The 72,089-nt window shown below is 29.8% G+C and overlaps 8 protein-coding genes across 14 annotated transcripts in view; 4 read left to right on the top strand and 4 right to left on the bottom strand.

Annotated features, from left to right (window-relative positions):
• Positions 1-808, top strand: part of LOC108339610 (ATP-dependent Clp protease proteolytic subunit 6, chloroplastic) — a 3,306-nt gene extending 2,498 nt beyond the window's left edge. The window contains exons 8-9 of one of the 2 annotated variants that reach the window (XM_052878285.1): positions 116-208; positions 587-808. In XM_052878285.1, the coding sequence (XP_052734245.1) occupies positions 116-208; positions 587-634 (141 nt within the window). In that variant the 3' untranslated portion in view covers positions 635-808. The remainder of the gene's footprint in view (positions 1-115; positions 209-586) is intronic. The other variant, XM_017576768.2, reaches the window with a different exon arrangement.
• A 2,397-nt stretch (positions 809-3,205) lies between these two features.
• LOC108340195 (polygalacturonase non-catalytic subunit AroGP2) lies at positions 3,206-6,031 on the top strand. The gene is made up of 2 exons (XM_052877826.1): positions 3,206-3,293; positions 4,223-6,031. The coding sequence occupies exons 1-2, from the start codon at positions 3,219-3,221 to the stop codon at positions 5,807-5,809; spliced, it is 1,662 nt and encodes a 553-aa protein (XP_052733786.1). The 5' UTR covers positions 3,206-3,218; the 3' UTR covers positions 5,810-6,031.
• Positions 6,032-14,637: 8,606 nt separating this feature from the next.
• LOC108339831 (polyol transporter 5) lies at positions 14,638-16,928 on the bottom strand. Its single transcript, XM_017577048.2, has 3 exons — positions 16,584-16,928; positions 15,990-16,336; positions 14,638-15,897 (listed from the first exon to the last, which is right to left on the bottom strand). The coding sequence occupies exons 1-3, from the start codon at positions 16,714-16,716 to the stop codon at positions 14,812-14,814; spliced, it is 1,566 nt and encodes a 521-aa protein (XP_017432537.1). The 5' UTR covers positions 16,717-16,928; the 3' UTR covers positions 14,638-14,811.
• A 6,051-nt stretch (positions 16,929-22,979) lies between these two features.
• Positions 22,980-25,400, bottom strand: LOC108338815 (polyol transporter 5). Its single transcript, XM_017575847.2, has 3 exons — positions 25,007-25,400; positions 24,294-24,640; positions 22,980-24,211 (listed from the first exon to the last, which is right to left on the bottom strand). The coding sequence occupies exons 1-3, from the start codon at positions 25,137-25,139 to the stop codon at positions 23,123-23,125; spliced, it is 1,569 nt and encodes a 522-aa protein (XP_017431336.1). The 5' UTR covers positions 25,140-25,400; the 3' UTR covers positions 22,980-23,122.
• A 22,590-nt stretch (positions 25,401-47,990) lies between these two features.
• Positions 47,991-50,828, top strand: LOC108339803 (HVA22-like protein k). Its single transcript, XM_017577015.2, has 7 exons — positions 47,991-48,215; positions 48,326-48,423; positions 48,894-48,945; positions 49,233-49,296; positions 49,524-49,619; positions 50,175-50,247; positions 50,498-50,828. The coding sequence occupies exons 1-7, from the start codon at positions 48,151-48,153 to the stop codon at positions 50,596-50,598; spliced, it is 549 nt and encodes a 182-aa protein (XP_017432504.1). The 5' UTR covers positions 47,991-48,150; the 3' UTR covers positions 50,599-50,828.
• Positions 50,829-52,614: 1,786 nt separating this feature from the next.
• On the top strand, positions 52,615-55,255 carry LOC108340803 (arabinosyltransferase RRA3). Its single transcript, XM_017578386.2, has 2 exons — positions 52,615-53,027; positions 53,886-55,255. Exons 1-2 carry the CDS (start codon positions 52,827-52,829, stop codon positions 54,996-54,998), a joined length of 1,314 nt encoding a protein of 437 aa, XP_017433875.1. The 5' UTR covers positions 52,615-52,826; the 3' UTR covers positions 54,999-55,255.
• Positions 55,256-57,101: 1,846 nt separating this feature from the next.
• LOC108339461 (G-box-binding factor 3) lies at positions 57,102-60,970 on the bottom strand. 6 transcript variants are annotated; one of them, XM_052877462.1, is made up of 8 exons: positions 60,871-60,961; positions 60,649-60,755; positions 59,759-59,872; positions 59,543-59,597; positions 59,306-59,460; positions 58,408-58,482; positions 57,706-57,831; positions 57,102-57,392 (listed from the first exon to the last, which is right to left on the bottom strand). In XM_052877462.1, the coding sequence occupies exons 3-8, from the start codon at positions 59,795-59,797 to the stop codon at positions 57,312-57,314; spliced, it is 531 nt and encodes a 176-aa protein (XP_052733422.1). In that variant the 5' UTR covers positions 59,798-59,872; positions 60,649-60,755; positions 60,871-60,961; the 3' UTR covers positions 57,102-57,311. The 6 variants fall into 6 exon arrangements, with proteins under 6 accessions (XP_052733422.1, XP_052733423.1, XP_052733418.1 ...); XM_052877463.1 differs by having other exon boundaries at positions 59,759-59,836; XM_052877458.1 differs by having other exon boundaries at positions 60,649-60,970.
• A 5-nt stretch (positions 60,971-60,975) lies between these two features.
• On the bottom strand, positions 60,976-61,527 carry LOC128196740 (caffeoylshikimate esterase-like). The gene has a single exon (XM_052878263.1). The coding sequence runs from the start codon at positions 61,525-61,527 to the stop codon at positions 60,976-60,978; it is 552 nt and encodes a 183-aa protein (XP_052734223.1).
• Positions 61,528-72,089: the final 10,562 nt, after the last annotated feature.

Raw genomic sequence — 72,089 nt, 5'->3', positions numbered from 1 at the left:
ACATATTTTCTTCATGACGTGCCCAAGTTTCTGTGGCTTCTTTTTCCTTGTCATAGTTTTATTTTACAGTTCTTGGAATGCTATGCTCAATTCACTCATTCTATTTGGATTTCAGAAAATTGACAAGATGTATAGTGCTTTTACGGGGCAGCCATTAGAGACGGTGCAGCAGTACACAGAAAGGGACCGTTTTCTGTCTGTTTCTGAGGTAATGAGAACTGTTTTCCTTCTATAGCAGTGACATGACATAAGTTCATTGAATTGGACAAGTTCTCAGAGAAACCAAAAATTGTTGTATTGCTAATAGGAAATAAAATTTAGAGGAAAAGAAAATTAAGTAAATGTTTCAGTTAAAATTTGGATTGTCTGTTTAGTTTGTACCGCGTGATTGACTTAATTAATCTATAAAATTAATGCATCTCAAAACACCTTGGTACTTGTTATCTAAATAATTATGTTGTCTATTTTCTGAGGAGATTATTAAGGTGTTTAGTTTCAGTTAAGGCTGCAATTTTTGTTTTGATCTTTGTTTCCTCAATTTTTATATTTTACTGGATGTTTTTTGTACTACCTTTTCTCTTTGCAGGCTTTGGAGTTTGGTCTTATTGATGGTGTCCTGGAAACAGAGTATTGATCACAAATTATTTGCAGGATATACATCTTAAAGTGGTTGAAAATGTTAATTTCTGTCAAATTGATATTGTAGAATTTCATCAATTAATGATAATGTGCAAATGTTGAGAATTATATTTTTTTTCTTAGTTCCTCGTAGTTGCTATTATTGAAAATTACTTCCATGGAATGGTTTGATCTTGGTGTTTATAATTATGTAGTTCCTTTTATTCGTTACTTAATCTCATGTTTCTTTTTTCCCTTTTTGGGGTATTCAATAGAAGTATTAAAGAGCTTCTGAATCATCAAATGACTATTATATCTTTGTTAATTTCGTCATAAACATAAATAAGTTTCTTTAGATTATGTGATACCTTTCCATGTTTACTATGTCATAGGCACTTGAAAATTTACTTAACATGGATTTGTGAGCAATACACGTTAAGCTAAAACAAAAACTAATAATTAAGAGTGGTGTTTTTCTATTAATCAGTGATAGTTTAATTCATGGTTAAACATGTTTTTAGTCTTTTAAGAAAATTGATTTTTTTTTTTAAATTTTAGATTAATTTAATTCTTCATATTTAAAATAGTGTAAATTTAGTTATTTTAATTAAATTTTGTTAAATTTATTTGAAATTTTAATGTGTTAATTAATGTAAATAATTTAAATATTATTATAAAATATATTTATTAAATAAATTTAACAAAATTTAGTTAAAAAAATTAAATTTACATATTTTAAAGTTAAGACATTAAATTTAATCAAAATTTTAAAAAGATAAATTCAAATCTTTAATAAAATTAGGAGATAAAAATATATTTAATCATTTAATTTAAACAAAAACATATATAAAGTGTTAATATTTACATTGAAGATATTTAAATTTGAAAGAACTATTTCAATCTATTTATAAATAAAACCACTATTAAATAGTTATAATTTCTTTTTTCTTATAATTGAGTCTTCTTCTTTCCTCCCTTCGAAACCAAACAAAAAATATTTATTATCTCTTTTAATATGACTATTTAAAATACTATTTCATCGTTGACCATTATAATAAATACACACACTACAACAATAACTCTTCGTTTTTTTTAGTAACTCCATATCTTCCGTCTTACTCTATCTATTTCTTTATCTTTATATATAACACTTACACCAAACTTCCATTTCACGTAGATTATATATTTATATAATTTAATGTGATTTGATACTTAATTAGTATTATATATATATAATTTTAGCAATATATAGTTTTTAAAAATATATTAATATACGAATAACTTTTTCATTTTTCTATTTGACGTTTTTGATAAATTTTGGCAAAACTGTTAAAACAATAATATGTAATCACAATAATTAGAGGAATGATAAAATTATTAAAACCACAATAATTGTGGTAAACTATACAAGCTTATCACATGCAGCACAGATCCACATGTGAAGCAAACTTTCTATATTTTTTTATTTTGTTAAGTGGGCCTTATCTACTTTAATTTTTGGTGTTCAAAATGGGTATTACCTATAATTAATTGCTACATGCAAAATGTTTTGTGAGTAAAAATAATTTGTTTTATGGGTAAACTTATCTAAAAAAAAATATAAAAGTATTTCTTAGAGTTGACTAAGAGCTTTTGTCTCCAATGACGGAAGTTTCTTATTGATGAAGCGTACATCACTTTCACCGAAGATGCCTTTTAATGGAACTGTACATTTAAATGAAGATGGAAGAAGATGCCTGAAGATTCATTTTAACATGACTGTACAGTTACTGTAAATTATTTTTAAATTTTATTTTATTTTAATTATATTATAAATTTAAATATATTTAATAAAATTTATACCAACAAATTTATTAGATTAAATATTTAAAATATTTTTATTTTCATCTCTATGTATTTTTCTTTTATGATTTTCTGAAAGAGAAAAAAATAAGTTAACTATCAACTTGAATGACATACCGATAGGCTGTTTAACTTCATTGTGGTTTATACCATTAATTTTTTCATGTTATTGCTCAAAGTATTGTTTTGGCTCACTTAAATGATGAAATTTCTTAAATAATAGTATTTTAATTAAAATAATAAAATTAAAGGTTATTATTAAAAATAAATCAATTTAATTCAATTTTTATAAAATTGATTTATAAAAAAATATTAAAAAGTAAACTTTAAACTTAATAAATTTAATAAAATTAATTTGTAAAATATTATTTGCTTTCACTTATATATTATAATTTTTTTTAGTTATGAGATTAAATATTAATGATATTTCAATAAGTATCTAATATTAATATATGACGATTAAGACTAACTAGTATTGTTAAAATAAACTTCAATAATTTTTAAAAAATGAATTTAAATTTAACTTATTTTTCCAAAGCCAACTCTCAAAAATTGATTTTATACATAGGTGATATCTCCAATAATGATGTACATAATTATATTATATATATGCTCGATTTTTTGAAGCATTGGTACGGTGGAATGGTAATATTATTATTGTATAACCCACATGCAGTAATTAATGGATGAAAGGTGATGTTTAGCATCTATAAAAAGGTTGGTTAGTTCTGATATCAGTACACTCTCATCTTAGTTTCATGATATATATCAGAAACATGGCTGCTACTCATGGCTTTCACTTTCTTTCTCTTTTCCTTCTGTTGCTAATTATGGTAATTCATTTATATATATTTATTATATAAGTTTCTCCTAAGCTTTATATTTCATTATAGGAAGGAGTATACCTACTTTTCTGCACCATTTAACTGTTTATAAAATATGTTTTACATTTTTTAGTATATCTGTTTTGCACCTTTTTTCTAATATTCTGTCACTAGCTCACTCATCCATATCCATTTATTTTCTTTTAATTAGTTTTGAATTCTTGATATGTAGATAAGTCTATTGTTGGGGTCGGTTTAATATGATTTTATCAATATTGATATTATATATGCTATATCCAATTTATTTATTTCTGAATGCAATAATTGCAATTTTGTGACAATTTCTTAGAAATAGTTAGTGTGTATATTTTAAACATAATACAATTGTTTTATTAATTCATTCACTACAAGAAAATTTGTTTTACTAATTCATTCACTAAATATTTAGTATATTCTGTTTCATTCTTAAGACACAGTTAACACGACCTAATTAAACTTTTCCTTTTACTATCTTTGTTTTCGTCCCATTTATGTTTAACCTATATGATGTAAATTATATTATACATGAGAAAATGTGACCTAAATAAAATAAAAGTTTGTTTAAGTTTGACACGTTTGATTTTATATTCATATACAGATTAAGATTGAAGTGACGTGTTTATTTTTTATATTAGTTTTTCTTCTAAATTCTTATGTTACCTTAAGAAAGAAAAAATTCCTTTTAATTTTATAATGATATCAATTATTATCTATTTTTAGAATTATTTATTTATTTTAATTATACATGATAATATCGTTATATTTAGTATTTTTTTTTAATTTTTAATTACAAAATGACTTGTTAATCCATAATCTATCTATCTATCTATATATATATATATATAAATATATAAAAGTTATCTCTTATTTTATTTTCGTTGACTTGAATTTTATTGTAGAATGAACACAACATTGAAGCAAGAGATATGAAGGTAAAGCTGCAAGATGAGAAGCAGGTGGATGAAGCCAAAGCAACAGTGGTGTCTAGCAATTTACCTTACATTTTGAGTTATAGAACCAATTCAAAATCTGTTGAACCAAATTATATAGCTTCATATACAGATACCAAGCACAACCATCACCGTCAAAAACTCACTCAGCCTTACACAGCAAGTTACACTCATTCTCATGAACTCAATCACCCTTACATTACTGCCTATGGTGTCGACAAAACTCCAAAAGAGTCACATAATAGTGATGTTTCTCTATCTACAACTAGTTATGGTGACATCACTCATTCCAATGAACTCAATCTTCCCTACATTGCTACCTATGATGCCAAGAAAGCTTCAAAAGAGTCACAAAATGATGATGCCATTCTATCTTATGTGACTAAATATGGTGGAGCTGCTCCTGCACAAGAAGCCAATCGTCCTTACATTACTGCCTATAAAAAAGTTTTAAAGGAATCACCCGTTGTTGATCTTACTGTGCCTTACATTACTGGCTATAAGAAAGTTCTAAAGGAATCAACCAATGTTGATCCTACTCTGCCTTACATTACTGGCTATAAGAAAGTTCCAAAGGAATCATCCGATGTTGATCATATTGTGCCATACATTACTGGTTATAAGAAAGTTTCAAAGGAATCACCCGACGTTGATTCTATTGTGTCTTACATAACACAATATGGTGGAACCATTCATGCCAATGAAGCCAATCATCCTTACATTACTGCCTATGGTTCCAAGAAACTTCCAAAACAGTCATCCTATGATGATACCAGTAAACCTTACATAACATATGGTGGAACCGATCCCAAACCTGATCTGAAAAAGTCTTCCAGCTTGGATCATACAGAGGCTTTCAAGGCAGGATTTTTCGCTTTGAATGATCTTTATGTTGGGAATGTGATGACACTGCAATTTCCCATCGAAGAGGTTTCTCACTTTCTTCCCAGAAAGGAAGCTGATTCTATTCCTTTCTCAAGCTCACAACTTCCAAGTGTTCTTCAACTCTTCTCGATCCTAGAAGATTCTCCCGAAGCTGTTGCCATGAGAGGAACACTTGAACAATGTGAAGGAGAACCCATCACAGGAGAGACCAAGATTTGTGCCACCTCTCTAGAGTCCATGCTCGAATTCGTTAGCACCACCATTGGTTCAGAGACCAAGCACAACCTTCTGACAACTAGCCTCCCCACAATCTCCGGTGTCCCTCTACAAAAGTTCACCATTTTGGATGTATCAGAAGATATCGATGCTCCTAAATGGGTGGCTTGTCATCCCCTAACTTACCCTTATGCCATTCATTACTGTCACTTCATAGCCACAGGGAGCAAGGTGTTCAAGGTCTCATTAGGTAGTGAGAACGGAGAAAACAAAGTTGAAGCTCTCGGCATCTGTCATTTAGACACATCAGATTGGGATCCAAACCACATTTTATTTAGGCAACTTGGAATTAAAGCTGGGCAAGATCCAGTGTGCCACTTCTTCCCCGTAAAACATCTACTGTGGATTCCCCAACCTTCACAAGCCACCATGTGAAGGAACTTCGCTAGCTTCTACAATAAACGTCAATCTTAGTAGAGATGACCATGTTCCTGATGTGAAGTTTCTCCTTGTGTTTAGGTTTTTATGCCTTGTTTTATATACAATAATGTGTTAGCTAGAAAAAACCTCCTTGTTAATGTTTATGTTCCTTGAAAGAGTTGCATAACTCAAAATTCACAATCTAGCTAATGAAAATGTTGTTGTGTTCTTATTTACAATGACAAGAAGTGTAGTGAAAGCTAGGTGAATCATTATAGGGTTGGTTAGACAATAAATTGTTAATAATTTTAGGTTATATATAAACAAATGTACTAGGGTTTATTGTATTTTTTTAGTAAATTATAAAATAATTTAATAGAGTAAACGTGGTTAAGGAATTATATGTAATGAAATTTTTATTGTGTAAAGACTAAAAATAATTTTAATTTGTTGAAGAGGTAATAAAATTATTAAAACTCAGAAAAAATAACCGATGTAGGTTATATAAAGAGGTTATAATCTTTACATCTAAGCACCATTATTATATCCTATTCTTTCTTTCTGTTCCATAAAAAAAAAGTCAAAAGAACTTAAAGTGTTCTATATAAAGAAATAAATCATATACTCATATTTATTAATTGTTCTTTATTAATAGATTCATTTCCGATTTATTCTAAAAGATCTAATAATTGCTTTATTGATAGAAGGGTTTATTGCATATTATTTTTGATCTGTTTGTAATTCATAAAACAATATAAATGGGTTTGCAAATTGGAATGGGAGAGGGAGTGGTTCATATTAAAAAGAGATAAAGTATATATATATATATATATATATATATATATATATATATATATATATATATATATATATATATATATATATATATATATATATATATATATATATATATATTAATTTAAGAGATTCAAAATGCTGAATAGGAAGAAGAGGATGAATAGTATTGAAGAAACACTTTTTTATATCAGTGAATCAAGATATAAAAAACAACAAAATGAAGTTAGCGGAATGCCTGTGAAGGATAATTTGTACAAAAGAGACTGAGCAAAAAAAGAACATAAATTTCTGGACATGAACACGATGATGATTGACCTCTTAGCTAGAAAGGGGTACTGCTAGACTTTTAAATTATATGTGCACTTGGTTGAAGATAAAAGGAAATATGCTTACAATAAAATTTCCATTATAGAGGTTATTACGAAGAGTATTAGATAAATATTGTAGTCACAACTTAAATATGTAATATATGTTAGATGAAAAGTGGACAACTATTGTATGTGTCAATCCCAACATATACATACAAAAATTATATTTTATGGTATAAAATGAAATCTTACATGTAGGACTTTTTGAATTATTATTTTATGTATAGAGTTGTACTTATTTTACAACAGTTAATTATTAGACGAACTTATATGCTCCGGTTTGTGAAGAACTCCTAGTGCATATTATCTTGGTTCAAAGCATAACTGATGTCTAATATTATGTAATAAAAGTCAACCGATCCTCTGCAAAACTGCGTTTTGGCCTGACACATGATCTAGTGTTTTGGTTCTAAACAGAACCGGTGTTGAAATAGGTTTATGCCTCGGTTAATGCAGAACCGAGGCCTAAGATTCTATCAAATCCTACCTTTTTTACCTGACCTGCACTGCACCCTATTGCTTATTTCTCCTACTGCTCATTTCTCCTATTGCTCAAACCCTACTGCTCACTTCTTCACCCAGTTCCTCCCACAACTAAACCACACCACTACCAACCCCAAATCTGGTGGCGAAACTTAGAGAGGCAGACCGCGCAGTCGACGGCGGCGGAGGAAGAGCGGCGCGTGACGGAGGAGAACGTGAATAGCGGCAGTGTGTCAATGACTGAGGCAGCAACGACGGCGGTGTACGAGGAGTGGACAATCTCCGGTGAGATGCGGCGACTGGAGGAGAATATCGGCGTGGCGGAGGCGGATGCGGAGGGCGCCGCGAAGGAGGAGGAGAAGCGGCGGAGGCAGCGACGATTGAGGTGGCGGAGGAGGAAGCGAACGGCACGGGGACGGGGGCCTTGTGGCGATTTTTTTCTTGTTTCAGAGTTTGGGTTTGTGTTGTTCTTTAAATGAAGAAGGTACTTCACTAGTGGTGGGATTTTTGGGTTTGAGGAATTTGGATGATGTTGAAACGTGAAACGTGGTTTCTGTGTGCAGGTAATGCTTTTTTGAAGTTCAGGTAGAGAATAGTGGGTGACCCTTTTGGTGCTTTGTCAAATTGGGTGGATGATGATTCATCTTTTGACCCTTGTAATTGGTTTGGAGTTGAGTGCTCAGATGGGAGAATTGTGGTCTTGTACGTGCTGATTTTTTTAACCCTTTTTCTCAGGAACTGCTTATTTGTAACTAATGTTGTTTTGAATAATAGTTTCCTCTGTTTTGAAATTTGACTTGAATGATTTTGTGCTCAAGAATTTGAAGGATCTCTGCTTGCAAAACTTATCCACATAAATTCCAGAGATTCAATATGACTGGCTAAAGAAGAAGAAGAAGAAAAAATGGACCCTACTGCCTCGGTTCAGGCTCCAACCGAGACAGTAGAGAGGGACAAACGACTCTAGTTTATCAGGAACCAAGGTATAATCTTACCATTTTATGCTTCGATTCTGAACCGAGACATAAAGTCTACCACTTTTTACCTTACCTGAATATGTCTCGGTTCAGAAATCGGTGTCTATCAGCAAAAATAACCATTGTCGTTTTCCCTAACTGGTGAAAGGAATTAATGTAAAAGAATGTCAACATTTTCATTAGAATTGAATTAATATATTTATTCTACAAGGACCGAATCAAGTAGGCTAAAATAATGTTGACTTATATGATAATGAAAATAAGTTGCTTATATATTTTTGGGAAATTAGTTGTATTTATTTAATCTTAATTAATTTCGTATGATAAAAAAAATTCTAGGTTAATTGTAATTCAACTCGCTATGAAAAAATTGTCATTCATATCACACAATGACTAACTTAAAATAAGAGGTCACCAAAAATAAAATTCACTATAAGAAAATTATCAAACAACAACTAAATTTAGAAAAAAAATCATTATATTAACTAAGTTAGAAACAATTTTATAAACTAAAAAATATTAATATCTGCAATCATTTTTATTGTTAATAAAAAATTATAATTAATTAAGTATTACAATTTAATTTAGTTTTTAAAATTAGTTATCAAAATTTTAACAATTTATTAATATTGATTTTAAATTTATCTCTAATTTTAAATATGATTTTCACAATATAAAGAGAGAGAATAATAATTTTATCATTATAAAAGACATAATACATATTTATTATTTTGTTATAAGATAAAGTTATTACTATTATACATACATACATATATATATATATATATATATATATATATATATATATATATATATATATATATATATATAAACATTTTTTCTTTTGCTAGTTTTCTAACATGGTATAAAATATTAAATTATTTTTATAATTGGTATTATTTGGTGTCTCAAGTGTTTTTTTTTTTTTAAGTTTTTGAAATAAGAATTTCAAGAAAATAGTTTAAATTTTGAATAAACTTTGATAAATCTGAACGGAAGGGCATAGATTAAGAGTAAAATAGCATTTTACTTTATCTGCTACAGTAATTAATGTTTTTAATTGTATTTGAAGTTTGTAATTATAATTTAACTAGGCTGAAACAATTAAAACGACTTATAATTAATTAGTATTATAGAAATAATTAATTTAATTAATAATTTTCATCAAAAATCAAATACAATTTGTGATCTTTATTTCTTTTAGAAATCAAGTTAACTATATGTTATTATTCAAGGTTTTATTTTGTGTTACTACTAATTAGTAACTTTAACTAATTTTGTTTTGATCGTTCACTCGTTAGAATCTATTATTGTATATTTAATATATTGTTGATTTTAAAACGTAAGACTTTGTTATGATTTTGATTTTTAAGAAATTTTTTAAAACACAAAAAAAAAATATTTAAATTATTTTAGATATAGATTTCTAAATAACTTGGGACTACAAGACTATTAAACATAGTAAAAAAAACCTTATTATTATGTTATTTCTTACAGGTTATTATTGTTATATTATTGTATAGTAATTAGCTATATGAACATAATAAACTACAATTGGGACAACCAAAACAGTCTCTGTCACACTCTGCCACCCATATATAATCCAAAATGATTGTGTGATCAGTGGTTTAACGTGTGTGTATGATTGTTCATACTCAACTTTCTTTCAGTTTCTTTTTCATTTTCGGGGCAACCAACACCTACCACTATTTATGGAACACTCTTTTCTATCTTGCACGAATCAATATAATTAAACCAGTTCTTTCATGAGACATGGCCAAAAGATTTCATTTAATTGGATACGAATATATTTATATAAAAAATCAAGAAATTTTTTTATACATTATTTTTATTATTAATTCGTACATAATATATGGCCCTAGTTTAGACATTAATTCTTATTTTTGTTCCAATTTGTGACTATGAAAATGTTAAGAATCTTATTATTTATGTGGGGATGACACTATTAAGTCGATAATGTCATTTAACAACTTTCTGGAGATGGTGTGGTCTAGGGCAATTATATTTGCAATGTCATGTGGAGTATATTTGCTTCAACAATTATAGATTCATTATTCCTCTATAATTCATGTAGGGAGATTCAATATAAACACATATATATATTTCTATAATAATAACATATTCTCCGTTTTGAGCCAAATCTTCACGGATTTGTTTTTGGTACCATTTCAAAAGACCTCTTAATAATAAAAATATGTTATATATATATAAACTCATGTTCATCTCTTATTTTATTCCATTTGAAACTTTATTTGTTTCCAACATTTCAATCTGTCTGAAAGCCAAAAATTGCATCAATATTATTTTAACTTAAAGTGAATATATGATTACTGCATGAGCATTAATTGCAGAAAGCAAGTTACATTGTGACAGGTAGTTAGGGTCTGATGGAGATTACAGTGAGAGTCCAATTGATGCATTATGAGGGTGCAATAAGTGTAGGTAGAAAAAGTGGTCCATTTATACCCATGCCCCAGACAATAATGCAGCATCTGCAGGCAACCATATGCGGAGCATAATAAGTTTTCAACCTTTGTCTTTTTTAGGTATTTTCATGCCTTTCACATTCATATTCATGACCTATACTACAAAACCCTTTTATTTTTTAAATTTATGTTTAGAAATTTGGATTTACGAAGAACTGAAAATTAAATAATTTTCTTTTTGAAACTTTTTTATGACTTTTTTTATTTTCGTTGAGTTTATTTAATGTGATTAAATAATATTTTTTTAACTTGATTATTGATATTTTTTTAATAGTTTTTAAATTGTTTAACAATATGATCATATATAAGTTTGTATTTTTTTTTAAAGAAATAATTATTTTTAATTTTTTCTTAATTTAAAAAAATTGTCAATATATCAAATTAATATTGTGTCACATGATAGTATGACAAAAAATTTAATACCCCACATTAAAGTTTGTTTATATGTATATTTCTAGGTCATTACGTTGAACTTGTTATTGAGTATACGATGCATATGTTGATATGGCAGTAGAGTTGCTCATAAGCTTTCAGCATCGGAGTCCTGAATCGGTTCTGAATAATATTGATTCATGATGAAACCAAGAGGGGTGAAATCGTGTTCACTTTGTTTTCTTATAGCTAGAATACTCTATTTCTCTACTCATATTTATAGTTAAATATTTTCTTAGATTTAGTAAAAAAAAAATTAAAATTAAGGTTCGCATTGCTAATTTTTGCCTCATTTTATTATATTGATTTACTAATTATTTGATCATCATTCTTTATATTAAATTGTACTTTAGATTTGTTTCAAATTATATATTTATTCGGTATAATTTTTACAAAATTCTTTTATACAAGATGAATATATTTTAATTTACTTATTAATATTCGTATTATTTTTAATTAAAATTGAGTGGTAAGTTGACAAATTATTATACAATTCTTTAGTTTTGAGTCATAAGGTTTATTAAAGATATGGCAAAATCTTATTTATCATTACAAAGTATGGGATCGAGGTCATCCGACCTTCAAATAAATCTTAACATGCAAGATAATGTCAAACTAGATCAATAAAAATCATCATCTTGACCTATATCAAATAATAATATATCCATCTAACGTTACGACATTTATTACAATATCTAAATCTTCTTAAAATAAAAATACATTTTTAAAATACAAAGGATAAGTCTAACCGAGTAAGAGTCTAAATAATAAAATATATAAAGATAATTTATCACTTTGTAAAAATTACCTTCAACTTGATACAAATACACATATATTCCTATAATATATCAACTAACTTGAAGTATTTTAAAATATCCTATCTGGTTCATTCAATATAAACATTTCAAATGTTGGAATAATAGCAGACAGATCCTGTAGGACAGCTTGATTTCATACGATAACATTTTTTCATCATAAAAAATATACACTACATGTACATTGACTAAAACAAAAATCTAAATCTAAATTAGAGTATATCTATATATAAATAAGTCACCTACTTTATATTAATTGTATAAATTAAGATGAATTTAAAGTCAGTTTCTAATATTGGAATTATGTCTCCTCTGAGAAAATAGATACACTGTATATTGAGTGCATCTCATTCTCAAGATAAATCTCACATGCTTTGTTTCTCATAGTGCTTGCAAATTATTAAGAAATTGGTGTACCCTACAGTTACAACTTCAGCATCTTTTGTCGCAGTAGTGGATAGTTTTTACTGCTAAGTCACTCACAGACAAATTAGGATCTATTTAGTGGTTTATAAGAAACGAGATCATAGACCACATTGTCTAGGTTTTTTTGTTTTCTATTTATTTTCCAGCTATTTTCGTCTTCACTTACATTTGGCCATGATTGCGCACAAGGTTTAAGTCCTTTTATTTCGAAGTAACGATTCTTTGACCTACTTAAATTTTTTATATTTATTTGATATTATCTTTATTTACTTTTTATTCTTTTTTTGTCGGCAAATTTGTATGAGAAATCTAGAAACTAAACAATTTGTTTCTTTATAGGGTGTGTAAGAACAATCTTCCTAGCTCTACTTTGGTATCTCAAATCTTGATCATTCAATCGTCTGGTTACTATTCTAGGGCCGATCGATATGTTTGGATGGATATGTTAAAAATACTTTGACGTATTTTTCAAAAAGTTTAGTAAAAGTTAGATTATGAAAAAAAGTGTCATTTACCTTGATATAAAATATGTATTTATAAATATCATAATAACCGTTAAATTAGATAAATTAATTACCCATTAATAATTGTATGATTTTCGTTAACTATCCATCAATGACGGTTTATCTTAATTATTTCTTAATTACTTCAACGACTATTTCTTCCGATCAATTATCATCTGATTGTCCGCTAGACCGATCGATCAACCAATCAACATATCATATAGTACATTATTAAAAATGTTTTTTTAGGTGATAAATTATTGTTCATGTTACCATCCTTTTAAGCATTGTATTTTAAATTCGAGTCTTTTAAATAGAAAAAAAATGTGATTAAAAAGTATGGTTCATTAAAATGGCATAAGTAAACGTTTTCAATGGAAAAAGGAGCTCTGGCATATGTCACAGAAGACCCCATGAATCGTTTTATGAGACTGACTTCATAATGAAAGAAAAAGTTACATAAAAGAAAAGGAAACGTGAGGTATTCTGACCTAACTTTGCACAGGAAAAAGGTCGACCACATTTTTTTCTGAAGATAAGCAAGGATTTTCAAACACAATAAATAGAGAAAAATTGCAACAAAATAATAGAGTTATCTCTTGGATCTTGTTGGAGCTAGTGGTGTTATCTCACTTTCACTATCCATGGGTGGACCCTTCCCTTGTAGTAGGCTCCTTTACGTACATCATTATTGCACTCAGTCAAACGTGCCTAAACCAGTAGCTCATGCATAATTTTTTTTTTATTTTTTTTCTGAGGGATGTCTTATTACGAGTCTTTTCTGAGAAAAAAAGAAAATGAAGAGGAATTAATTTTAATTTAGAGTCTTTTTACGAGCTTCTTTACGATTTAAGTATAATTCAATTTAACAAAAAGAGGTTCTTTTTCAAAATCTTATTCCTCCTTAATATGATGAAAAAAAAGGAAGATGAGAAACAAGTATAGGAAAAGAATATTCCTTAGATAAATTATCGGACCCCTTTCTTCCTCGATTATAAATTTTGTGGAGAAAAAAATGGGTATTCTTAAAGTAGAAAGAAGTTAACCTAATTAAGACTTCAGAGACTTTTGCATTGATCTATTGCTTAAGTAATGGAAAAAAGCGTTGAGAGTAGTTGAAATATTGTTTTTTTTTTTCTGTTATAAGAGTAGAGATTTTGAATAAGAGTTCACCCAAATAGGAAATTAAAAAAATATATCCAATATGTCATTTTACAATATATATTATATTTCCATAATACGACAAAATATTAGTATAAATATAAAAGTGTCTTTATATCAAATTTAAGTGTCATTTCTTTATAACTTTTTTTCCTTTTCTTCTCATATTAAGCAAATGTGTAAGTTAGTTGTCTTACAAAGTTGAATTTTTCATGTCTTTCTCACTTGCTGTCATTTTATGAGTGAGTTTTTATCAAATATAGTATTGTAAGCCATAAATGTTTTAAAATATGCAAAAAATAATCATGAAAAAATACTGTAAATTTGTAATTGTATATAACTTGAAAGTAATATCTCAAACAAGATCACGAAATTAGTTGTAAAAGAGAAAACGTCACTTGCTTTTCAACCTTTTCTTATGCATAAAAGTTGTTGTATTTCATACACAAATCTCATTGGAATCTAATTTTGATTTAAAAACTATAAAAAGAAAAGAAAAACAGACACACATAATTTACTAGATTACAACACGACGTCGTAATTGTCATTAAGTGCTGAGATTGGTCCCCAGCTGAACTTGTGGCACTTTGCCATTTCCATTTTCTACTCCCTTGTATTTGGAGTTAGATTTGGCTGGGAAATGACCGAAACACCCTTCCATTTCTTCAAGTGTTTTACCACGTGTCTCGGGAAGCGCAAAGTAGAAGAATAACCACCCGATCACTGAAATACCAGAATAGAGGAAGAAAGTTCCACCAAAAGTGATGGCTTTAGTGAGGGACAAAAAGGTCATTGTAACAACCCCACTACTGACTCTATTCACCACAACGCCGGCAGCCACACCCTGCGCCCGCAACCTCAACGGAAAGACCTCAGCGCTGTATACCCACGTGATGGGTCCCGCACCGATGGAAAACGTGGCCACGAAGGCTAACACCATAGCTATGCTCAATCCAATGCCCCATATCGGTTTACTCTCAGAGTGCTCAATGATGGTAAAGGCTATTCCCAGAGTGAGAAGCGAGACCATCATGCCCCCGACACTAGACAACAACATGGGACGACGTCCCACGCGGTCCAACACTAAAGAAGAAAGCACGATGAACAACGTCTTCACGAATCCAACGGCCACAGTTGCAAGAAGCGTATGTGTGTCATCGGTCATCCCAGCATTCTGGAAGATTCTTGGACTGTATAAAACGATGGCGTCCACGCCCGACGATTGTTGGAAGCAGTAAATCCCGAGCGCTGCAATTACGATGTGACGAACTGCAGGCGTTGGATAAAGGAACAACTCTTTCCACACGTCCTTACCCGTGCTTTGTTTCGTTACTTCAACGACGTCATCGTTGCAACTCTCCGGTATCCCTGCGGCTTGTTTGATCTCGGCCAGCCTCAGTTGAGCTTCTTCCTTGCTGTCGGAGGTTTTGTTAAGCACTTTCGTTGCCTCTCCCAAACGTCCCCTCATCACCAGCCACCGCGGAGATTCCGGCATCGCCAACACTCCCAATGTTATGAGTGCCGAAGGAATTGCACCGACCCCAAGCATCATTCGCCATCCCAACTTCAATGTCATCTTTGAAAATGCGAAGTTGGATATGTATCCCAGTAATATCCCTCCATTGATAAAGGCCTGAAAAATCAAGTTTTCGCAGATAAATAAATAAATATAACGAAATCAAAGTTTGGTTGAATTATATTTAGCAAAAAAAAGGTTATCATTACATCGGTGAAAGAAGTGAGGAAGCCACGATAGGAGGCTGGGGAGACCTCGGCGGAGTAGACAGGTCCGATCATGAGGGCGTAGCCGATGCCGATGCCGGCCACGAAACGGCCGAACATGAGAAAGGCATAGTTGGGAGAGAAACCCATGAGAATTGCCCCGGCGAAGAAGATGGTGCCGGCGAAGACAATGGTGTATCGGCGGCCTATCCAATCGGAGGTTCTGCCGGCCAAGCATGAGCCTATGAGAGAGTAGAGGTTGATGATTCCCAAGAGTATCTCTATTTGCACATCCGACACCTTTAGGTCCTTCTTTATGTATATGGCTGCACCGGTCATCACCCCAATATCTATAACAATAACAACATCCATCGTAACTACACATACACCACAATTTACACATTTATAATTTGGTTATATTACTAAAGAATCTTGCAAACATTCTTTTTCTCTATTTGTTTTTTGACGAGTCTTCTTCCCCTTTTCGCTTTTTTTCCTTTTCATAATCAAACATGGATATGGTTTAATGTTTTAGATGCGATTCTTGTAAAGCTTAAAACTTTTAGATAAAACATGAATATAGTTAAGAAGACTCACCATAACCAAGTAAAATGCATGTAGTGGAGGCCAATATAGCGCAGCCAAAAGCATAGAAGTTTGTTTTGGGCTTCTTGGGAGGATCGAAATCATCAAGTGCTTTATGAGTTTCAACTCCCTTTCCCTCTGCCATGTTTTTGACTTAGTTGAAGGGAAAATGTGAGAGGAAAGGAGGGAGATGAAAGAAAAGCGTGTTAAATTAACATGTAGTTGGAGTGAAGTTGGAACGTGAAAGTAAGGTTGAAGGAGGTGCTTAAATAGATCAAATTGGAGTGTCACGTGGTGGGAGTAAAATCCCCCTCACTCTCTCCTACCTAAACATATAGTTGTCACTTTGTGTGCCACATATTTGTGTTTTCTTTATCAAAATAAATTTAATATATGTGCTCGATAAGTACACCCGAATAACAATGTCTACCGTAATAAAGATAATAATACTAATAATCATACGCGTGTGTAGATATTGTTATTTTATTTTCAATTATATTTTAAGCGTTTAATCGTTGGAATGTTATGATTAGGGATGTGGTATTGTTATTTTATTATGATTGAAAATATTATTTTATTAAATGAGGAACTCTTCATCCACATCCTGCTATTGGTTAATGAAAATATATCTTAGAAGTCCTACTTTAGTTAGGAGATGAAATAGAAGGGGTGATGGAAGTTATATATTGAACTTAGGTTCATGAGTTTAAATACTGAAATCTAAGACATTTTGAGTTAGTGTTTAATTTTATTATACTTTTGTAATACAGTATGGTAAGATTTAGTTTAAATTTTTGTTATAGAGAATATGAGTGTGTTTGGAGTATGAGAAAGAGTATTTTTGTGTTGTAAAATTTTTTACATCATGTCTGTAGTTTTTCTCTGGATTTAGAGTTTTATATGTTATCATTGTGTTTATTTATTTTTGTCAGTAGAATGATTCTTGTGAGTAAAGATGGTGTGTTTTTCCAACAAGTGTATTTATTGTTTGATAGGATTTTATGACTTATGGAAAACTAAAGTTAAAGATGTGTTGATACAATCTGAATTACACAAAGTATTAAAAGGAAGAAACTGACATAAACGAAATGGGAGGAACTAGATTTGAGAGCTGTCACTGCAATCCGCCTGTGTTTGGCTAAGAATGTTCTTGCAAACGTGCAGAAGATGTCAATGACAAAGAAACTTTTGGAGAGACTTGAAGGCTTATATCAGGTAAAAGGCATCTCAAATCAGATGTTTTTGAAAGAGAAGTTTCATAACCTTTGCATGGCTTATATCCTTGTGTTTGATGATTCCTGGTGTTAGAACGGTGTGTTTTTTCCAACACCTGGTTTTCATGGTAGATTTCATTATAGCTATAAAGAATGTGTAGGTAAAAACAGATATCATTCTGTGGTTGGGTTTTTATCATTTCTTTTTTCTTTCTATTCCTTTTTAATGCATATGTTTTTGGTGGGGCTTACATGGATTTTCTTCCGTAACATCTCTTGTATGCTAATTTGAAGTTTTTATTGTTTTTATGTCAATCATTTTATTGTTTTTAGGCATCTATTTTCCATTTCTTTTCGTTTTTTAAACCAAATTAAACTTTAGATTGGAAGAAGATTTTTCAAGAAATTTAATCATAATTATATGGAAAATTAACCAAATCAAGTAATACTAAAGTTGAACGATTAAATATTAAGTAAACGTCTAAATTTTAATTTTTAAAATTTGTAATCAAATATTAAGTTCAAATTTTATGTTAGGTTTTGGAAACAAATTTATATTATACCTTACTTTTATTCATGTAGACTTTAACTTCAAATACTCAAGTGATTTTAATCCACTTAATTTACAAACAACCTTAATAAAATGAAAAATTATGTTTTCAAGGAAATTCCTAAATTACCATATATGTCACTTTTGGTTTTCCGCTTCCCGGGTTAGTATTAACTATAGTTCATAGTATTTCTGTCGCATTAAATAATTTTTGGCTTAATTATTATTTAAGTTTTCAATAAATTTAGAAACTTTCGTTTGAGTTTGTAATAAATTTTTTATGATTTCTTAAATATTCAATAAATTTAAATTTTTCAATCGAATATCCCTGTTAACTTTTTCTGTTAAGTTAGTGATGTAACTATTAAGTGGTTGATCTGTTATGAATTTATTATGTTACTTTCCTGAATTTTAAATTTTTATAATTTTATAATCTTAATATCATAAAACAGTCTCTCGTTATAAAAAGATTAAAATAGTCTGTTTTTAATGAAATTTTATATTTTTCAAACTTTTTTAAAGATTTTACATAAATTAAAGTACAATATTTACAATGAAGATATGAAATGAATTACAATTCGATTTTAACAAAATTTAACCGTATACAATTTAAACATACAAAAATTAATTCAAATTTAATTCGAATAAATATATAAACATATAGTGGAGAATTTCTGGTAAGGTTGCAAGATACCCCAATTACCAGTATCTCCCTCTAGCATTTGTTGTCATTGAGACCAAATTTAAGTAGTCTCAAGTCTTATTAATGTATTCTTGTTTTATGTCGGGGATTGGTTTAAGTTATAAATGAGATTAGTATCACTTAATTAACAGTGAAGATTCAATTGAAAATTTAATTTTAGTATTCATCCATCTTTAGAACTTGAGAAGATTTTGCATCAAAATGAATCATTTGCCTGAAGAAGTTTAGTAAATACTGGTTAACATTCATTTCAGATTTAAAGTAACCAAGCTATTTTCCTCCGATCCATTCAAAAACTACTGAAACTATAGAAACACAATCTCTCATATGTTTTCCAAAAATATTTTTATTTAAAAAATGTATTTATAAATATAAAAAGTACATATCTTATTCAACGAGTCTAGCTATAACTTGTACATTTTATTTAATAAATTTTAGCTACATAAAAAAATGCAATTCAAGAGAAATATGTCAATGCTATAAAATTACCCTAAATTATGATATGTAGATGTTTTGAAAGCTGACATATAAAAGAATTATAATGCACCTGTCATTTATTTAGACTTTAGTTGTTTCTATAAGGAAAGCAAATTATGGCTTGTAATGTGAAAATGATAGAACTTAGATAAGTTGAAATTTGAATTTCATCTGTCATTATAGAGTTTTGATCAGCATTGGCATCTGAGTCAGCAGACTGCATACTCAAAACTCTGTTACTTTTTAGGAATCAAGTGGTGTGTCACGTTTCCTAGTTTATATAAATTATGTTTATGTTTCCGTGTGTTTCTATATAATTAGCTAAATTTCCTCAAATTTTAAATTACTTCAAACGAAGAATGTAACATGGCATCATTATTTTTTTTATTTTTTTTCTTTTATAGGAATACAATTTGTTTTGGTTTAAGGATTCGAGGTTAATTTTATTTCTTCAAACAAGCTTAGGTCAAAGTTCTTATTTCATTTCACATTAGTTATTGTTCGGTCGAAATGAGATGTTACATGTAAAAAATACTATCATGTTAATGTCAACAAATATCCTAAGATATTAATAATAAATGTACAATCAATGTAATCAACTACCTAAATATCATTTCAGAACGGGCTTCTGATTAGTATTGACTTAATTATAGCTCAAATGACAATGACCTAACTTGGAGTTAATATAACTATCATTAACACTAATTCTATTTTAGTTCAATCAATCGGTTTACTATTCTATTTTAGTTCAATCAATCGGTTTACTGACCGGTTCATATAGAACTGTGGACTGCTTGATCCCTCAATTCTTGGATTGATCAGACAATAATATTGTACATAAATACTTAGTCATTCAACTTAAAAATCTAGAGAAGCAGTTATACAGCTTGAAAAATAAGGATTCAAATGGCATACCATTAAGGAATCGTTATTTTCTATGAGCTTATCATACTCATCAAGAAGGTTGTGAAGCTCTTTTCTAAGTCTAGCATTTTCAACATCTAGATTTTCAATGGAAGCGTTTAACCTTTACCGTTCCATCTGCCAAGGTGAAACACACGAGTTATGAAAATATTATGACTTTAAAGAAATGAAAGAGCTGTCAAGAAAGATTGTGAATGGTAATGATAAAAGTGAGAGTGAAGCAAAAGCATAATTAAGTATCTATGAATAGCATCATTCATGATGAATTTAAAAGCTCTATCTTTTTGTAAAATGAGCCCTAGTTCCTTTATATAATATTGAGAAATTTTTATAGTTATAGTTAAAATGTCTTAAATTGCATAATTAAAATGATCATTGAAGTCAACTTAAGAATAAACATGTTGTTTTCATTGGCATATTGTGAGACCCTAAGTTTAAATTAAAATTTTAACAAGGAGTAAAATGACCAATTAGTTAAGTAGTTCAAATTATTAAAATATGAGTTTAGTTTGGGGTTATTGCGTTTAACTTTGAATTAATGTAAGTTTTGAACTAATTACTTTTTTTGAATTAAAACTGTAGTCCCTGAAAGTTTAATGATGACTTTAGAAATAAGTTATTTATAAATAAATATTGACTGTTTTATGATATTATGTTATATTTTTTATGATATTTTTTATAAAATTTAATTAATTAATATTAAAATAATAAAAAATTAATTGGATACAAGTATATATATTCGTAAGTCAATAAGGGATGAAACAAAAGTTTCATACTTATGATAAGTATGGATATTTATTTTGTATATACGTTATATGTTCACAAAATGCAAGTCGGTCTAGCCTTCAAGCAAGCAAAATATATTTTGGTTTCAAAAATTGAACTCGAGAGATCTGCAGAAAAAAAAAACTTAAATTTGTTTTGGAGGATTCATGTAGGAGTAGTAACAAGACATTATGGTCAATATTGTATCCAATCTTAAAATATAAAAGATTTCTTAAAAACAAAAATCAAGTCTAAAAAGAATAGAAACCGACATTAGAAATAAAATTATACAAAAATTATTTCACACATGTGTCATGATTTTTTAATTATATCACTAACAAAAAACAATTTTTTTATTATTAATTACTGTGAAATACTTTTAGCATTTTAATACCCAAAATTTTAACCATAAATAATACTATTGAATAAAATGATATATCATAAAGCATTAAATCATTTACTATGGAATCTAATAATAAAATTAAATATTTAATTTAATTTAAGTTTTTTATTAATATATATTTAAATTACTAATATAAATTTTTAATGTTAAAAAATTAAATTAATTTTTTTTTAACTCTAGTTCACTATATATAATCTCCAGGGGAATTTAAAAGTTCATATTAAAACTATTATTAAGTATAATTTAAATTAAAAATTTATTCGGATTACAAGAATTTAAATCAACATTTTAACTCTAGTATTTTTAAGTTAACATTTCTTATTTTAAATATTTTTATTATTTTTAAGTTATCATAGTTTTAAAATATTATTAATTATCATTACTCATAATATATTTTATAATAAAAAAAATTAACTGGATATAAAAAATCAATTATTTATTTTCTTTGATATTTTTATTAATTTTATATTATAAAAACTATATGAAACAATACAATTATCCTTTGGATGGATCTAGTGTCATTACCTCACTTTCACCGTCGTGGTGGGCCCTGTAGTAGGGTTTCCCTAAGGCCCACCTTAATGGGCTCCATTTGCATACATCGTATAAGGAAGGCTTATACAAAAATTGAAGAGATTAATTCTATTTTAGAGTGATAGAGTCCATTTACCTTTTAGTATATGTTATGTAATTTAAGTAATTACATTAATTTGGAGATACGATCGCCTCTTTCTTTTAGACCTTTCTATGACTTTCTTTACTATAAATAAATAAAAATAAATAAATATAGGGAGAACAATATTGTGAAAAATAGACTATAACCCACATTGCTTCCTTGATTATAAATTTTGGGTGGAAAAAGGTATTCTTAGAAGAAGTAGAAAAAAGTTGAGCTAAGACTTGAGAGGCTTTCCCATTCAGATTTCCCAAAAAGTAGTGGAAAAAAGAGAGGTTTCGAATAAGAATTTATCCAAATAAATAATTAGCAAACAATATCTAATCTAATATATGTTGACATAATACTTTATATTTCCAATAATACGATAAAATATTTGTATGAGGATAAAAATGTCTTTATACAAAATTTAAGTGTCATTTTCTTCCCTTTCTTTTTCTAAATTACTATTTTTTTTCTCTTTTTCTTTCTTTCTTTTAAATTTTTTATTGTCCCTACTTCTCACATTGAAACATTACCTTATATTCTCGTTTATTCTTCTCCTTTCTACCATTTAATGCATGAGTATTTGTATACAAATGATATTGTACATGTTAGTCCTAAATATCTCTTCAAATAACATTATTATAATATGTCATCAGACATATCTCTAAATTAATGTATCAAAAAAATGCTGAAAAATAGGAGAGCCCATAATTTATTTTTAATTGTGATTCATCAAAGTTATTGTATTTTTATTTTCATACACAAGTCTCTTTGGAATATGATTTTTGATTTAAAAAACTACTGTTTTTAGAAAAACACAAGCACTAGATTATTACACGATGCCCTAATATTGTCTACGGCTGGAGATTGGTCCCCATCTGAAGTTGTGGCACTTTGGAATTTCCATTTTCTATTCCATTGTTGTTGGTGTTGTTGGATTTGGCTCTGAAAGTACCAAAAGAACCTTCCATGTCTTCAAGTGTTTTACCCCGTGTCTCAGGAAGCACGGTGTAGAAGAATAACCACCCAACTGCAGCAATGCCAAAATACAGGAAGAAAGCTCCGCCAATAGTGATGGCTTTAGTCAGGGACAAAAAAGTCATTGAAATAACGCCACTTGTCGTTCTGTTCACCACCACACCCGCAGCCGCACCCTGCGCCCGCAACCTCAACGGAAAGATCTCAGAGCTGTACACCCACGTGATGGGTCCCGAACCGATGGAAAACGTCGCCACGTAGGTTAACACCATCGTTATACTCAATCCAATGGCCCACATCAGTTTACTGTTCGACTGATCGATGATCGTAAGGCTGATTGCCAGAGTCAGAAGCGAGAGCACCATGCCCCCCACACTAGACAATAACAGGGGACGACGACCCACCCGGTCCAACATGAAAGTAGCAACCAAGATGAACAACGTCTTCACGAATCCAACGGCCACCGTTGCCAGAAGCTTCTGTGTGTCATCAGTGATCCCAGCCTTCTCGAAGATTCTCGGACTGTATAAAACGACGGCGTCCACACCCGACGCTTGTTGGAAGAAGTGAATCCCCAGCGCCGCAATTACGATGTGACGAATCGCAGGCGTTGGATGGAGGAACAACTCTTTCCACACGCCCTCGCCGGTGTTTTTTTCCGTTACCTGAACGACGTCGTCGTTGCAACTCTCTGGTATCCCTGCGGCTTGCTTGATCTCGGCCAGCCTCAGTTGAGCTTCTTCCTTGCTGTCGGAGGTTTTGTTAAGCACTTTCGTTGCCTCTCCCAAACGTCCCCTCATCACCAGCCACCGCGGGGATTCCGGCATCGCCAACACTCCCAATGTCAGGAGTATCGAGGGAAACACACCGACCCCAAGCATCATTCGCCATCCCAACTTCAATGACAACTTTGAAAATGCATAGTTGGATATGTATCCCAGTAATATCCCTCCATTAATAAAAACCTGCAAAATCACGTTTCGGTAAATAAATATATATAAAAAAAATCAAATTTTGATTCGGTAATATCTAGCAAATAAAGGTGACCTCGGGAAAGGAAGTGAGGAAGCCACGGGTTGAGGCGGGAGAGACTTCGGCGGTGTAGACAGGGGCGATCATGAGGGCGTAGCCGATGCCGATGCCGGCCACGAAACGGCCGAACATGAGAAAGGCATAGTTGGGAGAGAAACCCATGAGAATTGCCCCGACGAAGAAGATGGTGCCGGCGAAGACAATGGTGTATCGGCGGCCTATCCAGTCGGAGGTTCGGCCGGCCAAGCATGAGCCTATGAGAGAGTAGAGATTGATGATTCCCATCAGTATCTCGATTTGCACGTCCGACACCTTTAGGTCCCTCTTTATGTATATGGCTGCACCACTCATCACCCCGATATCTGTAACAATAACAACATATACATCCATGGTAACTACACATAAACCAAGAAATTCCCTTTTTTTCTGAAGAATCTTGCGAAATCTCTCACAAACTAAACACTCCTTTTTCCATTTACCTTTTCAGCAAAAGTCTTACCTTTTTTTCCTTTTCCCACTCAACTGGATAAGTTTTACAGTACTACTATAGTGTCGGCACATGTTACACCGGTTTCCCTCCGAACAAAGTATATTAATTTCTCCGACACAGTTAATGAATAACATGGTTGGTTTTATGTTTGAGATGTGATTTGCTGTTTTTTCAAAAGCTGAGTTAGACTTTTGTAGACGTGATGGATTTTCCAGAAGAGGATATATAACATACTCACCATAGCCAAGTAAAATGGATGTCATGGAGGCCAAAATAGCGCAACCAAAAGCATACTTGTTGCTTTTGGGCTTCTTGGAAGGATTGAAATCCCCCACAATTTTCCTAGCTTCAACTCCCTTTCCTTCAGTCATGCTGTTGACTCAGTTGAAGTGGATATCTGGAAGAGGGAAAATCTGAGAGGAAGAGAGAGAGATTATAGAGAGAAAAGCGTGCTAAATTGGTAAGATGTATTTAATTTAGGAGTGTAAGGTTGTGGGAGAATGCTTAAATAGAAGAAATTGGCATTGAGATGCATTCGTCACCATAGACTAAAGAGTCTCACATGGTAGGAAGATGTATTCCCAACACTCTCTCTCTCTAAGATAAAGAAAGAAATCGTTGCCACTGTGTCTGCCATATATTTTATTTCCTTTCTGAAAATGATTTTAGTAAGCTCCGTAAGTGTACAGGGATAAGCTCCGTAAGCCCCAGTCACCACTAGTTTTCCTTAAATTTTGTTTTATATATATTATATATTTCATGTGAAGAAGTGGTGAAACTGTAAAAGAAGTTGTTTTCATGGATGATGTGCCATTTTTTTACGTAAGAAACGAGGACGAAGGAACAAAGACTGCAGCTGTACACAACTTCATGACTCAAGGGAAGGTATATGGAAGTAAAGTTAGATTATTTTAAATTTTTTAATGACTTCGTATTTTATTTAAATAAAGTTAGATTATAAAAAATGAATAAAATGGATTTACGATTAAGTAAAATAAAATATTAATAAATAAATAAGGAGAATTTTTTTAAAAGAACTAACTGAAGACGTAAATAAAATTTAACTATTAAAAATAATAAAAGATATTAATTATTATATATACGTGTAAATTAATTATAAAAAAATTTAAAATCATTTTCTAATCTCATCTTAAATATAAAAGATAAGATAAAATCAGAAGAGATAAATCCTTTCATTACAATCATAACTTTACAATAAAATAAAATAAAGTTTTTCGTATAAAAGATATGGGTAAAAGGAAAAGGAGTGGATAAAGATAAGAAAAAATAGAATATAGAAAAATAATAAATTTATGTATTTTATTCAATTTATACTTACTTCACTTTCTTTATTTTTCCTAATATTTAATACATCACAGTAATACATTGATTCATCCTTATATTTACTATTTAATTTATCTGATCTTTATATATTTATGCACATTTATATTATTAATTTATATTCATGTTGTTTAATTTATTTTCAATTATATGTTTGTTATACTTATTATTTTATATTGATGTCATTTAATATATTTTTAATTATTCAATGGTTAATTTAATATATCTTATTTGACTTATTTTCAATTATTCTCCTCATTAATTTATAATTATACTATAAAATTTACTTTCAATAATACATTGATGTTGTCTATTAGTTTATATTTATGTCAATTAGATTATATTTATATTTGTATTCACTAAAATATATTCTAGTTGATTGGTCTAATTCTTTTTAATCTATATTTATGTTTAATTAGCTTTTAGATTCGTATTTCTCCTTTCATTCATTTACATTTTATTATTTAGTTTATTTCCAATGTGTAAGTCATTTTATTCTTTTACATTCTTATTATTTATTAATAATATAATATGTTCTATTCTTTGTTCATTTGTATATTTTTTATTTTATTTGTTTCTTTTTATATAGTGAATCGTATTTAATTGTTTATTTAAAGTCTATTTTATTTATTTATTTATTGTTTTAGATATTATTCTTTTATTATTAAGATAAATATAAATAATAATAATAATAAGTAAAAGTAAATATATTTTTATGGGGTTTGCTAACGCGCGTACGCCTGTTTTTCAGTTGGTACATTTTAGCAATGTGTACCGGGTTTTAGTAGACAAAAATATCCTTATATATCATGGATTCTAAGTTTTAAGGTTAAGGATATTTTAATAATTTTAATTCTCAAAACTAAAAAAAAAAAAAAAAAAAAAACCCCCAAACTCTTACTCACCTCTCTCATTCCTCTCTCAACCCCTTCTCTTTCATCTTTCTCACTCCAATCTTTTCTCTGTCATCCCTACTGTAGCCCCAATTGAAAAAATCAAAAACATTTGCCTTTAAACAATTTGTCTTTGTAAAGAGTTGAGTCATTGACATATTCACCTTCAGGCAAAGGTTCATTTAAGATCTCTTCAATTTCACCATCTTCACTAACCTCTCTAATTTCATCATCTGCATATGTTGAATTATCATCTCTAAAAAAACCCTCCAGGCCAATTACCAATTCTTTTGGATAATTAGATAAAATTATATACTGACAAAAATTATAAAATGAAAACTCATTATAAAGTCATTTTTTGTAAGAAATTGTTTAACAATGAATGTTTATGACTTTTTCCAGGCCAATTACCAATTCCTTTGATGTCATTATGCTTGTGAAAATTAGATAAAATTAGATAAGACAAAAATTATAAAATAAAAACTCATTATAAAATCATTTTTTGTAAGAAATTGTTTGTATTTCTGATTTTTTCCAGGTCAATTACCAATTCCTTTATGCTTGTGAAAATTGGATAAAATTAGATAAGACAAAAATTATAAGATGAAAACTCATTATAAAATCATTTTTTTGTATGTTTAACGACAAGTGTTTTTGATATTTTTCAATTGGGGCTACAGTAAGGATGACAGAGAAAATATTGGAATGAGAAAGATGAAAGAGAAAGGGTTTAGAGTTTCGGGGGTTTCTTTTTTTTTTTTTTAGTTTTGAGAATGAAAATTATTAAAATACCCTTAACCTTAAAACTTAGAATTCATGATATATAAGGATATTTTTGTCTACTAAAACCCGGTACATATTGCTAAAACGTACCAACTGAAAAACAGGCGTACGCGCGTTAGCAAACCCCTATTTTTATTATTATTATATATATATATATATATATATATATATATATATATATATATTAAAATGGTGTAAGTCAGAAAGTTTTAACGGTTATATTTTATTATTTTTAATTTTTTTAATACTTTATTTATTATTTAATTTTTACCTGTTTGACTCTCAGTTATAAGTATTTAATCATATATGTAACATCCAAAAAATACAGTGTAAAACCATATAATAAAATGGTCACATATAATAATATTACAACTCAGTTCTTACAAAACATAGGACGTACGGTTATGATCGAACGACCTTACAAAAATAGCATATAGTCAAAACTGTACAAATAACTACAAATATAGAACGAACGACTTATAACCCTTCCTATGCTGAACGGTCAAATCAAAAGATAAAGTAAACGAATGATCAAACGCTCCTACAAAAGAGTAGGCCAATAACTGACCGAGCGTCCTAAGTTTCGACCTTCACGTCCGTCTCTTCCAATGCTTCTTCCAGCAATCTCTTCTTCTTTTGCTCCCACCCACAGGGTGATCATCACAATGACAATGACGAACGAACAAGAATACATGACAAGACAGAAAATAGGATAAGCTTATGTAATTTAATTCAAGTATCAACATATATTTCACACAAGTCTAATAAAAACCATCATGTACAAAAATCATACTTTTCCCAACCATAATCATATAACAATGCATGCAAAGACTGTTCTTTTTACTCTGACTGTCCGGACTGTATGAATTCTGTGTAGCTACGACGTTCGTGCACTCGTGGAAAGGTAATCTGAAAAACCATCAAAATTACCATAGCTGGAAACCCAAGTCTACACATGAGTTTAGTCCGATAGCTGGAACCCCAAGCTATACGCAACCAGACCTCCTGCTATTCTCACCACATGCGTCACCATTCTCTACTTGAGACTCGGTGACCATTAGAATGTCAGGATGAACGACAGCTTAATCTGACCACATTCATACTTTACCATTCCAATATCAAATCATGAGATATTCCTCCCCGGAACACTCTTTCATAACCAAAGTCATTTCATCCATATCATATTCCATCATCTTTCATTATTAAAACCTCAACTGAACCAATTTGAATAAAGATCCCGTAGGATACCAAATACCGAACATTAGTTTTTAATCTAGAACAAGACCGAACACTTGAAGTGAGACCGAGATGTCTCCAACTCAAAACAGATAAAATCGAAAGAGTTACTCATTTATTGTGAAAGGGACCGAATACAATAATAGTTCTCAGAAGCTAATAGAATTGAACGTTATTTACCAAGTGAGCCAATTTAATGAACTGACTCTTGAGAGTTCAAACCGAACACCGTAAAGCCTAGGCCGAGTACTAAGACTCTAAGCCGAACACCATTAGAAACTGATATTGTACGACATCAAATAATAATAACGGACGTAATTATATGAAGAAACCGAACGATATAAATACTTAGCTTTATTAATGAGTTTAACATCAAGGAGAACGATATAAAATAAAATTGACATTTGGCTTCCACTCAAATGGGGTTTTTAGTGGGTTTTAAATGGGTTCTGACAATATAAAATAAAATTTTTATTTATCATGTAAAATAACAAAAATTATATTTTCCTTATTTACATTAATTCTTAATTTTTATTCTATTTGAAGAACTTTTATTTTGCTAGAACAATTTTTATTAATTTTTATTTATTTAAATAGTTTCATAATTAAAAAGTTTTCTTAAAATTTTAAGGTAGTTTCCATTTTTATACTCTTCATTTGTATTTTTTTTATTACGATTTAGTTCACCTATGTATTTAATAACTTATAAGACACACATTATTATTTTTTTAAAATGTTTTTATTTGTTTTTTAAATGTTTTTATTTGTTATTTAGTTCACCTATTATTTATTTGTTATTTATTTGTACTATTTGTATTATTTTTTTAAATGTTTCTAAATGTTTTTATTTGTTATTTAATAACTTATAAGACACACATTATTATTTTTTTAAAATGTTTTTATTTTTTATTTATTTGTATTATGTATACTGATTTGATGATTTTGTATGTAATTATTATTTTATTTTCTAACTCATTCTTGTTAGGAAAATTTTAACATTGTAATTATATAAAAACATTTCATTCACTATAATATAAGAATTTAATATTATTTTCATGAATATTGTATATTACTATCCCTGGATTGAGTTTTAAAAATGAAAGACTTGTACCAAATTCAAATTATTATTAATTTAATTTTTTTCTTTGTAATTTCATTCCACTCACGTATAATAACCTTTATTGATGTATAAAGAATATATTTCATTAGACTTAGAGAAATAAGAAAAAAGATATTTGAAATATTTTTTGAATATTTGTTTTCCTTTTATAATTGTTTAAAAATAAATTAATCTTGTTAATTTTCTTTTAATAAAAGTATTTGTATAGATAGTAGTTATGTAAAAATTAAATTTTGTTTAAATTTGAAAAGGACAAAATTATTCGATTTTAAAAAATTAAATAAAATTAAAACAAAACAAAATAAAATATAGGAAGGAAATTGAAATTAAAGCAATGATACAGCTACATCACTACTATGTGTGACACATCGTGAATTTCACACATAACAAAATTTTTATTTCTTAAAATTAAAAAAAATAAAAAATATATAAAAAAATTTAGAAAATTACATATGATATATCATTAACATTGTTAGTAGCAAATTATATTAGCTTTGTCAAAATAAGAACTAAATTGAAATGCATAAAAAACATATTTGATTTTTATTTTTTCAAAACGGTAGACGAATCACATAATTTAATATATATAATTTTTTATTATATAAATCATCCTACTTGATTAAAAGATTTGTTGTAGTTTAAAAAATTAACATAGATGTTTTCATGTTATTATAAATACATATCAATTAAGTAATATTTTGTTAATATAATATTTTAATTAATAAGATGATTTAATAATTTAAGGTGTTACAAATTTCATCAAATATTTTTAATCTAACATTACTTATTATTTTAATTTATAAATTAAACAAATATTTAAATAGAAAATAATTTGCAACTCTCAACCGTTTTCTAAAGTAGATTTTTGATAAAGTAATTTTATGAAAAAATCTATTTATATAGTATATCATAAGTAAATATAATTGTATAGTATGGTCGTTTGATTAACTTAAATTGTATTGTCCATATAGTTAAAAGTATTTATTAAAACATTATGAAACTAAAAGGTTGTACTTTATGAATAGTTATTTTTAAACAATAATTAAGTTTGATGAAGTTAATTTAAGTTAAAGTATGATGATTATCAGTTGAGCCCTAATTAAACTTGTGGTAATATGAAGTTCATTAAAAAGTCTATAAATACAGCTTTGAGATAATGAGATAAATGATTGAATTTGTTCTACATTTATTGTTAAGCTTCTAAAATCTTTACAAACTTTGATATTGAAGCACCTTCTATAAATAACTTTCTAACTCAATTGAACGAAATGGAAGACAAACGGTAAAAAAAAACAAATATTTTTATTCACAAAAACTTATAAAATTTATAACATCAATCCATAAATAATCAAAACAATAACTATATAAGTTAAGGTTTTCACAATTTGGATTTCTAAATCAATATAAGATCTCTAACTTTAATGTAAAAGCATAGGTGGACATAGAATTTTATGTATATATATATATATATATTAGTTTTTTTCCTATCTTTTAAACACTCAATCTTACTTTTGCTACTTGGATACGTTACTTATTTTATTTAGACCTTTTTGGTGCTTATGTATTATTTCAATTTATGCCTCTTATAATTTTCTAATGTTTAGATATTTACCAAATTGAGTTTTCTATTTGTAATGTAACCTATTTATGTGATTTTAAGACCTGATATAATGCACGAAATTAGGACATATAGATTCACTAATATGACAAAAATCCTATAAAAACTTACCCACTTAAGGAAAATCAAATAAAAGCAATAATATCGAAAATCAAGAAAGTAAAGAAAGATCACAGAAATCAGAAAATGCAGATTCGCACCAAAACAAAACTAGTCTTATGAGAATCCTAAAGGGATAAAGATAAGTTACATATAAATAAATACATAAATAAATAATAACTATTCATATAAGATAACAAATTGAATGTTTTATGAGTCAACCCTTTCAGTTGGAACAATTTCTTTCCATTGGTAAAGAATTTTGATAGCAATGCATTTAAATAAAAGGAATGAACATTAAATAATAAAGTTTTACCTTTATAGTTTTTTATTTAAGTTTTAATTAATATGATATTTTTAAACTGAATAAAGTAAGGAGTGCTATGTACTTTATTAAAATATACAAAAAAAAGTATAATATCTGTTAAAAATACAAAGAACATGAATATTTATTTCATAATTGGAGAGAATATGAATGTTATATTTTTGGAGAGAATACTTATTTTAACAAGACGAGTGTTCCTTTATTTTCTTCCTCTTATTCACTACTTCGATACTGTAGCACTCGTAATCCAATTCATAAACGACTTAATAGAAGAAAATCAAAGTAACACTCATAATTTTAACATGAATAACAACAAAATATAAATATAAGAATCCTACAATATATAAGAAGTCAATATAAAGCCTTAAGTACTCTAATTTAAATCAAAATCGACCTTTTTCAAATTAAGGAAGAAAATAAATCATTAGTGTTTGAAATATAAAACAAATTCTCAATTTCCATTACATAATGTGTCAACATGTTTAAAGTGATTATTTTCATGATATATTAGAAACAAAATTCATGTTGAGTTTTTTTTTTTACTGAAAATTACAATAAATTATTTTTTATCAATGTCAATCACAATCAAATCAAATTGATTTATTAATTAAAATTTAAAGACACCAAATAAAAACTATATATATCTATCAATCTAATAAATACAATAAAGAATTAAAAATATTATTAGGAAAGAAACATTCACATATTCACACAATCATAATTAATATTATCAATTTAATATTATTTTTATTATTTACATATACTTTTTTATTATTTATTGTATTATTTTAGTAATATTATTTGATATATATCAAAAATCCATATCTATTATACTAATTCTATAAATATAATTTATATTTCTTTAAAAATACTATATCATTTTCATACTCATTATTTTATTATTATAAATCCCAAAACTACCATATTCAAAAGTCCGATAACAACAATATATAAATTTAGATAATTTTATTTATTTCTTATTAGAATACTCTTTGATTAGAAAATTTAAATATATCGTATTATGGTGATTTCTTTCTAAATTTTGTTTCATCCTATTTTTTTCTAAAAGAAATAAACTAATTGTTTTTATCAAAGTTATGATGATAGCGTTACTCACTAAGATTATTTGTTATTTTTATCAATAAATTTATTTTCACTGACATGTCGTTTGTTATTTATATTCTATTTTAATGTTATATTAACATATTTTTAAAATTATAAATCAAACTAAAAATTATCATAATATTAAAATAAAAAATTCATTCATTTCATTCAAAGCTAATTTTTATATTTTTTAAATCCATATAAAATTTAATATATTAGAAAGTGTATGATATAACTATATTTTATTTTTAAAAGTTCGTAATAGATTATATAAAGAAGACAGAACAAAAAGTAGGTTATCTTGTTCTATATTTAGTATTTAAAATAATTTACTTAACTAATTTTTAAAAACTTAATATATTTTTTGAGGAGTTGTTATTAAAAATATCTAAATATTTAAAAATAATATTTGAATAGAAAAAGTAAGAAAAGAAATAATAAATCTGTTAATTTATTGGTATTATGACTTTTATGGGTCAACAATGACGGAGAGATTCGTATATAGGATGGACCTACCGAAGACTTCCAAAATCTACTTGTGAAGTATGAAACGACAACAAATTGCAACTTGCTTCGGTTACGGCGCTCCTCACTTAACTGCAATTATTGTTGTTCTTCTGTGCATACAGACGAATTTTTTTTTTGTATTTTTAATCTCTCTATTATATTTTAATTTGGATATATAAAAGATAAAAATTAGTTTTATTTTTTATCAAATAATTTTTTATTCAATATTACAAATATGAACTTTATGAATTTGTACAAATTTGACTGCTTTTAATTCCATTAATGAGGGCCTCATCATTGAAACAGCATCATAACATTTAAATAAATAAATGTTGAAAAATTGCAATAAAAGTACATTTATAATTATATTTTAATATTATTTTGTTCTAATTTATTAACATTATCCTAAAAGTGATGATTGAAATTTTTAAAATGATCCGGAACAATTTGATGTCATGGATCACATGGTAAGTCACCCAAGTCAAAACAACATCTGAAAGAAGGACCAAAGTGATCTAAGATTTGTATAAGTTGAAGAATCGATTTCTTTGGTCTTTGAGCATGCATATCTTTTAACAATTATATTATGGTCCACATTTATATATTATTTACCCTTATCTTTATCTTTACCGATACCTCAATACCATTTTAATAAGATCGTGGGTCACGATCAAACTACCTTTTTGGTTTAAGGAGTAACTTCAATAAAATAAATAAATTTTAAACTTAATTTAATTCTAAAACCTATGTCCAAATATACATTTTATACATAAAATTAAATATTAATGAATAATTTAACATAACAACGATAAGAAATAGAAAAATAATAAATTTTGTTCAAATATGTTATAACTTATGATAATGATACGATATTAAAAAATAAACATTAAACTTAAATTAATTTTATTAAACTGATTATAAATATATTATCGAAATTGACATTATTCCTAGTTTGACGGATTTTCAACAAATTATCTCTCGATGTTTTTTATTACATTTTTAACAATGTGAATTTACCATATTTATACTAGATATATCTTCTGCTACACAATAATTAATTCTACCTATGAAACAAAGCTATCTAAGAAACTTTACACTATTATATGTTTGTGTGAATATCAATGTTACATAACAAGTATATGCACTTGTTGATATTTTTAGGCACAACATGTCAGTCATTAATTGGCTATCATTTCCCAACCAACCAGACACGTACCAATGCCAACACACTGGGAAGGAAGAACACTCAATAAATATGTTGTTGAATAATAAAAGAATGTTTTAGAATCCTTTCCAGGATAATTCAAACAATAAATATTACAAATAGTTGAAGAAGAATGATAAGAATAAAAAAAAGGAAACAATATAATAACATACAAAATTAATATAGTTTGAGATGTTAATGAATTATAGTTTCTCAACTTTAAATATTTACAGAAATTACAAGCTATTTTTTTTTAATGAAAGTTGACAAGAAAAATTTGTTCACAGTAACAAACCAACATGAACGTGTTTAATATATTTTACATAAGGTATCTATATATAAGAAATAACTGTAATTAATATCCTAAATCATATTGTATAGAGTAGGTGATGTGTGTATACATTTTCTTTATATTAATACAATCAGATAAAACGTAGACAATACAAAACGATGATATAGACACACTTATTTTAGAAATCTTAAACAAGCTAAAAATCAACATTGTTTTTCTAATGTTTTTGGTTCTTTTCTTCATGAATTATTATAAGTACGATACAATCCTTGAAGCTTGCACCCGTGTGTATATATATGTGTATGTTGCATACACACAAGACAATGGAGGCTTTTATTTTTGTCAACATGCATACGTTTTCACGAACTGATCATAAAATCTTAAGCCATCAAACATCAGACTGTATATTCCTAATACTTGAGATAAATCAACAGCTCAAATATTCAAAGTAACAAATATGAATTTTGCACGTATTAAAAAATGACGATCGATTCGTTGACTCATCCTAGTATATGTTCCACGAATGGTTAATACGTTTGCATTATGATATTAACAATTATTGGTATTTTTTTCCTCTTGCTTAACTTGTAGTCTATTACACGTCTCAAATATCTATTTTTTCTTAGTATAGACTATTAATCTAGTCAAAATTGTCTAATAGTGAATACGTATACAATTTGCTTTTCATATGGGTGTAAAATATATATATAAATAAAATAACTATAGGTATAAAATCAAATTCGAACTTTTTACTATTAAAATAACGAAAAACAACGAAGAATGTAAGAAATAGGAAAATTAACGGTAATGACAGTTTAATTATTAATTACCTGCTTTCTCCTTGTTCCTTTCAAGGTGACTGGTGAGGGTGGGTATGTACTTTGTAATTATATTAGTTAAAAATGTGTTAGCTTTATATCTCCATCAGATTATGTTGATAAATGAACATGTACCTGTGTTTCAATTGCAATAGTCCTTTTAATCAATAAATTTAATTTGCTAGAAATATTTGGTTCTTTCTATGTTACATACTAAACTTATTTCTCAATTTAACTTTTAGATATACGTTTATATTGTTGGTTGTATTTTTTAAAATAACTTACACTAATATAATTATGAGCTTACATTTCTGGACACCGTTTTAAAATAAATGGATTAATAAATCTTGAATTTTAGAGATTTAGAATAAAACAAATGGGATTTAGTTTGTATACAAAATTTAGGGTGTATTTAGGAAGGGTTTGGAGGAGAGTATGTGGATAAATTTGAAAATGAATTAATGATTATTTATTTGAGTAGATTTGAGTATAAACGAAGATGAATTTAAAAATAAAATTTATAAAAATTAGCGTAAAATTTAATTGATATAATAGATAAAAAAATTATTTAATTAATAGAAATTAAATATTATAAAAACAGCGACTTTCATGTATTTTCAGCCATATGTGGTACGTATGTATTTTCGCATGTATTTTCTTGTGTGGTCTTTTCAAAGCTTTAAATTTCCATGGAAGTCACTGTCGCATGTGAATACATAAAATCTGCATTGCAATGACTATAAAAGTAGGACTCAAAATCTTTCAATATTTTTCCACAATGTGGGTTCTCTTCACCTTGGCAATATTTTATGCTTTCCATTTTTTACTTTTAAATAAATAAACTTAACAATGATTATCATTAATTACTTCAAGATCGCCCATCTTGTCAGATATGCAAAATCTAATGTTCTGTGCTAATGGGTTGTCCAGAAGAGGATCAAAGACAGCTAAGAACAAAAAGAAACGATGTTGTAAAGTTAAACTAAATCTAAATTCATATATATGTATATATTTAAAAATATTATCATAGCATGTTATAATCTGTGAAACAGATAATCCATTATATTATACAGGCACCAACTTCAATATATCAGTATTTTTCTCCTTTGAATTGAAAGTATAAAATTGCTTAATTTTTTAATGATGAGGTAATTGTACCAGCGCGGTGATTTCCAGCTGGACGTGCAACTTGTTCTTCAGAGACGACAGAAAGAAAAATGATTAAACTAAGTTGGTGTTTCAAAGCTGCGAAACCAGGTTTTCTGGTACAAGGCTGCAAAACCTTATGATTGGTGTTGATTGATCATTTTGTATTGTTTGCTGTGTCGTTTTACCTATGTTGACAAAACAGACACGCACGCATGAAATTAAAAAGCTTTCGGAGATGGCCGGTCCATAAACAATGACACAAATCCTTAGCAAGTTCCTTTGTATAGGGAAAATTTTCGTACTCTGAAATGATTTAAAATAGAAAGAGAACAGTGTGTGTGACACATAGGTTAGTGAATAATTTGAGATGAAAATGAAGTTTGGGGTGAAAACAGAAAGGTTTTCCCAGAAGTGTGTAACATGGGTTGGAAGGTTCCCGCGGTGGCTAGCAATATAAGCATTTCGTAATGCATTTAGTTACAAATTGTCGTTGTTTTCAGAATCCTTATCATGGATCGAGGTTGGTTTACTCTTTAGCTTTATGTTGGAATTGTGGAGTGGAACTAAAAAAATAATGTAATGGGCTCTATTTGATGCATGAATCGAATCGTACCAAACATCAATAATGTCAAACCCTAGGAGGAATGGCTCTTCAAAAGTCATCATGGATGATAGTACATGTTGCCATGCCTTTTCAGAAATTGTACACGTCCTCTTTATAGAGAAAAAACAAATCATGAATAAAAATATTTTTGTTTATTAAGTATTAGAATAATGATATTATAATACACTTTTTATATTTATTTAATATAAAATGAAAGGATAAAATTATTATAAAAGTATAAATTATATTTTTTAAGAAAAAAATAAAAGTTAGTAAAATTAAATAATATAAAAGATTGAGACGTGTCAAAGAATTATTTTTATAACGATTACGAAGTGGACAAAATAAAGTGAAAGTGTGGAGGTTATTAAAAATAGAAAAAAGATATCATGAAATTTTTTGAAATAGTGTCGGACCTTATAATATCAAAATTTTCTAGTATTTTCAGTGTCTTCGGATTAAAGGGAGTAATCATATGTTGACAAGAGTGGAAACCAATATTGAAATTGACAATATGAAAATATAGATTGTTATCCTGTGCTATTTGTTACATTTTTAAATAAATATTCATTAAAAAATTATATGGAATAATATGAAGAAGACAAACATAAATATATTCTGAAATATTTTATAGATGTGATCACAATAGAATTGAATAAGAGAATTGTGTATTATTAGAGATTTTGTAATAATTTTGTTGTTTGTGATTTTTATTAGAAATATTAATAATGTTGTAAGAGTTTAGAAAATTGTTTCTTTTGTAATTTAAATAACAAGACTCGATTATTTTAATATTTAAAAGATTTAAGTATAAATATAATTTTTATAAACGAGTTTCATTATGTTAAATTACACTATCTTTTCAAAAAAAAAAGTTCTGTAGAGTTTTATATTTTTTCTAAAGATTTTAACCTTTTGTTTATAAGTTTGAAGATCAAAGATCATCTGTGTAATATTTGAGACGAAATTTTTAACTCTAACTTATCAGTTTTTGCAAGTAAGTTAATTTTTACTATTTTGTTTTGTTTATGAGTTTTTTTGTGCATGTGAGCGGTTTTAGCTTGCATGTGAGGCCTGAGACTTCTATAAGACTCTTGGCTAATCAGTGGTCCTAATTGTGTGTCTTTATCATGTTTTTATTATTCATAAGAACAGATAAAGTTTATTTTCTCTTTTCTCTTGTGTATGATGCGACATTGAGCAGTGGCTGAGCAATGTTGAGCATCACTTTCCTCTTAGGTCTGGAACCATTTTTTTTTCCAGGTCATTGAGAGACAAACTGGTGAGCCATTTTGTGAGAAGAATGACGATGAGCGCCAGAGCTATCGCTAAGTACCTCCTTTTGCGGAAAGTCTGGCATTGGATGACATAACTGACATTGAGCACCACCTCTATGCAAGAAGTTTTGTGTTAAGCGTCGATTTCTGTAATTGTTTTGGTTTATTCCTTTGGTTGTTTGATATTGATTTGTATCATTCTTTTATTTTTGTTGGTGAGTATAATGACTACACGAATTTACATGAGAACCTTTGATATGTTTATATGTTGTATGATTGTTGAGAGAATTTCAAGGAAAAATTCTACAATTTGGTGATGTTTAGTGTATGTTTGACATATGAAAGTTCAGAAAGGGGGATCTTGATACTACCTGTCATTCAACTCATATAGAGATAAATGAAGTGTGGAAGTTAATGACAGGAGGTTTTTACCCTAGAATTTTGATCTTACACGTGAAAGATTAACCTCGTGAGTAGTAGGGTGATAACCCCTGTGTTTATGGCTCTAGAGAGTATAAATACTAAAGTTATTAGTTAATAATTTTAAAATAAGCTATGATGGTGTGGTGATAGGCATTTTGTTCATCCTTATACATATATTTTAGGATAACAAAAATACTCGTGTCCACGAATATGCATACATAGTTGGTATCCGTAGACAACAGGTATTTTAATACTCATTTGTAAAACGGGTGAGGATATCATATTACTCATATCTATGGATATCAATTAACCGTACAAAATTAGAATTAAAATTTAATTTATATTTTATTAAATTTAATTTAATTAAAATTAAAATAAATTTATATTTTATTAGGTTAAATTTAATTAAAATTAAATTTTAATTTATATTTCATTTAATTGTTATACTTTATTTTTTTTAGTTTTATTTAAAAAATTTATAAAATACTTTTTTATTTACATATATTCGTAAGTTTTAAAAAATTTACGTAAATAATAGACAAGTAAATATTTTTTTATTGAAGATCATATAACATATAAACATCCTCCATTCCTGACACATTATCATATTTACATATTGTGAAAACTTAGGGCCTTTATTAATAAAGGAAATAAAGAATCTCTAATATAATAGGATAATATGAAATTTTAATGATGTCACTTGAAACATAAATGTATCTATCGACAAATAAATGATAATTAATGGAGATAATGACATAATATGATGATCCCAATAATCTCACTTGTAATTTGGCAAATATTTCCGCATGTAAATGGTAATTAATGAGTTCACATATACTATTAAGAAAATCTTATCCGTGCTGCTACGAAATGAATAATTGAATTTATAAATTAAAAATTAGAAAGAAATCAATAAAAACAAGAACCTTAAAAAATCAATCAAGATTTATAATTGAACATTGAATACTCTATAAATAGGTTTATAAAATTAGAAACAGATCTTAAATCTGCGACGTGAGTTTTTATAAAAGTAACATTTTTATGATAAAAGTTACAAATTCAAAATAGTATTATCATTTTTACATTTAACCAAATTTTTACACTTATTATATTATATTTTTTTATTTATCTCTCTTTTTCTTTATAAATATAAAAATTAACTTTTTTTAATGATGAAAATTTTTCTAAAATCAACTTGTGCAAGTGATGTGTCAGACCTCGTAATTATGCACCCAAAAATCCACCTGTCTAATCTCATTTATTACCCCAAAACATTATTCAGATTCATTTAAAACCCACCCAAAACTCTGATCACTGACGCCAAAGTGTCAAGAATGGAAGATTCGAAAATCAGTAAGTGGAGGACAGGTGTCCATAGGAGAGTGCACGTCCGTGGGACGTGGGGTAGACAAAAAAATGATTTTCTGAATAACCCTGTTCACTCTCCTCTGCATGCACTTCTCCTTCCCAACTCTGACTTTCCATTTTCCTCCTCCTTCTCTCTAGAAAACCTTTTCTTCTCTCTACTGTAACTCATCCTTCCCTTCTCCGATCCTATTTCAGAAACCGTAGAAGAATTCCCGTCGTCGTGAGCTTCATTCTGGACCGAACAGTTCCAGATTCTGAAACTGGTAACTTTCTCTTCTTCGTCGAGCGTTCTTTTGTTACATACAAAGCCAAATTCTGGTTGCATGAAGGGGTATAGTCTAAATTATTCTTGATTTTTATGGTTAGATTTAGTTGGAAGAATTAAGTGGTCTTTGGGGGTAGAAAGCTGTAGACGGACGAACTCGAAATCTTACGTTTAGAACGTTTCACTCACTGATCCAGGTAAGGCAAACTTATTTAATTTAATTGACATTTGTATGTTGCCTTACTATATGAACGTCCGTTGATTGAAGGAATGAATATGATGCATGTTGCTTGATGTATATGATGATGGTTGATATGTATGAATGTGAATATGAGTAATCATTTTGAGTATGAATTATAAATGTGGAATTCTATAAAGTCTGTAAATTGATATTTGATATGAATTTATAAGGTATGAACTGATATGTTGAAAACTTGAGTTGAAAATAGATGAAATTCTGAATATGAAATTCTCATTATGATAATGTACGTTCGTTATCGAACGGTCCTCTACCGTTCGGTTTGTTCTAGTAAATTGTTTTAAAATGGAACTCTTTCATTTGGAGAGAATTCTAGTCAAGAACGAGCGTCCTCATGTAGAAATACTATGTTTGAGCGTTCGGCTCAGCATAGTAATACCCTGATAGTTGAAATAGAGTAATACCTATATATAAACCCTCTTATTTTAAGATTAGTAGCTCGGTTTTACACCTAGCGTTCGTAATAAGTAGCGCTCGGTCTTACACCTAGCGTTCATACTAAGTAGTGCTCGGTTTCATACCTAGCGCTCGTATTGAGTAGTGCGCGATCTCATACCAAGCGCTCGTACTATTGTATAATCAATCTTGAAAAAATAGCGTTCGTCCAACTGTAGTAATACTTTATTTTCCCATGTTCGGTCATTTACTGGCATTGGATTTCCGTATGTGAACTATTCTAAATATGGTCCTTAACATCTTGAATATTCTTCTTGCATTGGATCCGGCCTAAGGTCCCCATACTTGATTTAATTCTTAAGTATTGGTTTGAACTCAAGAGAGTCAGTTCATTCAACTGACTCACGTGGTAGATACCGTTCGTCACATATTGTACTATTTTACTCGGTTCATTTCGTAAATCCAACATAACTCTCTTCGTTTTATTCTGTTCTGAACGGGAGAATCATCGATCTTTTTCTTATCGTTCGTTCTCGTTATGAAGAGGGCTGAACGTTCGTTATTTTATGTCCCTGTAACTGATGATGAAACTGATAATAAAGTGGAAGATTATAAAGGATGAACAGTATATGAGATGAATAAACGATTGTGGTTTTTGAACGAGCGTTCCAAGGAGGAACGACTCATGTATTGAATATTGGAAATTGGTGAAGTATGACTGTGGTTATGCTAATGCTGGCAGTTCATCCTGATGTTCCGTGAGTACTCGTCCTCACGTAGAGGGGGTAGGTCATGTGTGGGAACGGCAGGAGGTCCTAGTCCTTAGGGGTACTTTGGATAGGGCTAACCTCGGGTGGCAGCTGTTGAGTGTATCCCAGTTACTACATCACCCGGGTGCAAGAACGCCTGTAGCTACACAGATTCATACAGTCCGGACGGTCCGTCTAATGATAGTTTTCGTATTGATATATATATGTTGAACCATTCTTGTGTTGTTGAAATGTTTAATTTATATGTTGATGTGTGAATTAAATTACTTAAGCTTACTCTGTGTTTTCTTGTGTTGTCTCGTCCTTGTACGTCCGTCTTGTCATTGCGATGATCATTCGTGTGGATGTGAGCAGAAGGAGACGCCTTGTTGGAGGAAGTGATTGAAGAGGAGAACCTGGTGGACGTTGAAGTTAAGGCCGAGCCTTAGATCGTCCGGTTGATTTTGGATGTTAGTTGTTTTGTTTAGATCGTTCGGTAATTGGTTTTGTAAACCGTTCGATCCTGACTTCCTTTCTTATGCTGTTAAATTGTATTCAACTCTGTACTTAACGTTGTTCGGCTATTGAACGTTAATTTTTAGTGTAAAACTGCACTGTTAAATTATAAAATATAATTAATTCTATTATATAGTGATTACTGTATTTTGGAATATTACATAATGACAAACAAATATTTTCCAATCCAAAAACACATATCATGGTGCTGTCTTCAATGTCAACGAGTCAACGGAACCATCACTGTAATATGGACAAATCACGACAAAGAGCAACTTGAGCACAAATAACTTGTTTTTTTTTAATAAATTGAAAGCATTAATAATATTTGCAGATTGTATCTGACACACATTCAACAAGTTCGAAAGTTTACGTTAAATACCTAGTTTGACTGACTTTAAAAACTATATTTAGAAAATAATTATTTAGAAAAAACATTTGCATATCGTCACTATTTTGATTGTCGTGTTAAAAAAAAGTTTAATAGTTTTTCTTCTATCATTGAAATATTTTTTGTTAAATTTTGTTATATTATATTTTTAATTTTATTTTTAATACAAATTCTGTACCTTTTCTTTGTGACATAAAAAACTAATAGTCAAAAGTTATGATCAACTTATTCAGCACCAGAAACAACATAGACACAAATAATGTATTATTTTACTCTCACATGTCATTATCAAGAGAAATAAGTATTGACTCGTTTTTTAAATAAGTGACTAAAATTGAAAATACTCAAAATAATAAAATAAATAAAAAAATTAAAAAAAAATTCCAAATTCCATCTATAATTTTAAAAAAAATTGAAACGGTGGATATTTAGTCAACATGATCTCACGTGTTTTGAAATATACAAAAAGGTGACATTTAAGCAACATAGGGTCCCCTCTCATTGATTGTTCATTGAAAACGACCCATCAACCAGCAATCAGTAGACGTATTATTGTACGTATTTTTTGAAAATTCTAAAGAGTGGAATCTACACACTCACATGCATTATTTTAGGTTCAAAGTAAATTTATAACTAACGATATGTACAAAAAAAAACACATTTATTATTAGAATCAAGGTTATCTTTTAGATCAAAGTATTCAAATTAAAATAAGTTACACATATAATATAATCTTCTTTGTCATTTTTCATCGCTTTAAGTTAATTTACATCACATGGTAAAGAATAGTAACAAAGCCACGCGTATTACTCTAGAAACTACTTAATCTGTTTTTAACATTTTAGTGTTAGTTTTCTATATAAAATAAGAGCTTGTCACTGACCTACCTTTGACCATTAATGTTTTTAATTTCTTCTGTAACTGTGCTGTGGTATAAATTAACAACAATGATTGAGAAAATTAAGAATAGTTGAATAAACTAACTAAATTAACAACGGCTATTTCACAGTTTGTCTAAGTTAGTCACTTATCCTTCATTATTTTACCTTAAGCTAGTAATTAATTAAGACCAGCAGGTACTAATAAATAGCATAAAATTTGTCACAAGATTCAAGATCCCAACTAGGAAGTGAATTATATGTATAAAGAACACTGAATTATTCAAAAGAAAAACTTAACTAAATTGTTGTTTTAGTTTAACTTTTAAAAGTTGTTTAAATTGATTTCAACAATAATTTATCATATACATTAAAAATATGTTATAAGATAAAACGTTAAGTAATAATAATTTGAATAATTCCGCTTGAAAGAAGTTTAAAGTAGTTAATGTCATTCATTTGGGTCTGATTAGATTAATTATTCCAAATCGGCAGGATAAAACACTTTTAGAATTTAATTTAGTTTTAGAAAAGTTGAATTTGGTTTATGCATTTTAATCATCGATCTTAATCTTTCAAAATCTATAGTCAATAATGAATGCTTTGAAATATGTTGCAAAATTGAAGATTCCAACGAGTGGCGCCACAAAATTGGAAGAGGATTAAACAATGGTCAGAGTCAAGAAAGTGTTTATAAATAAGAAGAACAAAATGAAGAACTTCCTCAAAAATCTGAATGGTTGTTTCATAACACACTTGTCGATCTTCAATACCTTAAGAACTCATGCTAAGGCATGCGCATGTGATGGTTAACTCTTTTTCTGAATTGGATCTATTAATATATCACCATCAACCATATACGTGTTATCGCCATTGGAAACCCAAACTAAGCTCCAAAACTTTGGTAGGGACATACTCATACAGCAGTACCTTTTTTCTGTTTACTATTCTCAACAACAATACCATCATTACCAAATAATTTATCTTTTAAATATATAATGAGAAATTTAATTTTGATTTATTAAAAAGTATATTTAAATCTAACTTAACATTTGTAAAACCAATAAGATTTACCTTCAAACTCATTTTTATATTAAACGTAAAACTAAACATTAACGAATGATTTATAACAAATGATACAATATATACAAACAAATAACAAATTTCGTTAGATAAACTCTAATCCATAGTTTTGACATCAAATCAAGAAAAATATATAAATTTAAGTCAAGCTTACACAACCTAAATTAGAAAATAAACTTTAAATCTAATAAAATCTCATAAAACTAGTTGATAAAATAAGATTTATACTCGTTTATATTCATTCGTTTTATCTTTAATTGACTCGTTTTATCTTTAATTGACGTGAGATGTCCTAATATACTAATAAAATAGTATATTTTAAAGAAATAAACTCTTCAAAAAAAATATGGGTAATTATAAAAGTAGTGTTTAGATAAAATACATTATTGAGAAATAAAAACAATTTTAAAAAAAAAATAGTTTTAGTAGTATATTGCTATTGTCCTTATTGGGCAGAAGAAGAAAGACAGAAAGCAAACACTTGGATCCTCTATTTGTTTGGGGGACCAAAGGCCCAATAATCCAATCCACGTAACAGTGATGTGAGTAATCAATTTGAGTCCAACTTCTATTGATCTTGTGGTGTGGCTTTTTCTTGGCCTTTTCTTTCGCACGGTAAAACCTATGTTCATGTTTGCTTTTCCCTCTCAGAAAAATGTGGCAGAAAAGAAGGAATGAGTGGTCTTAAATATATGTAATTGAACATTAAATTAAATTAGATTTAACTGAAGTTATTATAAACTATATTATTTATTATTGGACCATTCATTAATATTTATCATTATATTAACTTAATCATGATGTGCATGAAGAAGGTTGTAACTTTCCACTGTTAGCAATTTTAAATTTGTGGATATCATTTGATTTTGCATCTCCCTCTTGTCATAATCTTTCTGAGTGATATTTGATAAATCGCCCACTAACCAAGAACCAAACAAACCTTTCAAAATCGTAGAAAAATGTCGAGGACACTGTTTTTAATTCTTTCATTTTTTTCAAAAATATTTTTTCATGTCGTGTAGAAGAAATTTTTCTCTATTGATGGAAGATTAATTTAAAAATTGTTTTATTTTTTAGATAACGTGTATCTTCCAGAAAGAAAATCGTACTTATGTAATTACAACCAAAAATATTTTTTTGTTGAAGTATTTAATTCAACTCTATGTTTAAAGTTTAAATTTAAAATAATATTTAAATTTAGTATTGTGTTTTTTACTGTATGTCATTCTAATGAATTTAATTGAATTTTGACCTTGGCTATAAGGAGCCTTCGGGTCATCTTCCTAATGAAATTTAAAAATTCGCAGAAAATTTCTTGCAAATTTTCTTATGAAAAATATCCGCAGCAAATTTTAAATTATAATAAAAAAACTATTTTTAAATTTTTGAAAAATTAAAATTAAAAATATTAAAGTGTGAATTTTATAAAAATAAGTCGTAAGAAAATTAAAAAGTGAAAGTAATGCGACAGAATAATATTTATATAAAGTGAAAAAAGATTATGTATTTCGTTTAAGATAAACTTATTTTCTAATTTGCTAGGGTTCGCATATGAGATATATTTTGGTCAATTTTTCCATAGAAACAGTGACTAATTTATACTAATAGATGTTTCTCTGCAGAATTCTTAAAATTAGTTGGTTATCGTTTAACAATCATATCTACATTAAATCCATTATATATAGCTACTCTCACTTACTTTATTACGTGAAATTTTCTAACATATATTATTTTTATCACTGCAACATAAATCACATAAAATCCCTTTGAATTTCATTATTACACGTGAAAGTCATTGTTTAAAATTATTATTAATTTAGTTAAACTCTTGTGATATCTTTATTTAAAAATAGTTGATCAATAATAACATATAAAAATGCCTAATCCCTTCTCTAGTAGACTTGCACAAGATGCGTATAAGAAAAATGAATTAATTTTAATAAATCTTCAATTATAATAGTATTCTATAATAAGAAGCATCAATTACATCTTACAAGCTAATAAATATATTTATCCAAATATCTCTAATATATTAATAACTTAATCAACATTATGCTAACAAGGAAGAGGTGGTGCAATTTACCGTAATTGGCTGTACGTTATTAAAATAATTATTACTTAATCACAATCATTGAATGAAAAAATCAAGGTTGATTCGATTAATAATAATTTCTAAAGTCAACTTTGATTCGTCACGTCAAATGAATATCAATGGATATTAAACAAAATAGAATCTAAAAGACAAAAATATGCATTGAAAATTTTAGTATATAAAAAACTACTGAAAATTTTAAAATAAAGTTGAAATTATCTAACCCCATTTTTACTATCAATTACAAAAACCCTACCAAACAAAGAAGAGAATAATAACCTGTATATTTTTACACTTAACAATTTTTTATAGATAGTTTACAATTACTATTTGATTCTTTAATTTCTTTTTTTATAAAATACAAAAATTAACTTTTTTTTAATAATAAAAATACTCCCAAACATAGATTATGATGTGTGAAAAAAAACATTTTCCTTACTGTTCTTGAAATCCTACCCTAAAGTTTCCTTCTTGGTGTCATGCCTTTACTTTTATCTTTATCTTTACCTTTACCAGAGAATTGTTACCCGTAATTCTATGTTTCTTCGCCATAACTCCAGTTCAAGGTTTTTCTGTTTCTGTTCTGAGATCGATGAAGGTTAGCTTGAGACCGTTCATTTCCCCTGTTGCTCCCAACCTCTTTCTCCGCACAGCATGGTATGTGTGTTTCCCTTCGATCATGTTTTCTTAATTCTTCTAAACTTTACTAAAAATCATATTTTTCTTACTCAACACCAACTTCAGTGATATTGGGTTACTCGTTGCAGCTGTTCTATAGGGCTTGCGCTTCCCGTGTATTCCACTTTTAAAGCTATTGAGGACAATGATCCATATCAGCAACAGAGATGGCTATTGTATTGGGCAGGTTCTGATTATTCTTCAACCAACATTTCCTCGTTGAACATTGTTAAATCGATCAATTCATTTTTTTTGTTATATTATTTTCTGTTGATTTGATTGGGTATTAGACTATTAGCGATGCATGCGACATTGCAGCTTTAAAGATCTGCAGAATACATGTATCGAGGTCACGGGTTAAGAGTTAAGAGGACTGTTCTGGTGTAATTTAATTTGATTTCACCTTGCTAAACTTATGAAAATTTTGGTATCGTAGTATGAAGTCATATATCGTTGATATTTTTGGATGGTTGGTAATGAGTTTGGATGAAAACGTTTGAAGAATTCTCTGGTTAGTATGATAAGAGTAACTGCTGGCAATTATTTTTTCTCTTTTATATAATCTGGTTTTGTTAATTTTGATGTGCTATTGTAGATATTTTTACTTTGATGGACTTGTCTGAATGTATTAACACTGATCTCTCTCGTGTTTTTCAGCTTATGGATCTTTCAGTGCTGCAGAAATGTTTACCGAAAAAATATTTTCCTGGTATGAACAAGTTTTCCATAGGTTTTGTTCTTTCAATTTACTCTTGTGGTTTTAAACTTTTTTTTTCATGGAAACTTACCTCAGTGTCTATTTACGATTTTCATCTGTAACAAAGTTATGTCTATATTGTATTCATTTGTCTTGTGATCCCAGTTGCCTGTAATTCATGACCCTGTGAAGGGCTTAAACATTAACAACAAAGATTTCAGTTGTGATTTGTTTGTTTGCTTTCACGTTTTACTTGAGGTATTATGATCTAACCAGGTTTGTTTGCCATATTTAATTAGGATTCCATTCTATTACCATGCAAAGTTTGCATTTCTTCTTTGGCTACAACTTCCCACTCTCAATGTAAGCTTAACGAAATTGCTCAACTTATTCTTTTCCTGCTATGCTTTCTGAATTTTCTGTGTTAATAACCTTATCTTGGTTGCTTTGCTCTTGTGTTGTTATTTTAAATTTTGAAAGAAAGTTTCTTTTGTTCTGTTCTTTTACTCCTTTCTTATTTGTTTTCTAATAAATTTATGCGCTATCAAACATAAACACGTTAACAAAACCATATAAAACTTGTTGAACAGGGTGCAAGACAATTGTATTCCACTCACTTGCGTCCATTCCTGTTGAAGCATCAAGCTAGAATGGATGTGATTGTTGAATTTGTGTATGGTGTAATGGTAAGAAGTTGTTCATAGATTTCATTATTGCTGAAAATGCATTTATTTTTATCTTGTTTGATTTTCCAGTTGTGTTGTCATTTGAATTTTAAGGCATAGAGTTACTATGCTTTTTGATTTATTTGTATTGTCCATGGGAATTTGGTATGGTACTGTTTGGGTGCCAGTTTTTGAGAGTTAAAAGGTGCTTCTACCAAATTTCCTCGCGGCGTTTGGAATCCTTCCCCATTGTTCAAGTGTGTTGGAAATACAACTCTCATTCTGTAAAAGAAAATTACAAGAACTATATCACCTTCTTTCTCCTTTTTTCAAAAAGGATTCTCAATGGAATATGAAATACTCTGCCTATTTATAAGAGATGAAAAAAATCCTTCATTCATGAAGAGACATGATTCTTCATGAAGAGATGAATCTTACAAAGTGATGTGACTCTTTATGAAAAGATATGGCTTTTCATGAGAAATGCTTCATCAATAAAGGGAGCAATTCCATTATGTACTCTTAAAAATACAAATTCTTAAAAAATAATATTATAAGTGACTTTTGATCATGCAGAGTAAACTTATTCGTGATCACCAAACTGAATTACAGCTTGCAAGAACTCTAGCAGTGAAGTTTCTAATGACAGGTACTTATGTGAACTCCGTATCTTTATATTTGCCGCCATTAAACTCTCTATTTCAGTTCCAATCTGTTCTAAAGGAAAAATAAGTCAAGTGAGCTATTCTTTGTTATGGATACATTATATTTAGGAGGTATATAATATGCTGTCATTAGAATTTGGGAACTAGATGCTATTTCGGTATCACTTAGAAGGTTTGTTATTCATTTTTCAGCTAAGAAATATATGTAGTGATTATGGTGATTTTGTGTTTCAGGAACTCAGATGATCAGGGATCTCATTCATCCAGTTGGGAGGGAGTCTAATAACATTGAACCCCAAAAGAGACAGGTTCAGGATTCAGAATCAGAAGATTAGTGCATTTCTCTTTACCTGTATTGGACAAAAATACGTTGGGTTTATGATTTGCACATGGGCTACAGAATTTTGCATTATTAGTTCTGCAAAATTGTTTAGTCATATTTATTTTCTTGATTTTCACTAGCTGTTCTTAGAAAATAGGCATATTTGATGTAAATACTGATTTTCACAGCAATTGTTGTCTTGGGAGTAATATACACAGCTAGGGTCACGTTTATGTTTGTTGACCTTTAAGCATCTAACAACCATATAATTATAATTTCTGCATTTTATGTTTTGAGTTTCGACAAAAGCTTTTATGAATATATGAGTGTATTCATTATTTATCTATTATTACTGTGTGATTGGTTATGAAGGTTTGAACATCTTTGTCCCTTGGCAGATATACAGAATCATTTTCCCTTACCGTGACTAAAGATGACAAAAAGTTAGATAGGATAAGATAATGCCTACTCACTGTACTCACTTTTCCATCTACAATAAAAAAAATTCATAGTTTCGTTGTATGTGTTTAAAAAATATTTACCTATAAATATTTAAAAAAAATATTTTATAAATTTTTAAAATAAAATCTAAATGAAATTATAAAAAATAATATAAGTATAAACTAAAATTTAATTTTAATTAAATTTAACATAATAAAATAAAAAATAATTTTAATTTTAATTAAATTAAATTTAATAAAATATAAATTAAATTTTACTTTTTTATAAATAATAAATATAAGTAAATACAAATAATATGATATTACATCGAATCTATTTAATGAGTATTAAAATTCAAATAAAAATATTTATAAATATTAATTATCAGTGTACATTTTCTCTGTAGTTAACAAGAATATTTTTGTCATCCAAACCTAGATTATATAATAATACATTATATATATATATATAATCAATAATTTGTGAAATTATATTAACTTAACAGCATAATGGACCCAATGAACTTGTTTTATTCAATTATACTATCTTATTTTATAAAATTACTTATAAATGAGAAAAAGAACTTCAGAAACAATTTTCTTAATGTTTAAGACAGTATTTTTGAAATAAATTGGAATATGAAAAGTTATAGTTGTTGAAAATAAAAATTATAGTTACTAAATTTAAGTTGTGACCGGGTTATCTAGTTTTCTGTCATTTTATTGGATATTTTTTATTTCCAACTTTCCGCGCTTAATCAACATTTAAAGCGTTATTCCTTTTTTTTTTGTGTACTTTTAGTTTATTCATGAGCTTTAATGCAGCCATTATGAACATGATTTTAATTCCGAAATATAGTGTCTATTTTTCATTTGATTTTTATACAAGAAAAAATTATCAATATCCAACTTAAATCCTTACAATTATTTCCAAAATTCTCTGTTTTTTATATAGTATGTAAGATTTGTATGGATTTATTTTAAAGTTCAAGGATTAAATTGAAAACGACTTTTACACATAAGAACAAAATATAGAATTGGTTCCTTTAGAGACTTAACATTTATTTTTAATTAACTTGTTTAGAGTCATAATTTTTAAAAAACGATGTTATAATTGTAATTGGATAACGTGGATCGTGTAAAAAGATAAATTGAAAACAATTTGTCTGAAAAGAACATCTGAATTAATATTAAAAATACATTTGACCTCACTATTCTTCTGTCTATTCTAATGTTAATTCTCATTAGTAACTTTTTTTTATTAACAGTAAGAAAAATAAAAGTAATTCGTGCTTTTTTGTGAAAAAAAATTCGTAGTTTTACTTTGGTCCTTTATATTTATTAACGATTAAATTTTATGAAAAATTTAACTGATGATTTTTACTTTTTAATTATATCTTTTAAAAAACTTATTTTTACCAACAAAAATAAAAACATGGTGAAGGTATTATTCGTGTAGTTTTTTATTCAAACTAAAATTAAGTAGGGTTTTACTTTTTGTACTTGTTTTAATTTTAATTTAATTACCAGGCAAGTCAACTTTGTATTTTATTTTTCTCTGCACTCGCGATTTGATACTTCTCAATAATTACATGAAAAATTAGAAGAATAATATTGTATGTGCGTGTAAGAAGAATCTGAGAAACTTGTTGCTCAATCACGATCAGTCTCAGAGTTCAAAGGGAATGAATGCTTTTTCTCAGAAGAACAACAACACCAACTTTAATCGTTCCATTGTTGTTTCCCTTTAACCCCAAACAGTTATTATAAAACCCAACAACCATCGGGTTTCGGAGATACAATGATTGGGCGCAGAGACAGAGAGGGACCCTTGATGAGGAACAACAACCCAAACTCTCTACGCAAATCCAGGGTCCTAACCGCAGTTGCAATTGGCGTCCTTATTGGATGCGTCTTCGCGTTCTTGTACCCCAATGGCTTCTTCGTTTCTGACTCTGTCGCTGCTAATCGCCGCCTCTCTAACGCAGGATCCATAGCCCAGGTTCCATTTTCGTCAAAGACTCTGCCTTTTTGCTCTTTCTTACTGTTTCAGCTTTCGGGTCTCTTGGTAATCTTCATCACATCTGTGATTGCCGTTGACTGGGAATTCCCAATGTTCTGACCAACTGTTTTTGTTTTTTTTGGTTGTTGTTGGATTGTGTTTGATCTTACTGATCTTGCTAGTTTTCGATCTATATGCCCTGGCTAAACAATACCCACTTGTTTCCTCTTTTAAAAATTTGTGGATTTGTACGGTGGTCAATTTTGCTTGTCAAATTGGTATGATGGTGATGTTAGTATTAAATGTGTGCTTCTGAATGGTCTTTTTGTCTACCTTAGTATATCCTGAAAATCATGTCTGGTTGGTTTCTCTGCCTCGGGATGAAGCAATCTCCTGGTTTAGAAGCTTAACTGGAATTCTGTTTGTATGATGATTGAAACTTGGAGATATAGCTGATGATGTTGTTGAGTTTCTTCAGACGAGTTAAGAGGCAATCTAGGCATAATGCACAAGTCTACGTACTATTTTGGCTTGATTTGAATAGGCAGAATTTGATATTTCTTTGATTGGTTTACACGTGATTTATAGGATTTAAATTTAGCTATGCACAAACTCATTTTACCTTGCATAAGTATCTTTCTATATGAGAAGTTCTAGTAGAAGACTCTGTAACACACTCTGTATCATCGGTTAAAATCTATTGAAAAGAAAATTATAACTAGGAATTTTAAAACGGGAAGTGTGTTCCACAAAATATATAATTTCTATTGATCTTCAACCCACACTCTGTAAAGGATGTGTTTGATCCTATATGAAAGAAGAAACAGCATAATTTTCATCATGGATTTTGTTTGGCAGGAAAATTCAGCTGGATGTGAATCCTCAGATCGGGTCAACCTGTTGAAATCAGAGTTTGTAGCGGTATCAGAGAAGAATGCTGAGCTAAAAAAACAGGTGAGGGAATTGACTGAAAGGCTTCGCCTTGCAGAGCAAGGGAAAGACCAGGCTCAAAAGCAGTTCCTTACGCTAGGTAAACAGGTTAAAGCTGGACCCTTTGGTACAGTAAAGGGACTGAGAACCAACCCTACTGTTGTTCCTGATGAGTCTGTGAACTCGAGATTGGGAAAGATATTAGAGAAAGTTGCAGTTAAACGAGAGCTTATAGTTGGACTTGCAAACGCCAATGTAAAGGAGATGCTGGAGGTATGGTTCACCAACATCAAGAGAGTTGGCATAACCAACTATCTAGTTGTTGCTTTAGACGATGAGATTGTGAAGTTTTGTGACTCAAATCAAGTGCCAGTGTATAAAAGAGATCCAGAAGATAGTGTTGATGTAATTGGAAGAATCGGGAGTAACCATGCTGTCTCTGGTCTTAAATTTCGTATTCTAAGAGAATTTTTGCAGTTGGGATACAGTGTTCTTCTATCAGATGTGGACATTGTATATTTGCAGAATCCATTCGATCATCTATACCGGGATTCAGACGTGGAGTCGATGAGCGATGGTCACAGTAACATGACAGCATACGGCTATAACGATGTCTTTGATGAACCTGCAATGGGTTGGGCTAGATTTGCTCATACTATGAGGATATGGGTTTTCAACTCTGGTTTCTTCTATATTAGACCAACAATCCCTTCAATCGAGCTTTTGGATCGTGTGGCAACACGACTTTCGAAAGAGAAGGCTTGGGACCAGGCTGTTTTCAATGAGGAACTCTTTTACCCATCACATCCTGGTTATGATGGGCTTCATGCTTCCAGAAGAACTATGGATATGTATCTCTTCATGAACAGCAAGGTTCTGTTCAAGACAGTGAGGAATGATGCTAACCTCAGCAAATTGAAGCCTGTAATTATTCACGTGAATTACCACCCTGATAAACTTCCCCGAATGAAAGCAATTGTTCAGTACTACGTTGATGGAAAGCAGGATGCTCTCAAACCTTTCCCAGATGGCTCAAATTGATAATCTTGCTGCTGCTGAGAGTATATTTTTTTTCGGGTCAATTGCTTAGAACAGTTTCACAGTAGATTTCATTAGCTACAAAGCATGTGTAGGTACAAACTGATATCATCTTATGAGTACATTGAGTTATGCTTTTAGGCCTCATTCTGTTTCTTTCTATTCCTTTTTAATGCATGTTTTTGGTGGGGCTTACATGGATTTTCTTCTGTAACATTTGTTGTATGCTAATTTGAAGTTTTTTGTTGTTTCTTGGTCAACCATTTTATTGTTTTTTAGGCATCCATTTTTTCCATCTCTTCTCGTTCTTTCAATCAAATCAAATTTTAGACTGGAAGAAGATTCTTCAAGAAATCTTAACCATAATTATATGAAAAATTAACCAAGTAATACTACTGTTGAATTTTATTAATCAAATTATGTTCAGCTTTTATGTTTGGCTTTCGAAGCAAATTTAAATAATACTTATCTTTATTCAGCTTTACCTTCAAATAATCTGAAATTCTGTTTTCAAGGGAATTGCCAAATTACCAAATATGTCATTTTTGGTTCTCCGCATCCTCGGGTTACTACTAACTATAGTTAATAGTGTTTCTGTCACATTAAATAATTTTTTGCTTAGCTTAATTATGTTTAAACTCTTTCATAAATTTGAAAAATTTTATTTAAATTTCTAATAAATTTTTATGGTCTAATGAATATTTGATAAATTTAAAATTTTCAATTGAATCTCCACTCTTAAACTTAGTGATGCGACTTTTCTGGTTACGATCTTGTCATATATTTTGTTGAGTTGTTGTAATATGTAATTTTATTATTTTAAAATTTTACAAATTATTATTTTATAATTTTATAATCTTATAATTTTAAAAAACAATGCCAGTTATCATAAAAATCATAAAAACCAAAATACTCAAGGCCAGAATCTTACTCGTGAGTAATTAGGCTTCCACTTTTTATTGTGGTTCATGTTCTTGTTCTCTTTATAGGTTGTCATGAGTATTATGTCTTTCATTATAAATAGATTAAAATAGTCAGTTTTAGTGAAATTTTATATTTCTCAATCTTTTTGTTTTTGCATAAATTAATTTCACACTACAACTTTATTTATGAATATATAAAAATACGGTAAAAAAAAACTTCTTATAACTATTGCAAGAGATCTAATCACCAGTATCTCCCTCCAACATTTGTTACTAATGCATAGTCACATATTTTTTTTAGTTATAAAAGAGATTGGTACCACTTAATAGTCACATCACTAATTTAATAGACAAGTTGACATTCAGAATTCAATTAAAAAATAAAAATTTATTAAATACTCAATAGACCATAAAAATCTATTAAAAACATAATTGAAAGTTTTTAAATTTATTAAAAATTTAAAACAAAATTAAGCCATATTTTTTTCTGATGTTAATTACTTAGCTGATAGATTTTATTTATCATAAATACATCTTCAGAATATTTGCATTAAAATAAATCATTTGGCAGAAGAAGTTTCGCAAATACTGGTTAACATAAAGCAAGGTATTTTGCTCATGTCGATTAAAAAACTGAAACGCTAGAAACACAGTCTCTCGTATGTTTTCTAAAAATATTTTTATTTAAAAAAAACGTGTTTACCAATATAAAACTACATCTTTTCTTCCTACAAATCCACCTATAATTTTTTGCATTTTGTTAATAAATTTTAGCTACATAAAAAATATGTCAAGATAAATATATCAACAAATGCTATAAAAATACCCCTTTCAAAAATAGTCAAATGCTACTTATATATAATAATGGGAATGGGCACAGTTAAGAGAAAAAGGTAGACAACTTAAGATCGTATCTTCAATACTGTTATTTAATTATAACTAAAGTATCATCTGATACTTTTTTTTGTAATATTTTAATATAAATATTTATTACACAGTAACATTTACAGTTTTAAGTATTAAATTTAAGTTTTATCCTATTATCTATTACTGGTAAAAAAAAGCCGCGGATAAGAAAAACATAGAAAGGGGAGAAAAGCACAATCACAAAACTTCATAACAAAATCTCATATCTAAAAAAATAATCTAATGTCTACCAAAAAAATTGGATAGCACTATGAAATTAAGGAAAATGCTAACCATTGAAGAAAGGACCATAAATTATCATGCAGATGTTTTGAAAGCTGACCGATAAAAGCATTATAGTACGTCTGTCATTTGTTTAGACTTTAGTTATTTCTATAAGGAAAAGCCAATTATGGCTTGTAATGTGAAAATGATAGAATTTAGATAAGTTGAAATTTGAATCTCATCTGTCATTATAGAGTTTTGATCAGCATTGGCCCGAGTCAGCATACTGCATACTCAAAACTTCCATTACTTTTTCTTTACCATACATCTCATTGAGTTCATCCTGTCCCCATAACACACCAGATCAGATGCTAAAGTTTGTGGCAAAAAATAAAACACAACAAAGCAACCGAAGAATGTAACATGAGACCATTCATTTTTACAAGTTTCCTAGTTTAGATAAATCATGTTTATGTTTCATTTTGTTTCTATATAAATAGCTAAATCTCTTAAAATTTCAAATTGCTTCAAAGGAAGAATGTAACATGAGACCATTAATGTTTTTCTTTTATAGGAATACAAGTACTTAGTCATTCAACTTAAAAATCTACAGAAACAGTTATATAGCTTGACAAGTAAGGATTCAAATGGCATACCAGTATGGAATTATTATTTTCTATGAGCTTATCACACTCATGAAGAAGGTCATGAAGCTTTTCTCTGAGCGCAGCATTTTCGACACCTAGATTTTCAATGGAAGCATTTAACCTTTCACGTTCCATCTGCCAAGGTGAAACGCACAAGTTATGGAAAAGATTATGACTTTAAGGAAATGAAAGAGCTGTCAAGAAGGATTGTGAATGGTATGATAATTGTGCAATGCATTTATCATTTTCTGACATCAATGAGTGGTCCGCCAACGGATGAAACAATATGTCCAACAAATATTGGTAGGATAAGTTCTAATCATGACTTTGATGTTAAGAAGTGAACTTTAAACCTAACTCAATTCTACAAAACCGATTTATAAGATGGGGTTTACACTCACTAATATACTTTAAGTTGACTTTATCTCTAATGGATGTGAGATTTCCAACAAGTTCGACACACCTACTTAATATTGTTTACGACAAGGTGCATACACAGAACATGTGCAGAGCACTTCTGTTATTCAACCTTTATTAGAAAGGTGCATGCTGTATTTGTATTTATATGTACAGCAGCAGGTTACACAAACAAGGAAAAAACAGAAACAGAATTTTAATAGACAGAAACTGTCAAACTCACTTTGACTTTAAAACACCTAACACTTAGTGCCAGTATATATACATATGATATACGATAAATATGTTGTGTACCTTCATCTTCATCCTTGATCTCTTGGCTGATTTCTTCTTTGATTGCCTTCTTTGTTCTTTTTCTTCATCACTTTCCTGTCAAAGTAAATGCAGTGGGCATCAGTAACAATTAAAAGCAAAACTATAACTATGACAGGTATTTACCAAAGAAATTCATTTTCACTACAGTACACATCTACATAGGCTGTATATATAACAATAACTACAATTGTGGTACCTTTTCATCCAAAATGGCCTTAAGTGACTAGCAATGAGGTGCAAGAAGAACAAAACCAATGCAAAAATTGAACAAAAACATGTCCAAAATCACTTACAATGCAAGCAGGAAATCGTAAAAAGAGTATTAATACTGCAGAAGCCCCTCCAACAAGCCACACAGGGTGGTATGCTGATATGATGATACTTATACTTAAATAAACTAGATCATATAGATGGTGTAGCTATTAGGGTATTTAACAAATTTAAACATGAAAGAAATCAATGAGGTGAATCCAAGCAATGTATCTTTGGGCCATTATAACACCAATAGTAAACCAGTGACAGTTGAATATCATAATTAGATTCTCCTTTTTTATACAGTTAAACCGGTACATATAAATTTCCTTCCAAGGTAATACTATAAACTTCCTATGCAAAAGATTTCTCTTGTTGGGAGCATAAAATAATACTTTTTTAGATTTTAAGGAATTTATAAGCATGATTAGCATGAAAAGATCAACGTTAGATATTCGTATATGTTCAGTATATTAATCCAACAAAAGTTTTAAAGTTCAGTTAGCTTATGTATTAATTTCACTTTCCCTTTATCTTTGGAGTTCATTTAGATCAAGTTCCCTTTTCTAATATAGAAAGGTAACCAGAAAGATAATATGTGATATAACACTCAAAAATTCAGTACCTCCTTTGTAAGTTGAGGATTAGTGGCAGATAGTTTTGTACTCAAGTTCCTGTTCCTCTCAGTTGGATTTGCTCCAAAATGATTCGACCCAATATTTGTTTTGTCTTGAATAGAATTAGAATTTTCAATACTAGTCACATTGTTTGCACCTCCCCCTGATCAATTCTCATAGATCATAAGACAGTGATTTTTCTACTTTTATACAATAAATCACAAATTGATGAACTCAGAACATACCATTTCTGACTGTCATGCTGGATTGTTCATGCTTAGCTGAAAAGATATCCACCAGCTGAAAGGAACCATGCTTATAAGCATTATGAACTATGAAGATGAAAACATTGGCTAATAAGATGGCTGAATTTTTATTTATAATCAATTCAGAAGTTCGAGACACATGCTTAACGGGCCAGTGTATATCTACTGTACAATAAATATGCATGTATAGTATACCTTCATGATCTTCTTTCGTCTCTTAAATGATTTATTCATCGCCTTCCTTTTTCTTTGTTCTTTTGTATCATCGCTTTCCTGTTGAAGTAAAAGGAGCTCAGCAGTAGGCCATCCCTAAGAATTAAAATGAGAAACCATTGGCAAGTATTTATCTAAGAAATTCGTGTTCACTGTAGTGCACATTTCCATACTCTACAGAATGAAATAACGATAATGGTGGCATATCTTCATCAGAATGGCCTTAAGTGACAAGGAATGAGATGTTGAAAAAGCAAAGCCAGTGCAAAACTGAACGCTAATTTAGAAAGTATAAACATTCAATAAGAAAATCATAATATTCCCATGCAACAAGCCACACTGGATGGCATGTAGATTTGATGATACTTGAATAAACCAGATCATATAAATGGTGTAGCTTTAAAGGAATTTAACAAATCTAAATATGGAATAAATCATAGCATGCAATTGTAAAATAATGGTAAGATTCTCCTTTCTGATTCAGTACAGTTGAATTGGTAAGTACAGATTTCCTGTAATATTATAAACGTTGTGTTTGAAAGTTTTTTCTTTTTGGGAGAATATTAGAAAGAACTTTATAGATTTTAACGAATTTATGATATATATATATATATATATATATATATATATATATATATATATGATTGCAAAGCTCTAAGGATCATGTTACTAAAAGGTTTAATTGCTTCCTTTGTCCCCAGTTTGGTTGAATTGTGTCAAATTCATCCTCATTTTTTAAAAAGTTTCATTGTCGTCCTCACGTGGTGTAAAAGTGTCAATTGAATCCAAACATAGAAAAAATTTGTGTCAATGTAGTCATCTCCGTTAAATACACACTAACGGTGTTAAGTGGCTGATTATTTGGCACTGACGTGTCAATGACGTGGCACTTAGAGGGTTACTTAGCAGTCGCGCTCTTCCTCACCGCCACCAAGCTCGCCGGAGCTCTCTTTACTCTCACCGTTGCCAAAAGTGGTAGCTTTTGTTCATGATTTGCCCATACAGAAACGATGAAGTGAACATTTGGTGAAGGGAATAAATTTCTTGCATCAATATATCAATAAATTAGAATTGTTGGATGAAATGGACAGTACAGTTCACATTTTGGTGTTGCCAGTCCGATGATATAATTTTGTTTGTAGCATCGAATTCACCAAATGCATCAAGACAATTAACAAAACAGAACCTTGAAACCTTCTTCATTGAAGTCTTGTTTCCCCACCAGACCTAGCGAGCAGCCACGACAGAACATCGTTTCTGACAATCTCAACATTTTCATCGGTCTCTCCGAACAGCAAGGAATGCATCATCCCGTCGTAAACCTTGATGGTCTTATCGAGGGTCCTGGCTTCGCGGTACAACTCCCTACTCACATCGGGGTCGGTGACAGCATCGGCGCTGCCGTGCAAGACAATGAAAGGAAGGTTGACATCAGAGAGCCTCTGATTGAGGAAGTCGGTAACCCTTAAAAGTTCGACGACGGTGCCCAACCTCGGCTTTCCGCGATACCTCAAAGGGTTCATGTTGGCGATGAGTTTCTTGCGGGGAACCTTGACGGACTTGAAGAGGAGATCGGGGGTGGGGACGATGGGGAGAGTGGGGAAGAATCTGGCGAGGAAGGTGAGGATCTGGGGAATGGGCCATCTGGGTCTGACGCTGTCGGAGATTTTGCACATGGGGGCGACTAAAACGGCGCCGTTGAAGGGTTCCGGGGAGAGGAAGTGAATGAGGAGGCAGATGGCGGCGCCCATGGACTCGCCGAAGAGAAAAGAGGGGAGGTGTTGGAATTGGGGGTTTTGTTGTTTGATAGAGTTGAAGAAGGAGAGGCAATCGTCTGCGACGAGGTTTACGGAGGGGACGAAGAGAGCTCCAGGACACTGAGTATATTTTAATCCGAGCTCTCTTTGTCGGAAGTTTCGTCGATAGGGGAGCGGAATCGGCGAAGGTTGTTCTTGCGGAAGCGGGAGTAGGAGAAGGCGTTGGCGGCAACGGTGAGAGTAAAGAGAGCTCCGGCGAGCTTGGCGAGCTTGGTGGCGGTGAGGAAGAACGCGACCAGCGTCATCGTAATGCGTGTTTCAGTTGCTAAGTAACCCTCTAAGTGCCACGTCATTGACACGTCAGTGCCAAATTATCAGCCACTTAACACCGTTAGTGTGTATTTAACGGAGATGACTACATTGACACAAATTTTTTCTATGTTTGGATTCAATTGACACTTTTACACCACGTGAGGACGACAATGAAACTTTTTTAAAAATGAGGATGAATTTGACACAATTCAACCAAACTGGGGACAAAGGAAGCAATTAAACCTTACTAAAAAGTGGTTTTTTAAGTCTAACTCAATCCTACAAATCAGCTTGTGAGGTTTGCACCTCACTTATATATTATAAATTAACCTTATCTTTAGTCGATGTGAGACTTCCAACACACCCCTTCACGCCGAGGTATAAACATCTCATGCGTGATAGTAAAAATTGGGTGGTCCAGCCCGACAACGGTGAAATAGAAATGCCCAAAAAACAAAAAATATCACTAACATAGGTTTTAATCTGACTCTAATATTATGGTTAGGATAGACTCTAACCAGGGCTTAAATCCACTTCTTAATACATATCGCAAAGGTCTAACGAATTTATGATATATTAAATTTATTTTCCCTTTATCTTAGGCATTCATTCAGAACATTGATTCCCTTTCCTAATATAGAAAGGCTATAAGCTCACATGTGACATATAACTCAGAAAATTTTAGTACCTCTTCAAGTACAGGATTAGCGGAAGATGCATTGAGGTCTATATGCAAATTCTGATTCGGATCACTTGGATTTGCTTCAAAGTTTTCCGTTTCAATATTTGTATTTTCATCATCAGCATTGATATTTTCAGTATGAGTCACACTCTTGGCACCTCCCACTGATCAAATCTCAGTTCATCAAACTTGAATTTTCTTCATTATTAAATGACAAATTGTTTAACTTCAAACATACCAGTTCCAGACATCATCCTGGATTGTTGTTGCTTAGTTGAACGAATATCCTGCCGCTGAAAGAACCAAATATCATAAGCATCTTGAACCATTCGGCTGAAGGTTACATGTTTTTAATGTCTCATTAAATTACTGGTGTTTATGAGTTCTAAATATAAACGGTGACAAAATGGATATTGCATTAAAAAAACAAGGTTATCTCGAGTCTAGAATTAAATCATGAGTCTCCTAATGTTGAATCATATTTTATATCTGATTGTAATATTCAAACACAGTGAAAATAATTTTAAAATATATCATGCAGAAAATATACGGTAGTGTTCAATGTAAAAAATTTAAACCAGAAACAGATGAAACAACTTAATCATATTGTCACCTCATATATGCTTTTTATACTTAAGATCTTGGATGATGTCTGCTCTGCCTTTCTTTTTCTTTGTTCTTTTGTATTGTTACTTGCCTGTCAAGGTAAATGCAGTTCAGCAGGAAATAGCAGACATCACTAAGAATTCAATGGAGCAACCGTAAGAAAAGTATTATCAAAGAAATTCATTTTCTCTAATTCTTCTTACATTGCAAAGACGTATATGCACCTTTGTTGATCCACCGTCATTCTTTTTATCATTGACTACAGCAGTTCTTTGCTTGCTTTCACTGGTCACACTGTCCACAAACTTTGAAAACGGTTGGAAAAATGTAATGGAGATATTCACCAGCAGAACAAACGTACCTACTTGTTGATCCTTTCAAGTTGGTTCCTTGGATTGAAGGCCTTCTTTCATTTTCTTTAGCTTTGGGAGTTACGTTACTTGTAGGTTGTGAGATCTTGTAAGAATGGTTCTTGAAACCCATGTTGTTTTCAGCAGAAGTCCTTTGTAGTGTATTCGCAGAAGCTAATAGAGAACTCTGACCAACCTGCAAAATGTTGAATATACAAACACATTCATCGTGGAAGGGAAGAACCATGCATTGAATACATTAACAATTGCTAACTGTACCCCAACCTCATCCTCCATAAAAGAACATGTACATTCCATAAAATCTGAAGCAACTGGCCAATTCAATTTAACAGAAATCATGTAGCTAAATAAACTTATCAAATGACTGAGGAATTATACTTACCCTTGCTGCCATAGGATAATTGGAGAACGAACTACTTTGATATAGAGAACCATATTGAGTTGGCCTATTCCAGATCTTGATCAAACAAGATATAAGAAGAAAACAAGACACGTGAGTAGTCCCTTCCTCATAATCAAAGCACAGAACCAGCTACAATATGCATGAATACATATATCACTACCTGACTTCCGAACCATGGGGAATATAAGTGAGGACTAGCTGGAGTTAAACTGGAAGTTGGAGTGGACCCATAATTACGAAAAACGGAAGCCTAATTAAAAATTATGAGTGTATCAACTGTTTGTTTCCAATAAGAATAAGTATAAAATGTCTCAAAAACATAAAACACTGATACCTGAGAAGTAGACCAAGGGGTTCGGCTTTTGGGAAGGTTTGGTATTTCCTGTTAGAAAAAAAAAACAATGGGTTAAAACAAGAGAATATCAGAAGATTGCAGAAACAACAATTCAGTAGAGATGGTAAATATCATGTCTGCTTACATTCATGGGGGCAGAACTTTTGTGACCAGGCTTGGCAAGTGTCTTGTTTTTCTCTAGATAAGTCTTCATAGATCCTATTACTGAAATAAGGAAACTAAATATAAGTCATTAAGAATATTACTAGGATAGACTCTATATAAGTCATTAAGAAGTGGACTTTAAGTTTTCATATTGCATTTCACTTGTATACTTTAAATTGACCAGATTGAACAATATATCCAACAAATAATAAATATTTCTAAGATAGACTCTAATATCATGTTAAGAAGTGGATTTTAATCTTAACTCAATACATGTGCCAAGGTATGTACATCTTGTGTGTGGGACTAGATATGATCCGATAGCGGCTCGACATGAGTGGAATAATATGTCCAACAAATAACAAATATCGTTAGCAAAGGTTTTAATACTATGTTAAGAAATGGACTTCAAGTCTAACTCAACCCTGACGTCGAGGTACATATATCTCATGTGTAGGACTAGATATTGATGAGTGGTCTGATAACGGCCCAGGAATGAAATATATGTCCAACAAACAAATAAATATTGTTAGGATAGACCCTAATAATATCTGTAATAACATGTTAAAAACTAGATTTTACCTAACTCAACCCCACAAAACCAACTTGTAAGATAAAATTTACACTCATACTTTAAATTGACTTTATCTCTAATCAACTTCTAACCAAAGAGATAAAAAGTTCAAAGTGAACTATTCAAACTTATGCGTCTCTGTTTAATTTATTCTAAAGACTTGAGAACCGTAAACCATGTAAGCACAAACAATGCTCCTCAAAAGCAACTATAAATTCACTGATACAACATTGATTCCAAAACCATTTGATGTAGAGGAAAATACTGGATTAACAAGGCACAAACACGTTTAAGAAGAAAAGAAAAAGATCTTTCAACATCCTAAGTCAATCCCCGTCAAGAGTAAGACCAAAAGAATGAATCTTGTACAAACACACTTTTCACCAAAAACAAAAACCGAGTTTACACAGTTTAAGAATAAAAGGAAAAGATCTTTCAACGTCATAAGCCAGCCAAATTAGAAGTATCATAAATTTGACCAGAAACAGAAATTCAGTTTACACAATTTGCTTTGAGTGCTTTTGTTTTTATCTTGGTCCATCTGCTATGAGGACGTGAAAACACAAATGATAAACCAAAAACTAACATCCAGAAAACATAACTGAAAGAAGAACGTTGAAAGATTTCATGTTTAAACCAAAAATGAATAAACATGTCCTGTGTCATCAAAATCAGAGAGAAAAAGAAGATGGCAAACCTGTGTATGTGGCGCCAAAGCAAGTGCTTAGGAAACTTTATGAACTTGTTGTCTATTGAATATGCATGCTTCTTCTTATATTCATCCAAAATACGTTACATTAATATATATATATATATATATATATATATATATATATATATATATATATATATATATATATATATATATATATATATATATATATATATATATAAATAAACCATAACATTTAATGCACAACATTGCTGTATTTTATCAAAAACTCTTTTTTCTGTTTGCAAAAATTGATAGGCATGTCCTATTTTGGTTTCCACCAAAGTGTATGAACATTCATATTTAAGGAATGAAATAATTTACTTCCTTTATGAAACTTTTGAACTGTATGAGTATAAACAAATTTGAAAACCTTGTTGAATTCGTATTTTAATATTTACTTTTTATATTTGCACTGTGATATATATATATATATATATATATATATATATATATATATATATATATATATATATATATATATATATATATACACCTCCCTGTCCATAAAGATATATGTGAAAATAATATAATAACTGAGAATGAATGTGTTTTCTAAACCTGTCAAACAAGAAATTTATGCTTGTTAAAATTCGATTTCATTCTTAAACTACAAAAAAAAAACGTCACAATAAATATTTTTTCCAATAACATTAAATACAATAAATATAAAGTATTTAATAAGCATTAAATAATTTATCTTCTTTCTTATAATTTCTTTTATTTCTTTAATTACATAATACAATGACTATTTAATGAAAAACAGAACAACGTATAATATATTTATGATTTAAATTATTTTAAACTAGGAAAAACACATTAGGAATGTGTGTTCACTTTTTTCTATAATAACAATAAAATATTAAAATTATTATTATTATTGTAATTATAAAATTAAAATATTTTTTGTAATTTTATAATAAAACATTTTTGTTTATTTTGTAGGCAGTTTTATAATTAAAAAATAATTAAATTTAAAAAATGTCAAATAAATATAAATAAACATTTTGAAAAGTAAAATTGATAAAATAATTTTTTTATTTAAAAAAACATTTATTTAAAGGATGAATTTTGAAAATAAATGTGGATACTAAAAAAGGATGAATCTCTTTATATATAAGTATAAATACAGCTATAGATGATAAAAGTTAATTTATTTAGAATATTGTATTTTATTTTCAATAATTATTAATAAAATATTCATTAATCAACTTAAAATTGTATATATCCTAGTTATTTTCCTTTTTAATTACACAAAAAATATTATTTATTGAAAAAAATAGGGTTAAATATGTTTTTAATCCCTCAACTATCAAGCCATTTTGTTTTTCTTCCCTCTTTCAAACTTTGTACGCTTTGATCCCTCTCCTTAAGAAAACCATAACTTTTGGTCCTCCAAAACAAATGGCGTTAAAAATCAAGTGAGGTGGATAATGCTGAAGTGTCACGTCACTTTTTTTCTGACCTTGAGTCAATCTGTCCCTCACCGTTCGGTCACCGTCATCATTCAGTCACCATCACCGTTTGGTCACCATCACCATTCAGTCGTCATAATCGTTCGACCATTACTAATATCGTTCGGCCATTACCAATACCGTTCGACCACCATCACCATTCAATCATCATAATTGTTCGACCATTAACAATACGGTCCGATCATTACCGTATGGTAAGGGACAAATTGACTTAGTGTCAGAAAAAAAAATAATGATCTGCCAATTCGTTAGCCAACTCAGTCTAATTCTAACTGCGTTAGTTTTAGAGGACAAAAAATTATAGTTTCCTTAAAGAGAGGGATCAAAGCGTACAAAGTTTGAAAGAGGGACGAAAAATAAAATCGCTAGTTGAGGGACTAAAAACATATTTAACCCAAAAAAACATATTAAGCAATAAAGTAGGCTTAAAACTTTAAACAAAAGTGTTTAAAGGATAACTTTTTTAAGATAATAATAACTATAATTCTACCCTTTGCAAAGCAGGAAATAAATGTTTACTTGCATAACTAAATCTATTTAAGATTTATAATTATAAAAAGGATTTTAACTTCATAAAAATTTCAAAGAACAACTGTGAGAAGTACTGAAATTGATTTTACCATCCTTATACTGCACTTGATTATATATATGTTCATCTACATGAAAGTTTAAGAATCCTTCTAAATCAATTATCTGAATTTAGAAAATCTAAGGATTTAATCATAACTGATTTTGTAAATCATTATAATAAAATCTCCATGTTAAGCTTAAAACTTAATCCAATTAATACGCTCAAATCCATTCCTAGTATTTAAACATTTTGGATGATTTGATTTAATATCAATCACAGTTTTAGTGAATTTTTTCACTTAACAAAGTGTGATCACGTCTATTATTGTTTGACACTAATTTTAATGAAATTTAATCGTTCACTACAAAAATAATTAATTTTAGGAGAGGTTATTTTTCGGCGGTTCTAAAAACCCCAAATAATTTTCGGCGGTTCTAAAAACCCCAAATAATTTTCGGCGGTTTATGACTAAACCGCAGGTAGCGTTTTTTATTATTTTTTTAAACTTTCCACCCAACTCATATCCCTTCCCCCGCTCCTTCAGTCGTTCATCTAATCTAAAAATGTCTAAACCCTAACCTCCCTCCCCTGTGCCTTCGTCAAAATTTCTCCCGAATCCTTCCCCGCACCACATTCTTCTCATGCTTGTTTCGTGTTCGTCTTCTCCTACTTGGCTTCGTGTTCATCTTCTCCTGCTTGGTTGAGCGTCGAGGTGGAGGCGTCGAGGCGTCGAGGCATTTGTGGGTTGAGCGAGGTCGAGGTGCTCTGGCGCGCTCCCGCACTGACCAATCTTAGGTCGAGGTCGAGGTAAGACTGTGTTCGATCTTGGCTCTCCGGTTTTGGCTCTCTCGTTCGTTGTTCGATCTACTGATCCTTGTTTATCTGATTAGTGATAAATATGCAGAGATTTGAGAGGATAATGCGTGGGACGCAGGGCACACTTATCGTTGCTTCGACCCTCCAAATTGTTGTTGGATTCAGTGGACTTTGGCGCAATGTAGTGAGGTTGGTTCCTGTCTAGATCCTTGAATTGTTTTTCCTTCCATCTTGTAGTCACATACATTGAACTTTTTGAGATTATTCATGCAATTTATACTTTCAGATGTTTAAAGATGTTTCTATTTTTCTTGTTTGGACTACAACTAGCTCTAATTCTTTTAGAAATGTACTAATCCCTCCTTCTTTTGATAACTCCCAGTTAGTGATCATGATTAATTCCAATTACACTGATAGATAGGATTTTTACCATTCTTCAAGTTATTTTTCTGCAAATAATTTTGGTGAGTAATTTGTTTTGCTTTTATAGGTTCTTAAGCCCTCTCTCTGCAGTTCCCCTGGTTGCTTTGTCAGGCTTTGGACTTTATGAGTTGGGCTTTCCTGTGGTACTGATATTTGCAGCAAGAACTATTTCTTATTTCTTTCCTTCATCTATGAATCTATGAATTATATAACTGGTATGATTTACACTTTCTTGATTATTTCTTCTTGAATTGTAGCTTGCAAAATGTGTGGAGATTGGGCTGCCAGATATTTGTAATCTTACTAGTATTTTCACAGGTGATCTATAATTGTCATGATGTTAAATTACCTTGCATCATTTGAAACATATTTAAAAATAACCCTGAGTACTTAACACACCAAAGATGAAATTATGTTACTTCTTGCTCTACTTTTTTTTTCCTAAATCAATGATGGAATTTTGGGGTTCTCCAAGGCAAGACCTAATAGTGGACAGACTTTCAGAGTTTGAGAAGGTAGATTCTCATGTTATATCTTGTGTGTGTATATATTATTTTTTTCACGTGCTTGTGCATTTTGTTCAAATTTTAGTAAGTTATGTCCATATATTAATAGTTGTTTATAGGTTCTGTTTAATATTGTTTCAAAGATGCAAATCTGGACAATTGTTATTTTTTACCTTTCGTACAGTTAAGATTCACAATTTGAATCATATGATTTGATATATATCAAAGATATAGTAGATATTGCTTTGATTCTAATAATATCAAAGCTCAATTGCCTGTGAAGAAAACTTTGAAACTAAAAGCTCTATTGCCAGGAGAATTGAATGATGTTCCTTTCTATGTCTGTAGTCTAAAATATAGATCCTAATAAAGCTCATACTTTTGTTACTCTTATCTAGGTGACTATATATATGGGGGAAGGATGGTTTTATGATTTCAAGCACACACTTTGATCGATTCTCATCCCCTGACTTCTATGCAAGAGTTTATATTCAGATGTCACAGCCAGAGTTTTCAAAATAAATTGCAGGTGAGAACTGATCATATGACTCGTGCCTTGTCCAAGACTTAAAGATCACCGGTGGTGGATACGATACAATCTTTGCCACATCATCAGCAGGTAACTTGAAAAATGAATGTGCTATGAACTGTACAGCTAAGGCTATAATGATAAAATGGAACTGAAAATACAATATAGTAGTTGAAACTAGACTATATTCCATTCCATTACTAGTTGAAACTAAGTATAGCAGCAAATGAAAATTAATGCATGATAGCCTATTCTAGGATGCAAAGCTGAATCAGAGATTAAAGTCTAAAACTATAATGCATATGTAAATGCAATATTAACTTCTGTGAATGCAAATTTGAGTAACATGAAAATCTAGCTACTATGCCGAAGAATAAGAACCTACTATATGCACTATGAGTTGAACTAAAAGATAGTTATCACAACCTAAACTTTATAAAGAGGATGAACAAAATTCACTACTTTTCTGATTGTGGAATGAGCTTTCTGATTGTGGAAAAAAGGACTTTCAATTAAGCCAAAGATGCAAGTGTTCATAATGATTGTAAGTGTGTATAACAAGAATTAGATTTCAAGAATTCTTGTATCTTTCTTCACAGTCACATATCTCTTCTCTTCTTGTAAATTAGATTTCAAGAATTAGGTTGGAAGAAGATGCAAAGGCGACTGTGAATTGAAGAAGTATGAAGAAGGAGAGAGAGAAATAAGTTGTGATCATCCCTGACCGAGCCAAAGAGGTTAGATTACATGATGAACATTAATCATACTGTGTTTAGTTTTCTTTTCTTGCTAAGTGCTAATTCTCTCGGTGTAGGCCAAAGCTGCACATTAATCATGACTAAAGAATCTTTTAGTGCTTAATATATATACACTTAATCATATACCTTAAATAAAATGATCTGCCAAATTACTTTGTATTGTACCTACTTCATTCTTTAGGATTTATTTAATTGGTAAAATAATGAAGGTTATATATGGAATTGATGTATACCTTGGATTTTGGTAAAGACAATGTATTCTCTTCATTGTACGAAGGGTCTATTTGAACATGATTCTCCATAAGAAATCTTAGGAGAGAAAAGGAAAAAGAAAAAAGGAAATGAAAATTAACTTATATAAAAGTTAAAAACAAAAATTTAGAGAAGTTATATGAAAGAGTTCTACAAAATAGCTTATGCGTAAACTAATTATAGCTTCTGAAAAGACTTATTTTTTTTTCTTCTTAAATTGTCTATTCTACAGCACATATCTCTTGTCCATTCTCAAGTGGCCTTGAACATTGAGTACCTATCACATGGTATGCAGGAATATTTATCATCATGAAAAGACATAACATTAACCTTGCCATAGTGTTGCTTCATGCTCTTCCTGTTTAATCACTTCACTTTTCTTTTGAAAATCATTTCTTTCTAAGTTTTTATGTCATTCTTTTTTTCTATTTCTCTAGTGACTGCTGCCATTGCTAGGTACTATAATAAATAAGTTCTATAATTGTGATTATCCTTAATGACAATCAGTGAATGGAGTTTTCTTATTTGGGGCAAATTATTTTTATCCTTGTGCAAGTTCAGAAAGGAAAAGGACATAATCTACTTTTTCTTTTGTTGAAGTTTAGTAACTTACTATTTACAGTATTGTAAAGGAAAATAATCCAATTAAGAGGGATAGAGGAAGACAGGAAACCTAAAAGGTTATGTTTGGACTGACTGAAAGGGATGGAATGAAGTGAAATGAGGTTTAGTTGGATTGAATGAAAAGGACCCTTCCCATTCTCTCCCTTGAATTTGGAGGGCACGAGGATGGTATTATCTATTAAATGATTGATTTCCAAACATAGAAATGGTACCTTTGTCCCGTTTCATTCTATTCCACTCAATTCCCCTCATGCATTTCATTCTTTTATATTCATCATTAGATATTGAAGCCTAGCCTTAAAAAGCTTTAGTAAAACCCATTAGAAAATCTTGATATGTTGTGTAATTTGCAAGTACTAGCTTACTTTGTGAGGGTAGAAGAGATATTAGTGAATTGAACCGTTTTAAAATATTAACTAATTATTGTTTTATATTTTAGGTAT

The sequence above is a fragment of the Vigna angularis genome, chromosome 5 (assembly GCF_016808095.1).
Source record: "Vigna angularis cultivar LongXiaoDou No.4 chromosome 5, ASM1680809v1, whole genome shotgun sequence".
Classification (NCBI taxonomy): Eukaryota; Viridiplantae; Streptophyta; class Magnoliopsida; order Fabales; family Fabaceae; genus Vigna; species Vigna angularis.
Note: the sequence above shows the minus strand (reverse complement) of the source record. Positions and strands in the feature narration are given on the sequence as shown.

Coding starts and splice junctions, on each gene's coding strand:
- LOC128196740 (XM_052878263.1), bottom strand. CDS start 61,527: ATGGGCGCCGCCATCTGCCTCCTCATTCACTTCCTCTCCCCGGAACCC.
- LOC108340195 (XM_052877826.1), top strand. CDS start 3,219: ATGATATATATCAGAAACATGGCTGCTACTCATGGCTTTCACTTTCTT. Junction 3,294..4,222: donor TCCTTCTGTTGCTAATTATG/GTAATTCATTTA, acceptor ATTTTATTGTAG/AATGAACACAACATTGAAGC.
- LOC108339831 (XM_017577048.2), bottom strand. CDS start 16,716: ATGGCAGAGGGAAAGGGAGTTGAAACTCATAAAGCACTTGATGATTTC. Junction 16,337..16,583: donor ATGCATTTTACTTGGTTATG/GTGAGTCTTCTT, acceptor TTATTGTTATAG/ATATTGGGGTGATGACCGGT. Junction 15,898..15,989: donor TCCTCACTTCTTTCACCGAT/GTAATGATAACC, acceptor TTGATTTTTCAG/GCCTTTATCAATGGAGGGAT.
- LOC108338815 (XM_017575847.2), bottom strand. CDS start 25,139: ATGACTGAAGGAAAGGGAGTTGAAGCTAGGAAAATTGTGGGGGATTTC. Junction 24,641..25,006: donor ATCCATTTTACTTGGCTATG/GTGAGTATGTTA, acceptor TTATTGTTACAG/ATATCGGGGTGATGAGTGGT. Junction 24,212..24,293: donor TCCTCACTTCCTTTCCCGAG/GTCACCTTTATT, acceptor GTGATTTTGCAG/GTTTTTATTAATGGAGGGAT.
- LOC108339803 (XM_017577015.2), top strand. CDS start 48,151: ATGAAGGTTAGCTTGAGACCGTTCATTTCCCCTGTTGCTCCCAACCTC. Junction 48,946..49,232: donor ACCGAAAAAATATTTTCCTG/GTATGAACAAGT, acceptor ATATTTAATTAG/GATTCCATTCTATTACCATG. Junction 50,248..50,497: donor AGTGAAGTTTCTAATGACAG/GTACTTATGTGA, acceptor TTTGTGTTTCAG/GAACTCAGATGATCAGGGAT.
- LOC108339461 (XM_052877458.1), bottom strand. CDS start 59,797: ATGAATAAATCATTTAAGAGACGAAAGAAGATCATGAAG. Junction 59,461..59,542: donor CAGCATGACAGTCAGAAATG/GTATGTTCTGAG, acceptor AGAATTGATCAG/GGGGAGGTGCAAACAATGTG. Junction 57,393..57,705: donor AAAATAATAATTCCATACTG/GTATGCCATTTG, acceptor TTATGGGGACAG/GATGAACTCAATGAGATGTA.
- LOC108340803 (XM_017578386.2), top strand. CDS start 52,827: ATGATTGGGCGCAGAGACAGAGAGGGACCCTTGATGAGGAACAACAAC. Junction 53,028..53,885: donor ACGCAGGATCCATAGCCCAG/GTTCCATTTTCG, acceptor TTTGTTTGGCAG/GAAAATTCAGCTGGATGTGA.